This window comes from Neltuma alba, unplaced genomic scaffold (genome assembly GCF_004799145.2).
Source record: "Neltuma alba isolate B1F8T4 unplaced genomic scaffold, ASM479914v2 tig00011382_pilon, whole genome shotgun sequence".
NCBI classification, from domain to species: Eukaryota; Viridiplantae; Streptophyta; class Magnoliopsida; order Fabales; family Fabaceae; genus Neltuma; species Neltuma alba.
The window spans coordinates 22,246-94,334 of record NW_021636075.1 but is presented as its reverse complement, the minus strand read 5'-3'; the positions used below and the strand labels follow the sequence as shown (position 1 = coordinate 94,334).

The 72,089-nt window shown below is 33.4% G+C and overlaps 3 protein-coding genes across 5 annotated transcripts; 1 reads left to right on the top strand and 2 right to left on the bottom strand.

The window, feature by feature from the left end:
* The first annotated feature begins 3,210 nt into the window (after positions 1-3,210).
* On the top strand, positions 3,211-3,720 carry LOC114712621 (uncharacterized). Its single transcript, XM_028897167.1, has one exon. The coding sequence runs from the start codon at positions 3,211-3,213 to the stop codon at positions 3,718-3,720; it is 510 nt and encodes a 169-aa protein (XP_028753000.1).
* Positions 3,721-13,336: 9,616 nt separating this feature from the next.
* LOC114712628 (lysM domain receptor-like kinase 3) lies at positions 13,337-57,342 on the bottom strand. Its single transcript, XM_028897177.1, has 12 exons — positions 56,708-57,342; positions 56,148-56,181; positions 21,230-21,234; positions 20,958-21,116; positions 19,329-19,501; positions 17,455-17,544; positions 16,215-16,311; positions 15,873-16,024; positions 15,689-15,783; positions 14,623-14,749; positions 14,413-14,511; positions 13,337-13,524 (listed from the first exon to the last, which is right to left on the bottom strand). The coding sequence occupies exons 1-12, from the start codon at positions 57,339-57,341 to the stop codon at positions 13,345-13,347; spliced, it is 1,845 nt and encodes a 614-aa protein (XP_028753010.1). The 5' UTR covers position 57,342; the 3' UTR covers positions 13,337-13,344.
* Positions 57,343-62,035: 4,693 nt separating this feature from the next.
* LOC114712631 (lysM domain receptor-like kinase 3) lies at positions 62,036-70,154 on the bottom strand. Of its 3 annotated transcripts, XM_028897178.1 has the most exons (13): positions 69,986-70,152; positions 69,214-69,783; positions 68,417-68,450; positions 67,940-67,947; positions 67,671-67,820; positions 66,909-67,081; positions 66,497-66,586; positions 65,020-65,116; positions 64,689-64,840; positions 64,511-64,605; positions 63,550-63,685; positions 63,341-63,439; positions 62,036-62,316 (listed from the first exon to the last, which is right to left on the bottom strand). In XM_028897178.1, the coding sequence occupies exons 1-13, from the start codon at positions 70,080-70,082 to the stop codon at positions 62,209-62,211; spliced, it is 1,809 nt and encodes a 602-aa protein (XP_028753011.1). In that variant the 5' UTR covers positions 70,083-70,152; the 3' UTR covers positions 62,036-62,208. The 3 variants fall into 3 exon arrangements, 2 of the variants coding, with proteins under 2 accessions (XP_028753011.1, XP_028753012.1); XR_003737256.1 differs by lacking the exons at positions 62,036-62,316; positions 63,341-63,439 and adding an exon at positions 64,076-64,167 and having other exon boundaries at positions 63,604-63,685; positions 69,986-70,154; XM_028897179.1 differs by lacking the exons at positions 63,341-63,439; positions 63,550-63,685 and having other exon boundaries at positions 62,220-62,316; positions 69,986-70,154.
* Between the last annotated feature and the right edge of the window lie 1,935 nt (positions 70,155-72,089).

Sequence of the window (72,089 nt, the reverse complement as noted above, 5' to 3'; positions counted from 1 at the left end):
GTAGCTCATCGATAGAGTGTTTTCACTCTAAGGGACACATCGCTTCAAAGTGCCCGCAACGTGCGTTGCTTATCGAATCTCAAGACGATGCACTACTCGAGAGCGATCCAGATGTCGTCATCGACCCTGTCGATATTCCTTCTGATGTGGACGAAGAAGAAATTAATTGTAATGACATACCATCAGGTCATCTTGGAGTGATGCGATGCCTCCTGACTGTCCCAACGCCAGATGACTCATGGAAACGGAATAGCATCTTCCATACCTTCGTGAAGTGCGGTGATAAGTCATGCAAGCTGGTTATTGATAGTGGAAGTGAAAGGAATGTGATCTCTAGTCGAGGTGTTGCTCGTCTTGGACTTAAGACAGAGCAAATTGCTAAGCCTTTCCGAGTTGCGTGGATCGACAACACTTCATTGCTTATCACTCAGCAGTGTCGAGTCCCACTCCAGTTTGGGTGACTACAAGGAGGATGTTTTATGTGTTGTGATTCCTATGGATGTGTCTCATATTCTTTTAGGACGCCCGTGGCTATATGACCATGATGTCACTATCCAAGGCCGAGCGAACAACCACATCTTCAAGCATGAGGGCAAGACCATCTTACTCCGTCCTGCAAAGCCTGAGCCTAAAGCAAAAGGTCTAATCCCCACGAAAGGATCCACTTCTAAACCTATCAACCTTCACCTCCTCACGGAAAAGCAATTCATCGAAGAAAGTAGAGAGGGTGATGTCATCCTTGTGTTGTTTCTAAAGTCATTTCTCCTCCTGCACACCAATACCTGACAACTTCCCAAAAGAAGTGACCCAACTCTTGGACGAGTTTAAAGATGTTGCACTTGAGGAGTTACCTCCTGACTTGCCACCCATGAGGAACATCCAGCATGCAATCGATTTGGTTCCAGGATCACAGCTCCCCAACCTTCCACACTACAGGATAAACCCTAAAAATCGGGAAGACCTCAATCGTCAGGTTAACAGCTTGCTTGAGAAGGGCTATATCCAGCATAGCCTCAGTCCTTGTGCTGTCCCTGCCCTTCTGACTCCGAAGAAAGACGGCTCGTGGAGAATGTGTGTTGATAGTTGAGCCATAAACAAGATAACTGTCAAGTACAGGTTCCCGATCCCTAGGTTAGAGGACATGCTTGATTTGGTGTCTGGGTCTAAGTGGTTCTCCAAGCTTGATCTTCGTAGTGGTTACCATCAGATTCGAATCAGACCAGGAGATGAGTGGAAGACCGCATTCAAGACACAAGATGGACTGTACGAGTGGCTCGTTATGCCATTTGGCTTAACAAACCCCGAGCACATTTATGCGAGTGATGACACATATGCTGCAGCCCTATCTGGGAAAGTTCGTGGTTGTCTATTTTGATGACATCCTGGTTTTTAGTAAGTCTAGATGACCACTTGCACCACCTTAGACAGGTGCTTCTGACCCTGCGGAAGGAGAAATTTTATCTCAACCTACCAAAGTGCTCCTTCCTACAGAGCCAAGTTATGTTTCTCGGATTCATCGTCTCGGAACAAGGCTTATCTGCTGACCCTGCGAAAGTCCGAGCTATTCAAGATTGGCCAGAACCGCAAACACTGCATGAAGCACGTAGCTTCCATGGGCTTGCATCTTTCTATCGGTGTTTCATCAGAGACTTCAGCACACTTATGTCTCCAATTACTGACTGCCTGAAGAAGGATAAGTTCAACTGGACTCCCATGGCCTCCACAGCTTTCAGCACTATTAAGAAAAAACTCTCGAGTGCTCCCGTCTTGGCTTTACCTGACTTCAACAAGTGCTTTGAAGTTGCATGTGATGCATCCGGGGTTGGGATTGGAGGCGTTCTCAGCCAAGAAGGCCACCCTGTCGCCTACTTCAGTGAGAAGCTCAATGAGGCCAAGCAAAAATACTCCACGTATGACAAAGAGTTCTACGCCATTGTTCGCTCTTTGGAGCATTGGAAGTACTACCTCCTTCCCCAACAGTTTGTCATATACTCAGACCACCAGTCTCTCAAATTCCTTAGCTCCCAACGGCATTTGAATGCCAAACATGCCAAGTGGAGCGAATTCATTCAGGAGTTTACCTTCGTGGTCAAGCACCGCCCAGGGGTAGAGAACAAAGTAGCTGACTCTCTTGGTCGAAGAATCCACGTTCTCAACACTCTAACGGTTAGTGTCATGGGCTTTGACCGGCTCAGGGATGAGTACACCTCGTGTCTTGACTTTGGCATCATTTATAACGAGGTTAAAGATGGCAACCACCACGATCATGTGGATTTCCTTATCAATGATGGCTACCTGTTCCTTGGGACAAGATTGTGCATTCCTCGCACGTCAGTGCGCGATTTTCTTGTTTGGGAATTGCATGCTGGAGGGTTAGCCGGACACTTCGGCGTTCAGAAGACTACGGTCCTGGTTGAAGATAGGTTCTACTGGCCTTCCCTTAAGCGTGATGTTGCTCGAATCCTTTCCCAGTGTCATACTTGCCATACGGCCAAAGCAAAGAAGAGGAATACTGGATTGTACACGCCTCTTCCTATTCCTGAGGCACCTTGGAAGGACATTAGCATGGATTTCGTGCTTGGATTGCCTAAGACAGTGAGAGGGCACGACTCTGTCTTGGTTGTGGTTGATAGATTCTCAAAGATGGCACATTTTATTCCGTGCAGTAGGACTACCGATGCCTCACATCTGGCAAAGCTTTTCTTTCGAGAGGTTGTGCGTCTTCACGGTTTGCCTACCACTATCGTCCCTGATAGGGATGTCAAGTTTGTCAGCTATTTCTGGAAGACCCTTTGGAAGCTATTCGGTACACAACTGAAGTTCTCGTCTGCTTTCCACCCTCAGACTGACGGACAGACTGAAGTGACTAACCGTAGCTTAGGTGACCTGCTTCGTAGTTTAGTTGGCGATAAGCCTGGTAACTGGGATTTAGTCTTGCCTATAGCTGAATTTACTTACAATAACTCGGTCAATAGATCCACTGGCAAAAGCCCATTCCAAATTGTTCAGGGTTACAACCCAAAGTAGCCTGTTGACCTTATTCCCCTTCCCCTATCTGCTCGCCCTTCTGAGTTCGCCGAGACCTTTGCACATCGCCTTCACGATATTCATGTTGAGGTTAGGCGTAAGTTAACTTTAAATAATGACAGGTATAAGGTAGCTGCTAATGTCTATCGATGTCACTAGGAGTTCGATGTTGGCGATCTTGTCATGGCTCGTATACGGCCTGAGCGTTTTCCAAAGAGGCCTTACAAGAAGCTGCATGCTCGTGCCTCTGGCCCATTTTGCATTTCCAAGAAATTAGGGCCCAATGCATACTTATTAGAGTTACCTCCAGATATGGCTATCAGTCCAGTATTTAATGTTAAGGATCTTGTTCCTTACCGGGGCACTTTCGAGCCGCCCCCTTTGTGTTCTGATGATTCTGCAGGTACCTCGACCTACCAAGCCCCAACTCCACCGTTGCCCAAGGTTGCGCTGCCTGCCCCAGCCATTGATGCCGTGATGGATGAGCAGACGATATCCACTCCAGCAAGTCCCATTAGTCGTTACCTCGTTCGTTGGAAAGGCTGCACTGATGCAGATGCCACATGGATTACTGAGGACAAATTTCGTCGTATGGACCCCGCCTTCCTTGATGACTTCCAGCTGTCCAACTCTCCAGTGGCGAGTTCTTCCAAGCCGAGGAGAAATGATGCAGATTTTAATCTAACTAATTAATTATTTTATTATTGTTTATTTTAGATCATGGGTAGTTACTCCATTCACCCCACTTCCCCACCTCCCTCATTTTATTTCTTTTATTTATTTTATTTCTTTCTTTTATTTATAGTTTAGGGTTTCAATTTGTGAGCAGACTTGGCATTTAGAATTTATCGATCAGTTTTCTCCCGTTCTCCCTGCTTCTCTACTTCTCCTCTCTTCTTCTTCCTCTTCTCTAAACTCTCATCCCTTTCAATCCTTTTTTGTTTACATCACTGAATAATTAATTCCAAAATATGTGAAGTGGCTGGAAAATAATATTTTTCCAAGGGTCAGCTGTACATGCATTATTATTGAAAGACGAAGAGTTAATTGAAAAATGTAGAAGAAAATAGTTAGTGATAATTATTTATTTAACACTCTTAAGTCTTAAGATGGAGGTTATTAAATAGGTACAATTACAACTAAAATTAAAATTGCGTAGCATTGAATGATATATCAAAACTGAGGTTTAAAATTAATTGGTTCTTATACTACTAGGGTTTTTTTCCCCTTCATGTTTGTGGTTTTTATTTTAAAAAACATAAATAAGAATGGAGGAATTATCTTGTACTTATAATTTTTTGTGTGGCTATATTCAAATTACAAAACTTAAGTATCCGCTGGTGATTTAACAATCACTTATATTCAAGTAGGTTGTTAAAATTTCAAATTTTATGATATAACTATTTATTTTCTTTAACACTCTCAATTTGAAAGTTATTAAATAAATACAATTAATATTAAAAATTGAAATTGCGTGACATTGAATGATAGGTAGAATTGAAATTAAAGTTAATTAATTGGTTCTCATATAATGCTACTTGGATTTTATTTTATCTTTCGTATTATATGTTATTTTTTAAATTACGTCCTATGAAATTTTAGATGGAACTGATATTAAAATTGATTAATTGATTCTTGTGTAATAGCAATAATATTTCTTGGGTTTTCTGGTAAAAAAATATTTCTTGGGTTTTATATTTTTCTTCATCTATGTGTTTTTTTTTTTAATAAAAACAAGGACTTCATGTCTCTTCCTTTGTATTCGTTACCAATTGAGTTTTGTCTTTTCCTTAATCTATATGGTTTTTTTTAATTAAAAAAAATTCATTTCTGGTCTTTTTAGAATTCTTAATTTAATATATTTGAGTGTTATAATAATATGTGTCTATCTACTGATTTTCTATTACATTGCATTTGGTTAATATAAAGTTAATCGTTTAAAGTTATCTGTTTCAAATATTATTTTGTTATTTGTAAGGGCAGTTTGATTTTTACTTTAAGACGTTTTCACTTTATTCTAGGTCTTTATTCATGAGAAAAAAAAGTTTTCCTAAACAACTTATTAATTCGATGACATGAGAAAAGATTTCGACTACTAAAATGTTTTTACAAATTCCAATAAGCATTATACCTTATTTCCCTTATTTACACGTGTTGTAAATTTTTTTTTTTTGGTTTGTTGAAAGAGATTTTGGATAGTTAGCTTGGGCTGGGATTGGTCAATTTTTAATATCCTGGAGGGGGGTAGATTGACTTTTAGATGTTTTAGGATGCTAAGTGCTAGATATACTTTAACAAATATTTTAGGGTGCTGACTTTAGCCCTTATAATTATCTTATTTCACATAGTACTTAAATGCTAATAACCTAACATTTAGCACTTCATTAATTTTTTCAATCAAATGGTTTGTTGAAATTCAGATTATCACCATTTTTTAAGGGACTCAAAATTTAAGGATTTTTATCCATGGGGATTTATTAGATGCTAAGCTAATCAAGGAGCTTTTGAGGTCGTTAGAATTGTTGAGCATTATCTTCTTTGATGTTTAGAATCTCTCATCAATTTGTTTTATCATTTAACTATTCACAAAATTTGAAAATTATTTTCTGACATTCTGGTAGGTAGGAAGTAGAAAAATGGCAACCCCGGTTTAATTTTAAAACAGTTCCCTGAAGTCACCTCAGCATGAAAATTTAAAACCCAGAAAGCTGAATCCATCGCGTGAGGTCCCACATGACCAATAGCAAGCAAAGAAATGTCTACTTTCTATTTCAAGTTAGCATGTCAAGTACGTGATTGGCACTCGATCTCTTCAATACTTTATTGGATTTGAAAGCAAAGAAGGCAATAATAATGCTGCTGTCGATTGATTAATACGGTGATGGATGCAAAATACATTGACCAAAAAACATAGGGGTTTTATATGAAGGATAGGAAGTGCTCTTTCGATCCTTAATATAAGACCAATTTAACTATTTTAATTAAATTAAAGATGTTAGTTAAGTTAAGTAATAATCATAAAAATCCCAAAATACCCTCCGTTTAAAATTCTGAAGAGAAACTGACATTTGAAAAAATTCAAGTCTGGTTAACTCGCCTCCTCCAATCCAACGCCGTCCAAGTTCTCCTGGCTCACACACTGTCCAAGTTGTCGGTCTCACTCATCAACTGCTTATTTCGTCGATATTGTTTCTCTATATTTCATATTTTCCGTCAATTTCAGTTTTGCTTACTTAGTTCATCAATGTTGTCTCTGGATTTTGGATTTCTGTCAGATTTCGGTTTTGCTTGCTTAGTTTGTCAATGTTGTTTCTCTAGATTGCAAATTTTTATCGATTTCAGTTTTTTAAAAAAAATGTTTAAATTATTTTATTAAAAATATAAAATGGTAGAATTGATGTATGTGTGGAATTAATGAATAATAAATATTCATTCACTTTATCAAATATATAGGTGTATTATTAATGAATAATAAGTATTATTGCAGTATTTAATTATTTAATAGGGATAATTTAAGAAATAATGAAAAAATATGAGAAAGGGGTCCTATATCTAGGATCAAGATCAACCTTCCAATTGGGTTTTATATTAAGAAGCGGAGGAGTAGTATATTCATTCCATTCTTCTCCTCTTGGGTGGTTATTACTTCTCACACCTTCACTTTCTACTTTCTTGGTCGTCCAATCAAGGGGAAGATTCGTCATCGGAATTTCTAAGAGTTAGATGATCAAGTGAATCAACTTAGGCTGCATCATTGCATTGCATAATTATTAGAAACCTGGTATTTTTTGACTTCTCTCTCTTCTGTAGTGCTCTGTTGTACCACTTAAATTTAGGTATCAATAGTCTAAACTCTGTATAAGTACCAGTAGATCAACTTGCAAAGCCCTGAAACGATAATTCAGATCCGAATATGGATTCAACCCAATACACACTTCTCTATTCATTATTTATTTTTCCAACAAACTCTTTTATTGAATTTCAAAATCTCATCTTGGGATTTTGAATCGCCCATAGAAATTTTGCAATTTCAGTGCATCATTTTGGAAATTTTATGTTTTTCAGGTTTTTTTCCTATCATTTTTTTTCAAAATTAAATATGTCCTACCAAACTATCACTACTACAAATAAGGCTATTTTTGTCACTCATTTTCATCTGTTTTGAAAAATATAAGAATATGGGCTTTCAAACTCGACTGTTAAAAGAAAATAGACGGGGTATGGGCTCCCATACTCATTTGTTGTGAGGAACAGACGATTATGGGGGGTCCATACTCGTTTGTTATGATGAACAGACGAGTATGAGCTCCCCATACTTGTCTGTTTTTCTTAAAAACAGATGAAAATGTCTTTTTTTTTATTTTTATCAAATTTCATCTTTGCCACTCACATATTTGAACATACTCTAGAAATACGCCTTCTCCTTTCTTCTTCGTGTGCAGTGAGCTCTTTCTTTCCCTTCTTTAGATTTCTACTTCTCCTTTCCAGTGTTGATGCCGACAATTGAGTTTGTCTTCTCCTTCTCTAGCTAGTAGCTCGCCGTCTTCTTTTCTCTCTCTCTCTTCCCCATTGGTTTTCTCCCTCTCTTCCTCATTCTTCATCCATGTCATCCCATGACAAGGAGCAACATCTTCTTCCACAGAAGTCACCATTTGATCTTGTCCACCTTAAGCTTGTTCACAACACAAGGTAAGTGCATGGATGTATGTGTCTTTTACATTACGTGAGTTTTTGGATGTTGAAAGAAATTAATGTAATTGATTGCAGGTGTGTATGTATGTTTTCTATTTAAATTGATTGTTGGTAAGAATTGCACTTATGAATTATTCAACATTGATTGGGTTACATTTTGATGATTAAAAAGCTTGCTAAACTTGTTTAAATTTAACCTTAATGCACATAAGGTGTTTGTGAAAATATGTAAGAGAGCAATTTGATTGGCATGCAATAGTTCTATTTGGGTTTCGGGCCACAATCTAATTAGTAGTTTTAGAAATATTTACATGTTTTTTTTCCTACTATGGTAACTTATATAACAGTTTTTCTTTTCTACCATAGTAATAGTTTTATGACAAGTTTATAACGTTTTAGTGAGAGAGTTTTACACATCACACTGCGAACTTTTCCCTTTTGAGATTGTTAGCAAGAGAGACAAAGGCAATGAGACCAGTTATAAGATTATTTGAGTTTTACTTCAGAATGTCAAAGAAGTTAGAGGAGAGTTGTTAAATCTTTTAAGCCTTTGCGATACACTACATTTTACTCGCATTCTAGCAGCAAGTACAATGGGAAGGAGAAAAGCAGAAGTAGAAATCTAATGTACCTTTACCCGGTTGAGAAGAGTAAATTTTTACCAACTTTTGCTCCTCCTCCTCCTCCTTTTGGTAACATACGACGCAAATACAAGCAACCAATAAGAGAACGCCAACTACTGCTCCAGCAGATAATCTAGCAATAGCCCCACCTTTTAGACCTGCTTGTGTCGAAAACAATATCAGACCAAAGTAGCACCGACCTTATAATTTCAGCATATTCTTACCAACGCATTCATCAAGTAAGCAACTTTCTCAAAAGAGAGAAGGCCAACCTTTCGTGCTGCAAAGGGAAAAGAGAACACACACATTAGGATTAAGAAATTTAGAGTAAATTACAAGAACTCCTTAGTTTTGCTAAAAGTACAAATCCAATTCCAGAAAATACAATTTAGTGCCGCTTATTTTTTTTAATACTTAAACACCCTCTATGATATGTATTTTATCCGAGTAGCACCAAATAATAAAAAAAAAAAGCAGATTGTTTTCATGAATATTAACTACCAAAAAAATGCAAATAGGTTATAGAGGGGTGCTAGAGTAAAAAATTTCAAAAACTGGACTAACATGTGGTGCAACTTTGTTTCGAGAGAAGTGCATGTATGTTTTGAAAATAGAGGGAAAATTTAATTTGCTCAAAAATATTACTAGAGAAAAGAAAAAACCTATGCATCTTCATGTACAAATCGTACACAAAGTAGGCAAGTTACCTTGGGGCCATTGGCACATTAGCGTCATTTTGGCCTAAAAAGTTAAAAGTATCAAATATGTGAGGCATGTCTAGAAATATTTTAGTATCTCATAAACGAGTAAAAAAATTTGAAAACATGATACTTGTTAGGTAAACATGGATCTGAATGCTTGTCTGACCTTGTGATATTTTTAGATTGTAAATGATCAGAAATGGTAATTATCCCATTCTTATCTTTCTTACATGATTCACATTAGTCAACAGTGAAATCACAAACACTAAAACCAAAAGTGGAATTAATTTTGAAAGAAAAATGATTGCTACGTTTAAGATTGTTCTTCTAATGTGGATAAAGAATTAGCAACATAATGGCTTCATCCTATGACTCAGTATCGATTGTCCTAAAGTTCTTGTAAGTTGCTCTAGATTGTTTAGAATGCTGTGTTGGGTATAACATTCAGTCTCCTGCTAAAATATGACACTATATGGTCAGTTTAGTTTGCAATCATCCTTTTTTTTGGTTACGTTATTACTCAAAAGTATTCCTTCGACATGGCATAAAAGGGCAATGAAATGAGGATCCAAATGTGCTCAATATGTACATTTTACAAAAATTCAAATTAAGGAATCAAACTTTGGCAGATTAGAGACAATCAGTATTTAAAGAAGCTTGCAAGTTAATGCAAATTTCGATGAATCAATAATATATAAATTTATGAAAGAGTAAAAAGAACAACAACATTTCACCCGGGGAAAAAAAAAACAGAAACAGCCAAAAAATACCAGCTCATAATTTACCGGATTACCCAACAATAAACTATTGCATAACTCAACAGCCACTAGAATAACGAGCTGCATTCTCTGCAAGGACCAAAATCACTTCATAATACTCTCCCTCATATGACATCTTTATATAGTTACTTCATCAGTCATTAAAAGAAAACAGTTTAAAGTTTATGTCAGTCAAATATCAAGATGGATTGTCCTGGCTTATAACAAGGGCCTCTGTAGAAACGCTCGGTAGTTCTATTAAATGTCATCGAAGGGCCGTTGAATTTCGCTAATAATCCGTACGAAACGCAGGATACTATCACACTATCAAAAGAGAACAGCCCCCACCTCCTTGACATAGAATAAGTATGAACTAATGGGGACTGGACAGTCCAGATTCATTAAACAATTTCTTTATACTTCATTTTTAAAAAAAACTTTAAAATATGCGAAATGGAGTATAAATAATCTTTTAATTGTCAACTCCAAAAAGGGGGAAAAAGAAAACAGAAAAATCATAATACAAATGTAATAAAATAGAAATGAAAAAAATCTAAATGATCCAGATGGGTGGCGCAGCCGTGTAGCAGACAAAACCAAAGCTAGAGATGGGAGACATTATAAGAGAGATAATGTTTGTATCGTCGACATCGGAACTCAATTTTACAAAGCAGAAAGCCAAAACTCAGCCTCACTTGTGTAATCCACAGGATCCAATGTAAAATTACCAGCTCTAATGCGAATAAAATAGTGTTTTTACAAAAAATGCAAAATCGTAAAAGAAGACCAAACGGTGAGAAGAATTTATTACAGAGAGGTTTATGGTCATATATATTTATATATGCTGACACTTGACAGAAAAGTTACTCTAAAATGATGATCAAATTCAATCATAGTTTATAATTAAATTATAAGACTTGAAAGAACAAATAAATTAATTTATCATCATAACATAAATTAGTGTACCTTTTCCTGGTATATATACACCAAACCACTTCCCTTGTTGGAATCAGCACCAGGATTATACTTCCGCAGCAACTCCTGATCAATCTTCGTCTGGTTCGCAATTGATTCCAGCGAATCCTCAGCTCTGAGTGGGTAAGTGATGAACAAAACCATACTGTTTCAAAACGTGGCTATCCCCACAGTAACAGTTCACCGCCACATCGAGCGTAACAGAATCGGGAATATTGTTCAGCGAATGGCCATTGCGGCTCTGCAACTCAGAAGCTGTGGTCAAATTGGAGTAGGTCTGATTCGCAATCTTCGTATAGGTGTCTTCTTTCTGCACTGGGTACCTAAATACGTAACCTGGATTTGCCCCATCGATGCAATCGCAAGGGAACGGAACGTTCACTCGAATATTCCTTGGGATATAGTCTTGGCTAGTTAGTATGCCTGTGTTATAGCTGACGATATCCTCAGCCCTTTCAAGAACCGGGGATTGCATAATCTTCGAAAGTTGGGTAAGATTGTCTAATTGGTCTAAAATATAGTAGGAGGCCAAAGCCAAGTTGCATCGTTTCTTGCACTTCGATTCTGCGTTGAAACAAAGGGAAAATAACAACAACAAGAGGAGTGGAAACCCAAATCTGGTTATCATTTTCTGTACGGGATTGATGAGAAAAGCAGAGAAATGGAGATGTGAGTGTGCTGAATGAATAAGCAGGGAGAAAGAAGCTTAAAATTTTGGATTGTATAATGGGAATGTACGGAATGTTTCCCAGTGGGATTAAAATTAACGAACGAAATAATGGAGGATTTGTATTTGATGTGAATGTTAATCATTGAAGACAAGTCAATTGATGAGGAAAAGTTTCCCGCGTATTTTCCTCCGGACTGCTTAGGGAGAGACGGTAGCAAAATTGAAGACTGGCAACCAAAGTCAAAGTTGGGATTTTGTTAGCCGGCTGAAGCAGCTTATTGGTTGCGTCCTTGACGGGGTGGTGAAAAATCTTGAGAAATTGCAATTAGGTCCCACGTAAGGGAATAAAATCATGAAATTATTCTGAAATCCTAAGAGATCTTATTATAATAAATTTTATTTGTTTAATTATAAAATTGCTCTTTTTTTTAAATTTGTATTGACAACTGAAAGAGTAGTGGTTGACAACTTAAGGTGCCAGAATTGACAACTATCGCGTGATAGTTGTCAATTCTGGCACCTTAAGTTATCAAACACTGCTTTTTAGTTGTCAATGCAAACTTAAAAAAAAAGATAATTTTGTAATTAAACAAATAAAATTTATTACAATAAGGACTCTTGAGATCTTAGAATAATTTCATGATTTTAAAGGACTCTTTTATATTTAATTCCATTAGGTGAGACCTAATTACAATTCTCCCAAAAATCTTTCAAACACCAGGGCTTTTTTTTCCCTATCTTAAAAAAAAAAAAAAACTTTTTCCCTTCAACTTCTCTAAAATTATCAAACTCAAGACACAATTTTGAAGCGAATTATGCATCAACCTCATTACACATGTACAGCGAAAAGAAAAAAAGTAGTTCAAATAATTTAAAATATACATGTCAAAAAAAGTGCTCAATAGTCTCCTTGTTAATGATTATGTCCAGTTGCAAAATGGAAAATATTTTGATACATATGAAAACATATTGCACAAGATAAATTGCACCAACTCAAAAGACTTGGATTCTTTAGACAATAAATTTTGCCATGAATAATTTTCATCAATTTTCTCTAACACTATTTATATATGGGGTCAATGTCTCGTAATATAACCAAAAAAAAAAAAAGGATAGGCAACACTTAAGTTTATACTGGTTAAAGTTTTCTTAATGAAAGTAAGTCACTACCTACGCATTGCTTTGATGTGATCTTTTACTTTTATAATACCTTTTAAGTCTTTTATCCTTAAACTATAAATTTCGATAACAAAATTCAATGCTGCAATTTTAGATGCTAACAAAAAGTTTCCAATTGATATGTTAATATTTTAATTCAGTCATTTTTATCTTAATAAATTAAACTTAATATGTTGATATTTAGAATGCTTTATCAACACTTAAAATTGTAATGTTGACATTTTTTTCCCTGTTAAATAAGATTAACATTGTTAAGATCAAATGACTAAAAAGTAAAAAGATAGAGATCAAATTGAAAACTAAACTACATTATTGCCTTCTCTCTCTCTCTTTTTTTAAACTAAGTTTCTAGTATATTAGTTAAATAACAATATTCGTAAAAATTTCATTTGGATGAAATTATTGACATTAATATTATTATGGATTTAAGATCAAGGGAGATCCAAAATAACAAGAATGTCACTTAATTTAAATATTACTCCTCTGGTCCTTACTATAAAACATAATTGTATTTAGAGCCTATTTCTTATATTTATCAATTTTTTTTAAATTATACTTATAAATACTCTATCAACCATTATCAAGTAGAAGAGGAAGAGAGAATATTAAAGAAGATGATTATGATATTTTAGAAAAAAAAATCATATTTTTTATAATTAACTAACTTATTTAACTTCTTTAATTTAATCAAATTAGTTAAATATGTCTTATATTAAAGACTATTCACTTATGCTCTCTGTTTCCGCTGCATCAAATTTGGGTATCGGATTTTCATACAAGGAGGCAACATCCCATTTCACAGAAGCAGAAGAGAGTGCCATTAGAGCCACCACAACAGATCTCATTCTTGGACGTCGGTCTGGTTTTTTCTCTGTGCATGCCTTGGCTAGTTGGACCATCTACAAGTCCCATGACAGGCATTTCAAGTGGTTAGATTCATCAACAGATTTGAATTCTATACAGATTATAACATCCTAAAATCACTTAAAATAAGCTAATCCAAATACTCACTATGTCAAAAAATACCACTACATCCTATCATAAATATAAGAGCTAGATAAAAAGTTTATTTTAGTTCTAAATATGAAATCCCAATCCCAATCCACTATCTTTTAAATTTATAATTTTTTCCCCCTTTGTATGTCCATGTTGATTGCACATAGCAAGAAGATTTCGATCAAGAATAGCTATAATGCACATGATTAGAATGCAGTATTTATGAATTTTGATCTAATCGTTGTTATCATATCATGTCATTTGGAGAACTATTGCACAATGTGCAAAACAGTCAACAGTGTTGTGCAATAGACGACCACCGCACACATAGTTAAGGCCAGCTTGTGCGAGGCTTTATTATATGCAATTGCTTTATAGAGAATTTCTGCATTGTGATTTGCGGTAAGTTTTTAAATAGCGTCAATTTCACTTCGTATAGTCGATGATGTTCACCACTGTATTGCTTCTTCTTCTCTCTCTCCTATCTTTAAATGTAGGGGCTAAATAATTAATTTATAAAAATTAAAGAATTTAGTTAAACTAATTATTTGGAAAGAATATGTATTAAACTCTCTTTGATATGTACAATCAATAGGAAAAATTAAGGGGATCATAAATTTTGGAGGCAAAATGAAATATTACATTTAAAATTAAACTAAATCCTTCAATTAGCTCTTATAATTAGGACCAGAAGAAGTATTTGCTATCAAGTTATTGGTCTAAAAATGCTGGCAAGTAACCCACAGATATTTTCCAAACTCAAATGTTTAAGTAGTTCATTATTTGCTCACCTTGTAAACAGAATCAAATGTATATTGGTCTTCAAGCCTAGGATCAACAAGCTTTAGAAGATGTTCTTCAGGATTAGGCTGCTCAAGAGCTTCTTCAAACTGCAGCAACCAAGGCAAATATAACCCTTAGTTATTCGATTAAAATGCTAGATATGCATTTAAAAAATCAAGACTAAATAAAATATTTATAATGGAGAAGTCAAGAATCACCAAAGAGACAAGGGTTCTCGCTTCAGAACCAACTTCACCGACACTGAGCACGGCTGCTTGAGCAGATATAAGTTCGCAGAGAACAACTCCGAAAGCATAGACATCGGTTTTAACAGTACCATCATTCCTATGCAAACAAAACAGAACTTATTTTTCCTTTCTTACTTGAATGTATGCTAAGAAAGTGCACCTATTAGTCAGAAAACTTGTCCCTATAAACCATTTCAAGGAAAGCGAGTTCCATACCAAGGAAAACTTTCTCGATATTCACATCCAATTATGTTAACGAAATAAGTAGAGCAGTGAAATAGAGAACAGATGGAAGCAATTTCTAACGTTGAGCAAAAAAGAAAAAAAACGAGAGAGAGAAGAAGAAGAAGCAATTTCTAACACTTCAGAGCCTGTTTAGTTAAGTAGCAGGATCTCAAATAAGCCCGTTTAAATCCAAATAAGTGATTATGAAGCATCTTTATCTTGTTTGGATAATTTTTATAAAATCCTGATAAATCATGATTTTATCCTTTTACCGCACTTTTAGGATAAACAATAAGGAGTAACTTATGTGTTTGAAAAATCTTGATCAATCTTCAGCAACTAAATTTTCTCCAATCTACCCTCCCACACTCTTCCAAAAATCTCTCCTCAAATATTAACCTCATGCCCTTTTTAGTAATTATACATCCATAAGTGATTTTAATAAATGAAAACCAAATATAATCACAATTTTTAAAATCACTTGTGAGAAAAAATATCCAAACAGAAATCATGATTAACCAGTGTCACTTATAGAAAGTGTCAAACGGGCACTAAGACATTTGCCTTAACAGAAGATACAAATAAGTGGTCCACAGTGTTTGTTATGATAGACGTGAGTGCTCCTTTTAGCCATGTTTGTTATGTGGCAAAATTAATCAATTTGAAAAGGGAAAAGAGGGATGCCCGCCATAAATTTGTCTTAAATCTACGGGATGGCCTCAGGTTCTAACTCCACACTTCAGCACAAACTGCAATTCTTAACTTCTATGAGCTAGCTACAGCCTGAAAGGAAAAAAAGAAGTTGCCATACTGGAGTGGTATATAACCGAATGTGCCTGCAAGCCCTTTAGAGAGATGAGATGAACTTCCCACTTCAATGAGCTTGGTTAACCCAAAATCTGCAACCTGAAAAGATGAATAATCAAGGACTTACAAGTCATTACAAAAACTGAAAAATAGAGATGGGTTCTACAGATATTGGACAAAAATTCAACCTTTGCACGGAAGTTTTGATCTATCAATATATTAGCTGGCTTTATATCACGATGAATATATACAGGCACTGTATGCTCATGAATGTATTCAAGAGCCCTGGCTGAATCCAGAGCAATTCGCACTCGTAGTGACCACGGCAATGGTTCTCTCCCTATCAAAAAATGACTTGATCATTAATATAAAATTTAAAGTATATTGCAAGCCGTACTATTTACAAGCTACAAATAGTATGGTTTATTTCTTAGACTTGTAATTTTTAGGAAATGTGTCTAGATAAATTAATATAATAATCAAATCAATGTGCATAACTGAAATAGATAATGGTGAAATGCTTTTCGCACCTGGATCACGTAAGTGCTCTTTTAAGTTCCCATTGTCAATATATTCATATACCAGGAAAAGACAATTCTTCTGAACACAATATCCGATCAAGCGTACCTGCACAGTTTTTTACAATTTCAATTGAACTTAAAATGAAGTAAACAACAATTGTAAACCACCCATAAGATGGATGCTTGAAATCCTGAACGTGCAGTCATAAAACACTGACACAGCTAATGACAAGGCAGAACATGACAAAACAACAGCATAGAAGCATATTAGATTAACTGTTGTGCATAAGCATATTACAACCAATGTTCTCATAGAACTTAATTGAAATCACATCAATCTAGAACAGCTTCTCACTAATTTTATATACCAATTGTATAATTTGTAAGCTGTTAATTCTTAATGTTTTTAGTAATTTTCTATTGGGGGATTAGGGGAAAGTTGGCATGAACAGTAGGGTGTGCTGCGGTTCTGTTAAGGGCGTCTTAAATTGTGAACCGTGGAGTATGCGTTAGTTCTCTCACAAAATTGCAAGCACACGACACGATATATGGACACTAGTAAAGACTCCACCCACTAACTCAATTCACCTGCTTTCATACTCTGTTGCGCTTTATATTTTGTGAAGCAAATGCATGGTGCAGAGATGATTCTCTTTGATACAAATTATTGCAAAAGTAGAACAAGATAAGCAGACGAGTGGAGAAAGACTGAAGAGTCGTGAAAAAGAGCAAGACAGATGTTGGATGAGTTGAGAAGCGTTTGAATGAGCTGAGTGAGAAGAAATTGTTCGTATCCTGCAGGATGCTTTTACAAGTAAAGAATGCTTTTACAGTAACCTCCCTGAGAAAGTGAGAATGATTATTTACAATAAACTTCTAAGTAAAAAAGTAAAAATGATATCAGTAATTCCAGAAATGAGTGATGCGGAGGGAAAATTAGTTTGATCTTGGAGAATAGAATTTGATGCTATCAAGCTTTAAAATAAATCATGACTAATCCTGAAAAGAGATAACCTTCCAAGTCTAATAATGGTAACGTTCCGAGTTCAAAACAATGAAATTGTGAAGCCTCCAAGCGAATGCCAAGATTAATGTTGAACCCCTTCACTATATGAACACTAACATTTACCATATCACTCGGCAGCCCAAAAAACCATCAAAGTCATACATGATTTAACTTCTAAAGAAGCATTATATTTACTTATATGCTCAAAAAATACATCAACTTTTTATTCGAAAGTTACTATACCAGGTTCAGGTGATGAACACGTGTTAACACTTTCAATTCAGCAAGAAACTCTTCTGCATTTTGTGACTTCATCTTTTTAACTGCAGCTCTCTGCAAAGGAAAATCCCTTTAAGAGGTTTATTTAATCAGAGAATAAGAAAAGTAAAATGACAATAAAAAAGAACAAACAAAGTCCTACGCATCCTAAGAATATTATAATATTATCTGAACAGTAACCCTTCATGAGGTGAAAAGAGGCAAAATAACATCATCAACAACAACAGTTTAGATCCGAAATTTTGGGTTAAAATGTAAAAGATTAATTGAAATAATATCATTTTTAAGCCACAGTAAGAGGAAAAGAAAAAGGCATGGATGAAAATAATATCATTCTTTATTGCTTGATTCTTTCCTAATTTAAATAGTCAAAGATAAGATTTTATTCTCTTTTATTACTCTTTATTAAGTTTCCTAGGATAGGTCTGCTACGGCCTCTATAAAATCCTGTGCAACTCTTGATCTTTACACAATACAATAAGAAATTCCTCAGTATTTCTGCTCAATTATTTCCTAGAACCAAGGATTAGTCCGTACAATCCCCTTCAATAAGGTATGGAAGAGGAAACTCAGGAAAGGATAGCAAAAATGACTAACAAATCCTAGTTACAGCACAGGAAATAGGAAAACAGTAACAATAAGCAAGGAAAGAAGGAGTTCCTTGGTGTCAGAGAGGTCAGAGGCTCTCCCAAATCATCCACTCCTTGGTTGCCTCCTTAACTCTGACACCCTCCTTGGGATTAGAGGGCTGTAGGCCATCCCCACGGCCCAATTCCGGCTGCTGAGTGTCATGTCCAGATTTGGGCTCCCTACTCTTATATACTCAGCCCACTTTAGTGTTGAGCCCATCACATGTTAATGTCTCCATTCAGTCATTTTAGCTCTTTGTACTATAACTTCGAAAGTGACTCTTCTTCTCTTCATTCCTCTTCAGCATGAGTTCAACTATTAATTCTCTTGTCCATGATCAAAAGATTATAGTTGATACAAAGGAGAACACAAGTCTCTAGTTTATCTATCTTCTCCAGTATGCATATTCAAAGAAACTTTAAATACCAACAACAAGTTTTATCACACTGCTATAAAATCAGCAATGATATATGGTAGTGAGTGTTGGACTTTAAAGGGACAACATGAAGATAAAGTGGCAATAGCAGATACGAGAACATTAAGATGGATGTGTAACCATACAAGAAAAAATAGGATTTGTAATAAACATATACACGGAAAAGTTGAAGTGGTTGCTATTGATGAGAAAATGATACAAAACCATTTGAGATGGTTTGGTCACACAAAGAAAGGCATTTAGATGCGTCGATGAGAAGAGTTGATCAAATAGATGCTCCAAAAAGGAGTACAAGAAGGCCAAAGAGAATAGTTAATAAAGTTATTGAGCGAGATCTTTTAATTAATAATATATCTAAAGATTTGGCTTTGGATAGAACTCAATGGCTTTATGCAACCCATATAGCCAACCCTATCTAGTGGGATAATGCTTTGTTATTGATGTTGTTAAAGATGAATTATACTTTGCTGATACTCACTTTTTCAAAGTTCAACATTCTTATAGTAGTTGTGTTTCAAATCCACCACATGTAATGCTCTTGCATTTGGTTGAATGCTATAACTCATCAATAGAGCAAGACTAAAAACTTCTTGTTTGAGTATTTTTCACACAATATTGCTAAAAAAGATTCAGGCAAAATATATATATATATATATATATATATATATGCATCATTGATAAGACTGTCCTCAAACGAATATGAATGAAACACAACTTTTCTTGTAAAGTGCATGTAATCAAATTTAATTTCATAGTACATGAGATCACAAACCTCGCCTCTCAGCTCCGCATAGTAGACAACCCCAAAACCACCTTGACCAATTTTATTTGCCATGCTGAAGTTGTTTGTTCCTCGAGCTAATTCTTCATATGAAAACTCCACTGACTTCTCCACAGTAATACCTTTGATGCCAGTATTAACAGCAGCAGGAGGACCATTGGAATCTAAAATTTTACACCAGAATTACTATATTAAATCATCAACTATATTGTCATATTCTACACATTTAATGCATTTTTTCATCATATCTAATGCAGAAAGCATTTATAATCAGAACAAACGTGTTTTTACTATCCTTGTGGACCATCTATGAGGTTCAGTTTCTCATTTTGATTACAAAAAATACTTTAAAGCAAAATTTATGGGTTTCATACCCAGGAAAGCACATCTTGCACTAAAAGATTTTATCAAAAGTTACATGCTCTAGGCTCTAATCAACAAAAGTTAAATCTAAATTTGATATGGCTATATGATCTATCATAGGGGAAAAACTCCAGTGTGTTGTGTTTGGGTTTTTATCTTTGATAAGACAGTCAGGTGCCATAACTTGTTGGCAACCTAAGGCCCAGGCCCAAACCTTAATCACTTAACCTAGATGACCTCGCAGTCACCTATATGTGCTTCCTCCATATGTTTATTTTCTTTACTTATTTATTATTTGTTATTCATCTATTTTAGGAATAGTTTCTATGCTGGTTTAATTCCTGATTGATCTAATCTTGGATACCCCATCATTCTCTAGGGTATCCGACCCTATATAACTTGTATCCTCTTTATTGAATAAACTACACAGGAAATATATGCTCTGTTTCAAACACAACTAATCCCCATTTGGGGACTCAGCTTGTCCCATGACAATAGTTTCTTTAGGCGGGAACCCTTGAACTGCAAGGAATGTCTGTTTGTCCACATGCAGCTCAATTTGCCAATTGAGCCACATATTGTGGCTAGGTATGCAAGGCTATGATAGGCTATATAGTATTGAGTTAATTAATAAATAAATAAAGTTTTGATTCCTATGTGAACTGCAAGTCAATAAGAATAATCGGACTGACATGGATATTGAAACAAACTAAATTAGCTTACAACCCTAAAAACTTGAGCTGATTAAATGGAATTATCAATCAGTTTTCTCCCTCAGTCAATGATTTTTCAGCTACGTGGACACCATGCTTTTACAAGGAATATGAATTATCCGGCAGCAAGAATCTATGATGTTTCATGAAATTAACTATATAGAAAGCATCAAACCAAAAACTTCTATTAGCAAGAGAGACAAGGGAAATAAGACCACCAATTGAACATCGTATGAGGCTATTTCAGTTTTACTTCAGAATGTTGAAGAAGTTAGAGAAGAGTTATTAATGGGATGTTTTAAGAAAATTAACCAAAGAAAGCATCAGACTGTAAACTTTTCCTTTTCAGATAGCTAGTGAGAGAGACAAAGGAAATGAGACCCACAATTGAGCATGTTACAAGGTTATTTCAGTTTTACTTCAAAATGCTAAATTAGATGAGAGTTGTTAAATCATTTAAGCCTTTGGAACATTTTCCATTTTACTCATGTTTTATTGAAAGTGCAATGAAAAGGAGGAAGGGCAAATGTAGGCATCTGTTTACCGTTCCTTGTTTGAGCAGAGAAGACTACTAATTCTCCAGAAAGCAGTTTTGCCCCCTCCTCCTTCTTACGGTAATATGCAACATACATATAAACAGCCAATAAGAGAAACCCAGCTACTGCTCCAGCAGATAATCCAGCAATAGCCCCACCACTTAGACCTGTTTCTTGAGAAATTATATCAGTTCAAAGTGGCGCTGACCCTATATTTCAGCATATCCTTACCAAAGCATTCATCAAATAAGCAACTTTCTAAGGAGAGAGATGGTCAAACCTCTTCTGCTGCAAAGAAAATGAGAACACACATTAGGATTAACACATTTAGAATAAATTACAAGAACTCTCAAGTTTGGCTAAAATTATGCAGATACATTTCCAAAATATACAATTTAATCCCAGCTTGAATTTTTTTTTTTAAATACAACCCTATATTAAATAAAACATACAAATATGTATTATGTCCAAGCATGCAAAAGTTTAAAGAAAATGTTTTCACAAATTTTAACACCAAAAAAAAAATTGCACTTATGCAGCGAAGGGTACTCTAGCAAAAAATTTTAAAATTGGACTAAAAACGTATTGTAACTTTGTTGCAAAATAAGTACATGTACATTTTGAAAATAGAAGGATACTTAAATTTAATTTAGTCAAAAATCTGATTAGAGATAATATTTAGAAGGACAGGGAAAACCCATGCCACCTCATGTACAAATCATCATCGGGAGAGTAGGGAAGTTACCTAGGGGGCAGCGGCACAAGACACCATTTTGGCCTGAAAAGTGAAAGCAAAGAAAAATATTTGAGGCAGGTGTAGGAATATTTATAGCATCCCTTAGCTTTTGAGCATTTTTAGATTATAAAAAATCAATTGTGGTTATTCTCCCTTTCTTATTTTTGTTCGCGATTCACATTAGTTGACAATGAAGTCATCACTGATGCCCAAAGTAGAGCTAATTTTGAATGGAAAATGATCATTCCTTTAAAAATATTCCTCTAATTACGATAAAAAAAACTAGCAACATAACAGCTTTATTCTATAACTTAGTATAGATTGTCCTAAAGTTCTTACAAGTTACTGTGTAGTTCGTTTAGAGAATTGAGTATAACAATGGTTTTGAGTTCATAAATGATTTTGGCAGGTATGTGGGTGTTTGTTCTTATCAATTTTAGCATGCATACAGGGTTTTTGGATGATTTTCAAGAAAGTTATGATTTTGACTCTTATAATATGTGCTGAGAGATGAGATTATCGAGACATACATAAATTAATGTACCTTTTCCCGGGATATACACCACACCACTTCCTTTGCTGAAATCGACACCAGGATTATACCTGCGCAACAAATCCTCATCAAGCTTCGTCTGGTTCGCAATTGATTCCAGAGAATCCTCAGCTCTAAGTGGGTACGTGATGAACAACCCGTACTCTTTCGAAACGCGGCGATCCCCACACGAACAGTTCACCGTCACATTGAGCGTTCCATGGTCAGGAATATTGTCCGGTGAATAGCTATTCGCACTCTCCAACATCAAAACGGTGGTCAAATTGGCATAGCTCTGATTCGCAACCACCGCATAGGTGTCTCCTTTCTGAATCGGGTACTTGAATACGTACCCCAGATATTCCCCATCTATGCAATCGCAAGGGAACGGAATGTTCACTCGAGCGGTGGTATTGACATAGTCGTCGCTTAATAATTGGTCTGTGTTATAGCTGATGATATCTTGTGTTGTTCGAAGAACTGGGGATCGCATGATCGGCGGAAGGGCCGTGATATTGGTAAAACCGACCCTACTGGTAAAACCGACCCAAATGTAGTAGGAGGCAAGAGCCAAGCCACATCCTTTCTTACACTTGGATTCTGCATTGAGACAGAGAGAGAATAACAGTAAGAAGAGAAACGGAAATCCGAATCTGGGTACCATTTGTATATGGTCGTGCTGAAAAAGCTAAGAGGGAAAAAGAATCCCAAACGGAAATGAGTGCGCTGATGAATGAATAAGCAGAAAGAAAGAATGACCGAAGCTCTGAAGATGGGCTGGGGAAGAATCTTCTTCCTAAAAATCAGGGAAAGCTAGAAATGATTCACAGAATGAAAAAGCAGAGAAAACAGAGAAAAAGAAGCTTTGAAAGTTGGGAATGATAGTGCGATAACTGTATTGGTGTGCGAACGAGCGAATGTTGATCATTGAAGATAAGAGAAAAGTCAAGTGATTGGTAATACTCTCCCGCGTTTTGCCGGGGAGTGATCATTGAAATGGAAATTGGAATCAATGTTGGGACGCAATTTTCCAATCAGAGTTTAGACTTGAATCAGGATAGCCCGCAGAAGAAGTTAATGACTGGACCCATTTTCCTAGTGGGTTGGCGAGGGCAAGAGTCTTTCTGGGAAAAATGGACGTTGGAAATTCAACTGAAGAGCTTGGGATAGCAAAATATCTCTGTTGGGAATATGAAAAAATCGTAAAAAAAGCCGTCAAAAAAAATACTCCTCCGGTCCTTATTATAAGATCCAATTTGACTTTTTATTTGGTCATAATTATAAGACCCAATCCATTTTATCTCTTATATTTATGCATTTTTTTCAAAGATAATCCTTCTAATAATGATAGTTTTAGCCAATATACTTAATTAGCAAGGATATTTTAAGAATAACAACACTTATTTATTATAAATAATCAACTTAACTTGCTTCCTTAATCTCCTCAAATAAGTCAATTGGGTCTTATAATTAGGACCGGAGGAGTATATATATAAGATTTGTTTGTAAAAATTATCATCAAACCAATACCATTATAATCAAGATCTATACTATTTTTTTGGTTGTGGTTTTTCCAATAATCTTCGTCTCTCCGGGGATAATCGAATAACTGCGCAATGGAATGGGACACCAAACATGGTGGGACAGGGAAGGAGAATCCCCTCTCTACTTTGCTTCTCAAAATCTCACCTCCACGTACCAATAAAAAACTACCTCTGTTACTTATCTCATTTAACTAGTAGTTTGGTTCTAAATATAAAATCCTAATTTACTATATCTTTTATATTTATTTATTTTTTTAAAATAATTTTTATAGTAATCGTATATGTTAAATATTTCATCAAATAGTAATTCTAACTAAATACATTATTAATATGGATATTTTAGGAAAGACAACACATATTTGTAACAAATAACTAACTTAACTAATTTCTTTAATATTCCAAAATGAGTCAACTAGATCTTATATTAAGGATCAAAATAGTATATAATTTAGATTTAATATTTCAAAAACTGTTATTATCATGGTACATAAATATGAGTGAAAAGATGGGTATTCATCTTTTCAAAATATTAAATCCCAATCATCTATTTTGTATTTGCTGGTCAAAAAAAACAAATCATCTATTTTGTATTTAATGATAAGGATGGGATTTTGAGAACAAAACGAGACAGGGATTCTGAGAGAATTGGAATCGAAGTATGTCCACCCCATCAATACAATTATCACTTATTTAAAAATCTTAGTGGTAGACAATTTTTACATACTTTTATAAATTCTCTTTAATTAAAAAGCATGCATGGACCTATCAAGCTTCGAATTCTAACTCACATAATTTTTTTTATCAGGAAAATACAGTGGGCTAAACATTTGAAATGGCAAAGTGTGGATATAAACTGAAGTCGTATAAGGAAAGATAACAAAATATGTTAGGATTTCAAATACTTAAAAACATAGGAATATGGAAAAGAAAGAAATATATGTAGGACTTAAGATGTGAATAAAACTTGAGGTCTAACTAAAGCCCAAAAAAATAGCTCTACGTCCGTTTGTTTAATATAAAATCTAGTTAATTAATTTAAAAATTATTTAAAAAGTTACCAAATTACTTTATAATATTTATATTTATTATTTTTATTCAAATTAATTTGCCTCATTTGTAGATTAATATATAATCTAATGATTTATATTTTAAAAAGATTTTGTAACATGTAATATAATTAAATAATATAATAATTTTTTTAATCTTTCTAAATTAATAATACAGAGATAGCAGTAATATTGTGGCCGCTTTTTCTACCATGTTGACAAATTGTCTCCCACGTTAGAAAATATTCTACGAGTCCCACTTGGTCAATGTCCTATGTTATTAGTCAATTAATTTAAGGAAAAATTTCGATTAAAGACGGCAGTTGAGAATTTATTTCAAACAACCCCAAAATATTATGAAATGTCACTGTAGGACCAAAGGACCAAACTGAAATTAAAATTAAGAATAAGATTATAATAATACCCTTCATTTTTATTTTTTCAAAAAATAAATATTAATGATCACCGAAGTTCCAGCCACCGGAGGTCAGAGGTCCGGCCACTGAGCGCCTCTGCCGGAGGATGGGACTTTCTTTGGTGGCCGCTACTGTAGCTCCAATGGCTGGAAGATTTGTTTTAAAATAAGGTGGCTAAGGGAAAGACTGATGCAAATAAAAATATATATAACAAAACAAACGTAAGTGTTCAAGTGTAAGTGAACAAATAAAATTCAACAATTTACAAGTGAAATTCAACAAGTTACAACAAAAATTTGACAATTTACAAATAACATAATGGAATTTACAACCCTAAATGCAAGTGTTTAAGTGTAAATGAGTAGATGAAATTTGAAGATTTATAACAAAAGTTTATGGATTTACAACCCAAATTTGATGATTCACAAGAAACAACAGGGAAGCCACAACCCAAAATGTAAATATTTGAATGTGAATAAACAAGTAAAATTTAGCGATTTACAATAACAATTAAGATATTTACAACCCAAATTCAATAATTTATAAGAAACATGAATACTTGCATTTGAAGTTGTGAATTTTCTTATTAGTTTTGTAATGTTTATGTTTCTTATGAATAACTGAATTTAGATTGTAAATAGTTGAATTTTATTTGTTCATTTACACTCAAACACTTACATTTTGGATTGTAAATTTTTTTGTGTTTCTTGTGAAAAGCCGAATTTTGTAGTGTAATTTATATTATAAAATAGGTCTTGTATTTAGAACTGGAATAGTACTTTAGATGTTACTTTTGATCCAATTTTTGAATTGAAGGCCCACTTTAACTTGAACCAGCTTGATATTATCTTAGAGTCTGTTTGGAATCACATTCATAAGTACTTATAAATATATTTTACGTAAATTAAAACAAAACTCTTTTTACATATTTTTCTAATTCGGTAAATCATAATTAAGAAAACTACTTATAAAACATTCTAAACGAGTTTTTAAACTACTTTCTCACGTGCATTAGAATTATTTTTTAAATGAGAACTTCTTACAATCAATATAAATATTTTGAGAAAAAATTATAAATTTAAGAGATAAAATATATTAGAGTATTATATTTAAAATCAAATCTAACCATTCAACTAGCTCTCATATTAAGCACCATAGGTTGTATTTGATATATTCTAAATTTTTCTAAGTTTTCCATTTCATAGGGCAAAATGAACGGACGGACGAATGATTCAACATGGTATTGTTTTTACATACATTGTACAAACAATATTAAAAAAAAATTAATACACTATTAATAAATTGTACTCCCCTTGGTCTATAATATAAGTTGTTTATAGAAGCATAATTTGGTCCAAATATAAGTGACTTGAGAGTATTTGATACTTATTTATTAATTTTGTCATTGCAATTAATACTTAAATGTAATTCTTTGGATTTTTCTCTTTCCTTTGCAACCTAATTTAATATGGTTAAAGTTACAAAAAATTTAAATTTGGAACAAATTTAATGAGTCAACTACACATTCCTCTGGTCCTATTTATAACATAAAAAGAAAATATTTTTATGGTTCTATTTATAAATCACTTTATTAAATTTTTAACATAAATATACTTGTTCCTTATTTATTATAGTATATATATAGATATTTTTTAAAAGATATATATATTAAATAGAGATAAAATTAAAAGGTTATTATATTTTAATAAAAAATTAATACAATTTAAGATTTTTTTAATCTGTATAAAAAGATACTGTAAATACTTTATAAAAAGAAATAAACAAGAGTGGGGGAGTTTTTTTTTTCGTTTTTTTCGTTTTTTTTTTTTGGCCATCGAGTTAACTACACATGTTTGAGATGATGTGTGTGTATGCATGTATGCGTATATATGAATGGGTATATTGATGATCATTTCATGAAAGTTGGCGGGGCTCTAACGTTCATTTCGCTTGTTGGCAAGACCAAGTCATTTTAGTCATGCTTTTGAATTGGTCCAAGTCAACGATAGAACCAGCACAGTGCATGGGAAGCCCCTGAAGACAAGTCAAGCTGTTCATAAATGCCGAGGAGACTTTTGCCCCTAAAAATTCATATCTCTCTGAACAATTAATATCCACCCAACTGGCTGTTCACGTGCCCTACACACTCCCATGCAAGGAAAAAAAAAAAACCGGACCGGACAGGCCGGTTTGACCGGAAAACCGGTGAACCGGTCTCCAGTCCGGTCCGGATGAGCTGCTTGACTGGGGAACCATCAAACCGGGAAAAAACCGGTCCAGCCGGTAATAACCGGAATGAACTAGGTATTTCCTGGTTGGTCGATTAGCCTTTTTATTTTTTGCCTGTCAGCACCCCTAAAATACTGTCGTTTTATTTATTAAAAAAAATTTTCTCTTCTTCGGTTCCTCCTTTCCTTTTCGCTCGCGACTGTCTCCCATTCGGCCATTTTCCCTCCTTTGAAGACTGAACCTGGCGGCAGCTCACGCGACTCCCTCCCTCAAACCAAAATCAATCCCTACTCCCTAGCGTTGCCGACGGCACTACAGTCTTCGGCAGAGGTCGTTGTTCGGCAGAGCTCCAAAATCGCAGTCATAGCTAGTCTGATCTCCCTCAACGTCCTCGCAATCTATAGCAGATCTGAAACCGAAAATCACAGCTCTCCACCTCACAAAGTCGCTATTGCATCACTAGTCTGGCGGTTTGAGCTTACAAGTCTCCCTCAACGTGACCACGTCCCACTTGGCCTTCAGCATTCGCAGTTTGGCAGTTCGTAGAAGTTGAATCCAGAGTCACAGGTCTCCCTCAAATCCCACTCGGCCACTCAGCATTGTCCCTTCGGTGCATTAAGTTGTGGGTAAGCTCAAAACTTTTCCCTTTCAGCTAGATTGTGTTTTTAGGATTAAAGAGATGTCTTTGTTTTGTTGCTTCTTTCTCTTCGGCTGTCCAAAGATTTGGGCAGGGAGGAGATGAAAATTATATTTTGATTTCTGATGAATACTTGAAGTAGGAGAGGAAAGTAGATGAATTTGTTGAAATAATATAGATTATTGGATTAAATTGATTCTGGACGATACAAAGTATGAACAGCTTAAACTGATAAACTTAAATTGATTTTGTTTCCTTTGGAGATTGGATTAAATTGATTCTAGATAGATAAAGTATGTTTCACATGTCTGAAGTATTGATTGGTGATGTTCTGGTCAGGAAAAAAGGATTGATTAATAATCAATAGGATATTTTTTGATTTGAAGATTTAGGACATATAATTATGTACAGATGCATAAGTATGAGGTAAATAAATTCATGTTTGTAACTTGAAGCATTGATTGACATATCGGTATATGGTAGATAAATTGATACTGGATTAAATTGATTTTGTATGGATTTTGTTTCCTTTCCAAGAGGTAGCAGTGATGGATATTTCAAATAATCAAAGTTTTGAAAATGATAATATCACTTCTCATACTGAATCTTCGACTCCCAATACTGAAACTTCCACTCCTTCTGCACCCACTTCTTCATTACGTGCAAAGACTAATCCTGCATGGGTACATGTTGCTTATAAAAAAGAAGGGACACAAAATGTATACACATGCCTTTTTTGTGGTAATAGTTATAGAGGTGGTGGGATAAATAGAATGAAGTAACACCTTGCTAGTATCACTAGTCAAATATCTTCTTGTAAAAAAGTTTCGCATGATGTACATCATAGAATGACAGAATCTTTAAAAGAGTGTTCAAAGAAAAAAGCTATTGAAAATATAGAAGAAGAAATTGAAGAAATTGACATTGATTCTCCAATTATCATGAGTAGTGCAAAAAAAAAAAAAAGCTACAGGGAGTATGGACAATTATTTTGCTCCTCGCACAACTTCTGATTCCCAGCCAAGTATTAAAAGTGCATTAGCAACAAAAGAAGCAAAACACAATGCGAAAATGTTGATTGCTGAATGGGCTATTGTGAACTATATTCCATGTAAAGCATTTGATTGCCCGTTATTTCAAAAAGCTGTAGATGGTATTGCTTCAATTGACTCTGGGTTTAAAGCCCCTAGTGCTTATGATTTCAAAACCAATTTGCTGAGTGATTGGAGAAAAGAATGTCAATTACTTATTGATGGCCATCGAGCTAAATGGAAAAACAACGGTTGCACACTCATGGCTGATGGATGGACTGATGTCAGGCAACGTACTTTGATAAATTTCTTAGTGTATTCTACTCACAGTATGGTATCTGTGAAGTCTGTTGATGCATCAGATTTAGTCAAAGATGCTAAAACTTTGTTTACGCTATTCTGTGAAGTTATTGAGTGGATTGGTCCTAAGAATATTGTTCATGTAGTAACTAACAATGCAGTCAACTATATAGCATGTGGCAAGTTGATTAAGGAAAAGTATAAAAGTATTTATTGGTCACCTTGTGCTGCTCATTGTTTAAATCTTATATTGAAAGACTTTTCCAGCATGCCTCATGTGTCAGACCTCGCATCAAAGGCATCAAAGGTGACTACTATCTTTGCATATAATCATATGGTTTTCTTATCATAGTTGAGGAAAAGACCAAGTTAGAAAGAAATTGTGCGTCCTGGTGCCACAAGATTTGCTACAACATTTATTACATTGCATAGCATATATATGCACAAAAATGACTTGCAGGCTCTAGTGGTTGATAAGCACTTTGTGGACCATAGATTATCGAAGACTGAAGCAGGAAAATTTTTTAGTGTAATCATTTTAGATAATCGGTTTCAGAATGATTGTTATCAAGTTGTGAAGATTGTATCTCCTCTCATCAAATTATTGAGAATTGTGGACTCAGATGAGAAACCTTCATTACCTTATGTTTATGAAGGAATGCGAAGGGCAAAAATGGCAATTAAGGAGATGTTTAAGAAGAATAAGGAACTGTATAAGCCTACACAACAATCATTCAAACTTGATGGGATAGACATCTGAAGACCAATCTTCATGCGGCATCGTATTTGTTGAATCCTACAATTACATATGGTCCAGACTGTCCTAACAAGTCAAAATTGATGATGGCTTTGATTGATGTTGTGGAGTCTTACTCAGATGAGGATATTGATGGCTTCCTGGTAATGAAACAAGTGACTACTTATTGCGAAGGGAAGGAATCTTTTAGTAGACCCTCATGTTAAAAAGCTACACAAAAACTAGACCCTTGTAAGTATTATATTCAATTATTCATGGTTATTCACTAATTTTATATAATATTGGATACTAAATGTATTTTATTATGTAGATGAATGGTGGACATATTATGGTTGTTCAGTTCCAGAATTGCAACGTGTTGCAATGCACATTCTTAGTCAAACTTCTGCTTCTTCTGGTTGTGAGAGGAATTGGAGCTTATTTGAAAGAATTCATACGAAAAGAAGAAACGGATTGGAACATCAAAGGCAGAATGATTTGGTTTTCACCAATTATAATCTGCGACTGAAGCATAGGTAATCTTGAAAACGGTGAATACCTTTAGTTTTTTATTTTAATTGATTTATATTTATTTGAAATTTTATTTTTCATTAAAGGATTACATTGAAGAAGAGCAAAAGTTATGATCCAATTGCCTATGAAAACATTGATATGGTGGATTTTTGGGTCGTTGAAGAAGATCCCACTCCAGAATTTGATGATAGAGATGTGGCTTCATTTGAAAGCATCCTTAACAATAAGGGCATTGATAATTCAACAACTCTTGAGAAGGCTAATGAAGGTTTATAACTTTATATATATAATTAAGACTTTATTTCTATACAAATATATAATTTTTTGTATGATTGTTAATATTGATCATTGTTTTACATAGGTGATGAAGATATGGACATTGCTGACCCTCCACCGTTACAAGATGATGTTGTTGCTCCTGCTTTTCCTCGTCCAGCTGTTGACATCTCAGTCCATGCCAATGATCTTAGTGATGATTTTGATTTTCCATAGTGAAGATATGCATTTCAATAATATTTGCTTGGTACTATTAAACATCAAACCAACTTTTGTAGCTTCTCATCTTTTTTTTAGTGATTATTATTTATAAATTTTGTTTCATTTTAGTATTATGAATTAAATTATATTATTGTAATATGACCGGTCTGACCCCAGTTCAACCTCAGTTCGACCAGTAACCCTTGACCCACTGTCTCGACCGGCTTAATGCCCGGTTTGGTTTTTTGTTCCTTGCTCCCATGTCTAATGTAAGTTACCTATAATAAATTGTCATACATCAACAAAATGCCCTAAACTGACAAATTTTTATTTTTATGGTTATTAAAGTTTTTTCATATTTACAAATTATTCTCATGTATTCTTTATTTTTCTATTTTTAATGAGAATTAAATAAAAATAAAATTAAAAATAAGTATTAAATATATTACAAGTAACTTTTATTTACAATTAAAATTTTATCTCATGAGTCACTTACATTTAAGACCAAAATGATACTATGTATATGTATCCACACGAAAATACATCCATATACATATATTTATTTTTCCACATAAATTATAAGTTTGAGCATAAAGGAATTAAAAAATATATATATATCACTGTGATTTTAAATGTAAGTCACTTGTAGAAAAAAAAAATTAGTTATAAATTTAAATTATTTGTAGTGTATTTAATGCTTGCTTTCCAATTTTACTTTATTTAATTCTTATTGAAAAGAGAAAAAAAAAAGATATGAGAATAATTTGTACATGTAGAGAGAAAGAGAGATAAAAAAACTTTAATAACAATCAAATTGAAAAATTTTGTCAATTTAATGCATTTCTTGACATGCAAAAATGAGTTGTAACTTATAAGTGACTTATAATAAGGACCGAGATGGTACTTCCTTCTATACTTTTTATAAAATTCAAAATTTTGAATTTATATCATATTCTCAATGGAGATAGTAGAGGAGTTTCCCTCCCCAAGGAAATTGTGCTCTGGTTAATTTATATGCCCTTTTGTTGTCCTGCTTTTATTGCCACAAGAATAAAAAAGGGTCAGGGATCGAGTTATTAATCATGAATGTGTAAATGAAATGTGTGTTTATATTAATAGTAGCTCATTTTGACTCCTTGTATAATACCACATTCAGTCTTTAATATAAGAGCTAGTTGATTAATTTGAGTAGATTAAGAAAATTTGTTAAACTAGTTATTTGTAAAAAATATACTCCTTCAATCCTTAATATAGGAACCAATTCTATAGTTGATTTTGGTCTTAAATATAAGACCAATTGATTTTGGTCCTAAATATAAGACCAATTTCTCATATTTATCAATTTTCTCTAAATTACCCCTATGGATACTCCCTCAACCATAATCAAATAGAAGAGGGAGAGGGAGTATTAAGAAAGATGATTATGGTGTTTTAGGAAAAATATGTCACTTTTCTTATAATTAACTAACTTACCTAACTTCCTTAATCTAATCAAATTAGTTAAATGGGTCTTATATTAAGAATCGGGGGAGTATGTTGTTTTTCTTCAAATACTATTACTAATCATGTGCATTAACTAGAACTATTATTTGATAGAACATTTAATATGTACAACTATTATAAGGACTAATTTAAAAATAAATAAATAAATATGAGAGATATATCTATGACCAAATTAAAGGTTAACATATGCAACTATTACAATGACTACTTTAAAAAGATAAATGTGAGATATATCTATGACCAAATTAAAAATTAAACTAATTGTTATATTAAGGATTGAAGCTAGTATAATGATCATGCCATTCATTTTTATGTGGCCGATTCTTCATTTTGATGCTACTTCTTGCCCATTTTTCATACCACTAAATATAATCATATAAATTAATTAGTTCAATATGTTCAAGCAATTATTTAAAATATTCATACAAATTAACATTGTTATTGCTATTCCTACTCCTCCTACTACTATTACGTTGTCGTTGCTTGCTGCTGCCACACACATAATTTTGAGTTATACATTTATGCCCCTTAATTAAAATTCATTTTTATATTATATAATCCTCTTAGACTTTAAATTATATGTAGATAAACTCCTTAAATTTAAAATTATTTCCAGATTAAGTAATAAACAAAACGTAACTAGACAGTAAATGAGTTACCTATACAGGTCATGTAGGTTTCTTGTAAAGTTTTTTTTTGGTTACAAGTGGCGGGATCGACCCCGTACACACACACCCCGCACACACGCACGCATACCACTCAGCCAAACGGTTGGTGGTAGGTTTCTTTTAAAGTTTTAAAGGTTGGGACTTGGAAAAGTTATTTACAATGATACAAAACTTAGATGATTTTTATTTAAAGGTTAATATAATTTTTGGTCCTTTAAATTTGAACTTATTTTGATTTTAGTCATTCAAATTTCAAATACATGGTTTTAGTTTCTAGGATATAGTTTGTCTTAAAATATTAGTCCCTAAAGACATAATGATATAAAAACCTACCAAAGTATTATAAATAGCATTAAAGTAGTTATATAACTCACTAAATAACACCTAACTAGATTTTGTGTGACTAATAAAGGATTAAAAAAAGAGAACAAGTCATCAAAACAAAGTTGTTTAGCCCCATTTTTATCCCCACTGTTTGTTTGAGGAATTGTTCATTACACTGCATTTTGAAAACCCATCTCTCTTCATATAATCGTAATTTGCATTGCATTTTGAGGAACTTTCTTTTTATTATCAGTAAAAAATCTAGTAATGTGCCATCAAGTGAGTCCACACCATCGTTTTAACACCGTTTATGATGATTCAACAAATTTTAATATCGTTACACCTCTAAGGTATAACGTTTTAAGACAAACTAATTTTCACTAAAAATCATAAGTTTGAAATTTAAGAAATCAAAACCAAAATATGTTGAATTTATATTAACTCTTTATTTCTGAGAAACAAGACTTTTGAAATATTAATACTACCTCTGATCCTAATTATAAACGAGATTTTATAATTAGGATATTATACTACCATATTCCAACAACTGTTCATAATATTAAATGATGTTGCATATGGCCTTAGTGTTCCTCTTGGACAGCTGCTGGTAAAAGTCCTTTAGTTGCGTGTTCCCTGCGCTGCCTTCGAGAGAGGGACCCTTATGTGACTCGCTCTATAAATAAAAACATGATTTGTTAGCTAGCTACCAAACACATCTTTCACTCGTTGCCTTCCAAGTTTCAACTTTTGTTATGGCCTTTTCAATTCTACTCTGTTTCGTTTTTCTTCTCCCTTCCCTTTCTTCTTCCTCTAATCCATTGTGTAATCATCTTGATCACTCTGCACTTCTCCAATTCAAGGATCAATTCACAGCCTCATTTTTGTCAAGAACAAGATCGTGGGGGAATAGTTCAAATTGCTGCTTGTGGGATGGGGTCACATGTGGCCTTGATCTTAGTTTAGGTTTTCTTCTTGGTCAACTCACTTCAAATAGCACACTCTTTCAACTTGTTTATCTTCAGACACTCAACTTGGCTTACAATGATTTTGAAGGGTCTTTGGTACCATCTCAATTCGGTGACCTTCCTAATCTCACTCATCTAAATTTGAGCTCTTCTTTTTCCGCTGGTGAAATTCCTCCCAGAATCACACAATTTTCTAAATTAGTCTCTCTTGCTTTGTCTGTTACTTGGGGGAATTTGAGACTAGAACAATCCACATGGGAACAACTCATTTTAAAACATGACTGATTTAAGAGAACTTGTCTTAGATTATGTGAACATGTCTTCTGTTACGCCAAGCTCCTTCTATTTGTTTGTGAATTCATCATCCCCTTTGGTTTCCCTCAAACTTAAAAATACTAAGTTGCAAGGAAACATCACAAGTGACATTTTTCGTTTACAAAATCTTCAATGGCTGGATTTGTCACCAAATAAAAATCTTAAAGGTCAACTTCCAAGGTCCAATTGGAGCTCGCCTCTCTCATCTCTGGATCTCAACCTCACATCTTTCTCAGGAGGAATATTTGATTCCATAGGTGATTTGAGGCATCTTAATAATTTGAATCTAGAAAGTTGTGGACTTGAAGGACCAATTCCTCTGGGTTTGAGGAATCTCACTCATCTAACTCATTTGAACCTTGGCTTAAACAAATTGAGTGGTGAGATTCAATTCCTTTCAAATCTAAAGCTTCTCTCTTCCTTAATCCTTAGTAATAATGATTTTAGTGGACAAATCCCATCATCACTTTCAAGTCTGAAACATCTCATTGTCTTAGATTTTTCAGAAAATAATTTTATGGTGAAATCACAAATGTGTTTAGAGAGCTTAGCAACTTGGAGAGTTTATCAATTTCTAGAAACAACATAGGAGGACAGCTTCCATATTTGTCTAATCTATCTCAACTCTCTTCTTTTGATTGTAGCTTTAACAAATTAGTTGGTCCAATTCCAAATGAAATTTGCAAACTGTCTAAGTTGGTTGAGCTGGAATTGTCTCATAACCTGTTCAGTGGAACAATTCCTTATGGGTGTTATTCTTCACCATCTTTGAAAAGTTTGCATCTTAATGACAACCATCTTACTGGGTCCATTAGCCAATTTTCAAGTTACTCATTGATGGAGTTTGATCTTTCCAACAACAGGTTGGAAGGAAATTTTCCATAGTCAATTTTTGGCCTCACAAGTCTTTCTTTCTTGAGTCTATCCTCAAATAATTTGAGTGGACTAGTTGATTTTTACCAATTTTCAAAGTTCCAAAATCTAGGGACCCTTGATCTTTCAAACAATAAATTTCTTTCACTGATGAGTGGCTTTAACGAAAATGCTGATCTACCATTGACATATCTTCAAACTTTAAATTTATCTTCTTTAAACATCAATAACTTCCCCCAGTTTTTAGTGAAGCTTCCCAATTTGATGATTTTATCTCTTTCAAACAACAAGATTCAAGGGACAATTCCCAAATGGTTCAATGATTTGGGAAGTGGTTCTTTGGTTTATTTGGATCTCTCTCACAATCTTTTGACTTCAGTTGAGCATCTTTCAATGAGAAATGTCCAAATTCTTGATCTTGGTTTCAACAAGTTACAAGGAAATCTACCAATTCCACCATTGGGTATTCTCTCCTTTTCAGTTTCCAACAACAAAATAAGTGGGCAAATTTCATCATTGATTTGCAATGCAAGCTCACTTATGATACTCAGCTTGTCTCACAACAATTTGTCAGGCCCTATTCCATAGTGCCTTGTGGCCGTCCTATCCATTTCTGATCTAGACCTGCGAAACGATGGCCTTACTGGAACTATTCCTAACAATTTTTCAAAGAACAATATGCTGCAAACTTTGAATCTCAATAACAACAAACTTGAGGGACCACTCCCTAGATCCTTGGCTTATTGTGATCAACTTCAAATTTTGGATGTGGGAGAGAACCAGATTGAGGACATGTTTCCCAATTAGCTTGAAGGTCTACCAGAGTTACAGGTACTTGTTTTGAGAGATAATAAGCTGCATGGAACTATTACTAGTTCCAACACCAAGCATCCCTTTTGGAAGTTAAGGATTTTTTACATTTCCAGCAGCCATTTTAGTGGGTCTTTGCCAGCAGCATACATCAAAGAATTTAAAGGAATGGTGAAGGTAGACACTGTTGAAACAACATCTCTGTACATGGAAAGTAGAAATGATCTCTTATATCAGTATTCAGTGAAGATCAATATGAAAGGTGATGCCATGGAGCTTGAAAAGATCTTGAAAATATTAACTACTCTTGACTTGTCAAGTAATAAATTTGATGGAGAGATTCCAAAAGTGATTGGAGAGTTATATTCACTGAAAGGACTGAATTTCTCCCACAATGGAATCACAGGTTCTATTCCTCAATCAATGGGGAATTTGACAAATCTTGAATGGTTAGATTTATCATGGAACAAGCTTGTGGGTGAGATTCCTCCAACATTGACGAATCTCAACTTTTTGGCTATTTTGAACCTTTCACGAAACCAGCTTGAGGGAATCATACCAAGAGGTAAGCAATTTGACACATTCTTAGAAGATTCATATGAGGGAAATTCAAGATTGTGTGGAGTTCCATTGACAAAAAGTTGCAGCAAGGATGAAGGAAAACTACCACAGCCATCTTCATCAACATTCTTTGAGTTTGGTTGGAAACCAGTAGGCATTAGATATGGATGTATGATGATATTTGGAATTTTCATGGGATATCTTGTATTCTTAATTAAAAAACCTCAGTGGCTAGTTAGAACTTTTGGAGGTCAAATTAAGAAACAAAGAAAAAATGCCAGAAATAGAGTTCATGCAAATCGAGGAAGAACGAATTAGCTGAAGAATTTGGTTTTGTATGATATTATAATTTCTGTGCATTTGTCAGTTTTTTTTTCCTTTTTTCCCCTTTTGTTTGGCATATCCTATCATGTTCCTCACGTATTTCGGCAATAATGAGTGTAATATTTTCTTTTTTCTAATTTGATGTGCTCTTATTCTATTTGAGTAATTAAATTTTTAGTGATTTGCCATCATCATCTATATTGTATCAATTGTTTTTCATTTTCATCATGTCCTTTTCCCTTCTTTTCTTTTGAAAATTCTAACACATGAAAAGAAAAAAAAATCACCCATTCTTTATGAAATTAAATTTAAAATTTACCCACAAGCGTGTTTTTTTTGTGTGTGTAATAATTTAATAATGAGCTGTCTTAGTAGAAGCGTCACCCATCATGGTTAAATGAGGTCATGTGTTTGAACTTAGCATTAACATGCTTATATTTATACACACATGTTTAATTGTATAAAATTAAAAAGATAGGTTAATATGGTTGATATACTTTTGGTGTTTAGTCATTTTAGTCCTTTTTCTTAAAAAAAATAATTTTTATAACCCTTCAAATTAGATATCAATACCTCTTGGTCCTTGTGCTTAACCTCCCTCTATATAGAGAGAATAGGATCATGCAATGCAATCATTTAGGACTTATTTAGTACTACCTCCGGTCCTAATTATAAGAGCTAGTTGACTAATTTGAGAAGATTAAAGAAATAAGTTAAGTTAATTGTTTGTAATGAATATGTGTTGTTTTTCTTAAAATATTCTTGGTAATCAAGTGTATTAGCTAGAACTATCATTATTAGAAAGACTTTCTTGGGAAAAAAATGTATAAATATGAGACAAAAAGTAGATTGGGGTCTTATATTTAGGACTAAAATAAAAATTAAATGAAATCTTATACTAAGGATTGGAGGTAATATAATGAAATTTTGGGAGGGGGGGAGGAGTAAGAACATGAATGGAAATCAAAATTGGAATAGAATCTACATAATCCCAAAAAATAGGGATGCAGAGCTGAATCAAACGCATCATGCAATTCTAGAGTGCCATGGTAGATTCAAGTATTTAGGAGAGGCTGCCACATATATGCATATAAAGCATTTTAAGGTTTTTTTTTTTTTTGAAGTACTACAACACAGAAGTTCAATCCCTAATTTCACTCCTTCAATTTTTCAAATTCAAAATTCCATTGCCTTATCATCACTCATAATATTAACTAATATAAACTTCCTTCCAAGCGACAAACACTTACATCACCAAGATACATCCTTATCTGTGACGGACTTAGATTCTCTCCACTTCTTCTCCCATCCTCTTCCCCTCCACTACCCTCTTTGGCCCTTTATAACCATTGGATCAAAACTTCAATGGTCTAGATTTAATATTTTACAACATTTTATAAAAATAAATATAATTATAAAAATAGATAAATAAATTTAAACTATTAAAATCTAATTTGAACAGCTCATATCTACAGATTATTATTACATAGCAAATTTTTTTCAAATTTTTTTATTACAGTTATTAACTGTTTAGACCAGATTTTAACAGTTTAAATTTATTTATTTATTTTTTTTAATAATATTATTTTTATAAGATGTCAAATTTGAATCATTGGAATTTTGGATCCAATGGTGTGAAGGGAAAAAGAGGGTAGTGGAGAGGAAGAAGATGGGAGAAGAAGTGGAGAGAATCCAAATCCGTCTGGGATAGGCTTTGTTCGCTTTTTTTTTTCCCCAAAGAGAAATGAATCTATACACCCATCATACACAACCCATAATTTAACAACACGGGTTACACAATTCACAACTTCTAGAGAGGGGTGGGGTGTCACGTGAGCTATAAATTCTTCGCGATAAGCTTAGTTTACTAACATGACTTATGTAACTCAACACCAAACAAAGTGTGTATATAAATATGCATATATATATATATACACACACACATGTACACACACATATATATGAATATACACATGGCATTTATTCTATTGCTTACAATGCAGATTAAAAAGAAATGCATTTAGCATATTATAAATGTAATAGCATGTGTGTTAGTAGCCCTCAATACATGAGAACCAGTTTCAGCACTTATTAAGTTATTGTAATTATGAACACCATGATACTTATTTAAATGCAGTTTTAATGATCTAAATTTAAACTTCTTAACTGATAATTTTTTAATAAAAATAAAAAGTATTTTTTATAAAACTTACAATTAAGATATTACATTTATTTTGGATCATGTATTTCGGGAAAAAGACAGGAAAAATGACATTTGAATTTCATAATACCCAAATGGTTTGTTGAATTTGAGAAATCCCAATTTTCTCTCAAGAGACAAAATTGGGATTATCATATTTAAAAAAAAAAGACCAAATTGCCCTTCATTTTATTGATTGTTTTTAAAATATCAAAGCCCTTACTAGCCGGCTGGTCGGTTGCTGGAGCTCCTACTGCAGCAGTCACCAGACCTCTGGCGACCGGTTGACAATTGGTCATCGCAGCTCCGGCTATTGGAAACAATTTTTTAAAATTTTTTTACTACTTCAGTACAACGGTTAACAACTTTTGTAAGCTTATTAACAACTTCAGTATAGCAGTTAACAATAGATTTTCTGGGAAATTCAACAAGTTTCGGTAGCCTGAAACAATCTTTTTGAAAATTTTTACAACTTCAGTATAACGGTTAACAACTTTTGTAACGCTATTAACAATTTCAGTATAGCAGTTAACAACATATTTTCTGGAAAATTCAACAAGTTCCAACTGCCTGAAACAATTTTTTTGAAAATTTTTACAACTCCAGTATAACGGTTAACAACTTTTGTAACGCTATTAACAACTTCTAACGCTATTAATAACTTCAGTATAGCGGTTAACAACAGGTTTTCTGGGAAATTCAACAAGCTCTGGTGGCCGGAAACAATTATTTTGAAAATTTTTATCAACTTCAGTATAACGGTTAACAACTTTTGTAACGCTGTTAACAACTTCAGTATAGCAGTTAACAACAGATTTTTTGAGAAATTCAACAAGCTCCGGCAGTCGGAAACAATTCTTTTGAAAATTTTTACAATTTCAGTATAACAGTTAATAACTTTTGTAACTATATTAACAACTTCAGTATGAGAGACAAAGTGGATTGAGGTCTTATATTTAAGACCAAAATAAAAGTCAAATAGGGTCTTATATTAAGGACCGGAGGTAGTATTATTTTTCCCCAGAGAGATTCAATTGGACCCTAAAAACAAGGCCAAATGATTTTCAAGAATTAAATTATGATTTTTGAAAATCTATGTTCAAAATCTAGAATTTTGAGACGGATTTTAGTGATTATAAATTGTATAAATTGGAATGTTAAATTGTAAGAAAGCATTTTTCTCATGAAGAGTTATGCTTAGAATAAATTTTATAAATTGTAACCAGTGTCAAACAATTATCTTATGATTAGTTATGAATTTTTTGAGTTAGGATATCATCAATTATGAAATTTTTTTCGTGAATAGTGACATGAGGCCCTTTTGAAAGCTGAAGTTCTTTTTTTGGGCCAAGGAAAGCTGAAGTTTAACTCTTAGTAATAGTGAATAATAATGGGTTCAAATGAGCGAAAATGTATAGAATTATTTTTTGGTACAATGTAATTGAATTAGAAATTAAAAGGAAGATGGGACCCGTCCTGTAAAACGTCGGCAGATAGAAAAGGGTCCCGTAAAACATTCCGTCCAAATTGCCACCCAGACATTTAGCTACTGCACACATATATATTTTATATACACACATATAGGAAAATACTTACATTAATTTTTTTATATCTATTATATCAAATTCTTCAATCATATATAATTATTATTCTATTTTTGAAATATTAATATTCCAATTCTAAATATAAGACTCTTTTTCTAGTGTGTATAAAGGTTTTATATTTAGGACCGGAAGAGTATTTAATAGCATTTAATTATAAATACACATGAAATAGAAAACAACACATGGTTATGTATGATTGAAGAATTTGACATAATAAATATAAGCAATTTGGTCTAAGTTTTATATATATATTAATTAGGTTATGAACAGTATTTTTTTCAAAAGAAAAATACTTGATCATGGAAATTGCAAATCTAGTTTTGTGTGTTAAACACCACCAATTGGGTTTGGATTCTCTTATTTTTCTCATTTTTTTCCTTCTCAGAATTTTATGTCCATCCTTAGATTAAAAAAAAAATGGTTATTAAAATTTGACATGCACGTACTACATAACAAATATAAAAATTTTAATTTCTAAAATTTTAAATCTAAACTACCCATATTTTGATCTAAGATAGATGTAAGGTTTTGAGGAGAAAAGAAAAATACTACAAAAAAAAGGGTATTAGTAACAGAATTTTATTCTGTCCCTAATTTGTCTCAAATCCGTGACAAATTCTGTTATTAAAATTAGCAATGGAATTTAGTGACAAAATTTTTTAGCTGCGGGTTAGTAATGAAATTTTATTCGGTCGCCAAATTAATAACAAATTAGTGACAACAATTTATTCCGCACTAAATTCCATCACGGATTTTGTTGTAAAAAGGTTAGCGACAGAATTTTTTTATTACTAATTTTCGTTACTAATCCGTCCCTAACTCCCCTCACAAAACATTTTATGATGGAATTAATGATAAAAAATTCTGTCACTAATTTCTATTGTTATTCTGTCACTAATCCGTCACAAAAAATTATAATATAAATATATAATAATTATTTTTAATATTTATTATTAAAATAAAAATATAATATATGATAATTTTCAATAATATATTATATAAATAAAAATAAAAAAATATAATTATTATTTTGTTTAATATTTGAATAAAAATATTAATGATTAATTATTTTTAATAAAATAAAAAATTAAATTGAAATAAATTATAATATATTAAATTATATATAATATTTATTATATATTTGTATTTTTAATTATAACTACTATATATATTTATTTACTTTTGCATTAAAATTTTGTAAGTATTTCTCAACTAAACTGACAAAGACTTTAGCACGCAGAGGTCCGGAGTTCAAACCACCACTTATTCACAAAAATTGGCTCAATATGTGACGTGGCGATGACATGAGGTCTCAAAACAATGTTATGCTTGGCAACGACATGGGCGAGAGGATGATGTTGCATCATGGGAGAGAGAAGGCGATAATGTGGCAATGAGACGATGACGTGGCAACATAGGGGAGAGAGAACCGGTGATGAGGTGGAGGGTACTAATGACGTGATGGTTGCCATGTGGTATTTTAAATTTACAAAATAAAAAAAATCTAGCAACGAAAATTAGTGATCATCATTAATTTTTGACGAAATTTTCATTACAAATCTGTTACTATTTTATAACAAAATTTTTATGAGATATCTGTCTCTAATTAGCAATGGATTAGCGACAGAATTTTCTATCACTAATTGCAATAGCTAATTAGTGACGGAATCTTAAAATCTGTAACTCAATAACTAGTAACGGTGGAATTAGAAACAGAAAAAATTCTGTCGCTAATTCTTTTGCTGAATAAATTCTATCATTAATTTTGATCAGTAATGAAAATTCCTTCACTAAATTTTGTCACTAATTTGCTGTTTTTTTTTTCTTTTGTAGTGAAAAAAAAGGAAAGGGAAGGATCTATTTCCAATCAATTTGGTTTAGTCAATCCTCTGACTTATATCACCAGTGTCCTTGAAACTTCCTATAGATTTTCGTGTTATGCAAATTCAATTCTTTATTGATAAATATTTTTGATGCGATGTTAATCTGATCTAATTATGAAGAGAAAGTATTTGCATTTGTTTGCTCGTCACATCTTATTCTTGATATTGTCATGTGTATTCAGAAAATTTTATTAACAGGGGCCCTTTTTAAGTATATGACAGCCAAATTTTTCCAAGTTTTGAAAGTTCTCCTCATATATGACCCTACAACCCCTTATACCCGTAGATTATTAATTCACAGAATTTTCTTTTGAACAAATTACGATGAAGTTTTTCCCAAGTTTTGATGACAAACAAATTATTTTGGGAAGAAATTTTCTAAGTTTTGTTAAAACAAAAGAAACTCCTGCTATTTGCTATTAATTTCCATGAGATATTAAGGAGTTTGTAATAATGATAAAGACTTAGGTATAAGTTTTCTTTGTATAGTTATAGGCACCATACGTGCCCATCATTCATTCTTTGGATGGTCCATTAATTTTGTTTCTTAATATTTTAGATCTATAGAAAATTATTAAATTAACAAAATAATCCAAATTTCTTGATTTATTAATAGTGACAAGGCTTAGTCAAAAAGCATGCTTCTAGGAATTAATTTCTAGTCAAAGAAAGAAAAGTTAGTCTTCTTTGTAGTTATTTATTCTGCATACTTTTTTTTTTTTAATTCATTTTTTACCTGAGGTTTTCTTACAAGAGTTCGTGCTTAGAAAAAATGCTGTATAAAAATCCATGATCTAACTTAGTTTAAGTTTTACATTGAAAAAAAATATAATCCTCCATGAGTAAAATAGATAACATGTAAAAATGTGTGCGAAGCCTTCGTAACAAATTTCAAATATTACACTTCACCTTGGATTCCATACAAATGTACAAATATAATTTTGCCCAACATATACATAATTATCATTTTTAGCCTTATATAGGATGAAATTTTTGTTCCCAAAAAAAAAGAATAAAATAGGTAAATTCTGCGTTTTTGTGCATCCATATGTTTTTGTTCATTTAAATAATTTTGTGGCCAAAGAAATATTGTAAACAATATGCTTCCCCAAAAAAAAAAAATTGTCTTGAGAATTTTGCAATAAATTTACTCTGTTTAATTGGGAAGAAAAGTATTATATATGCAGGTCCATCAGGCGGCTACATTGAAGATGACGCTGCCAATTGATAAGTCAAATTATTGGCAACAAAGCATTTGCTTTTGTTCACTCATTAAATTTCTTTTTCCACATACTATGGTTTGTTAATACACCTACGCATATCAAAAAAAGCCATTCACTTGCATAATACAAACTGCTATTTGCATAAAATATTAGTTTGGAATTCTGCCAACAACAAAAAATCTGGAAGATTTGCACCTAATTTAAGACTATGCGAGAAAGTACTTCCTCATGTCATTAATATGAAACTAATTATTAAGTTGAATTTGGTTCTAAATACTCTCTCAATCCTTAATATAAGACATATTTAACTGTTTTAATTAAATTAAAAAAGTTAGTTAAGTTAGGTAATAATCATAAATATAACATATTTTTTCAAAATACCCTCAGTTAAAATTTCTTTAAAAAATTGACATTTCAAAAAAATGTTTCAAATTATTTTATTAAAAATATCAAACAGTAGAATTGATATATCTATAAAATTAATGAGTAATAAGTACTCACTCACTTTATAAAATATATAGGTGTATTATTAATGAGTAATAAATATTATTGTGGTATTTAATTATTTCATAGGGATAATTTAAGAAAGAATTAGTAAATATAAGAAATAGATCTTATATTTAAAACTAATATCAGCTTTCTAATTAGGTTCTATATTAAGGAATGGAGAAGTATAAAATTTATGTCTTTCATTTTTATCATTTTTTCCTCAAATTAATTTCCTTAATTTATAAAGTAATATATAATTTCAATGTTATAAAGGAGTTGAAAAAAAGTGGGGTCATGAAAAATGAATTAAATATACTTATATATAACACACACAATCACACACCTTTAGTAGGTGACCAAGGAGGAAATTGGGGTAAAGAAGCAATAAAATAAAATAAAATAATTTTTTCCTAAAATAATAGGTTTTGAATTTCAAAATCTCAAATTAAGGATTACTACAAAAATACATTGTTATCTGTCAATAGCTACTAAAGCGTAATAAATAAGAATTATTTAAAATTTTAAAATTTGAGAAAATTTTTTATGGATTTTTTCTATAAGAAACAAGTGCACACTCCCAACAGTAATGGAGAAAAAAGGGGTAAAGTAAAAAATATATATCTAAGACACACCCCCACCATTTGGGATTCTAGAAAGGGAATAGGTGAGGATAAATAAAATAAATCAAGAGACAAACATATTACCAACAAGACCTACAAATTTAGGTTTAGGATTTACTTTTCATTTCATTATAAAAATAAGGGTTAAGGTGCACCCAGCACCCCCATATATTTAGCCAAGTGCACCCAGTGGCCTGAAGTAATTTGTGGTGCAAATTTGCCCTCAAAGTAATTAAATTGGTGCACCGGTATCCCATGCTAACAGATCTGTTAGTTTGACCGTTAAATTGATGAGTCAGCACAAGTTTGACCAGAAAATCTGACGTGGCATGTCTAATAAGCAGGTGATGTGGAATTTTTTTTTGGGGTTAAGGTGCATCCAACACCCCCAAGTATTTTTCCAGGTGCACCTAGTGGCTTAAAGTAATTTATGGTCCAATTTTGCCCTCAAAGTAATTAAAATGGTGCATCGGTATCCTATGCTAACAGATCTCTTACTTTGACTGTGAAATTGATGAGTCAGCACAAGTTTGACCAAAATAATTTGACCTGGCATGTCTAATAAGCAGGTGATGTGGAATTTTTTTCGTCTGCCACTGCTTTGTTTTCTCTGTTCAGTAAATGCTCTCTTCGGCTCTTGGAATTTTTTTCAGAGTAAGAAATTTTTTTAGAGATACTCCTCTATCCTATTTATAGGGTAGAGAGAAAACATATTTTTTGGTCCTATTTATAAAGCACTGAGAGAAATTTTTTGTATGGATATACAAATTTAACCCTCATTTATTATTGTATTGACTTTGTTTATATGAGGTATAATGTATATTAAATAGGGATAAAGTTGGAAAGTTATTAAAATTTAAATGAGAGTTAATGAAATTTAGGGTTTTTCTTGGTCTGTGTGAAACATGCTGGAAGTACCTTATAAATAAGACCAGAGGAGTATTATTCAGACAAAACAATGGAATTAACAAGAAAAGCCATGTCACCTGCTTGTTAGACATGCTAGGTCAGATTATTTTAGTCAAACTTGTGCTGACTTATCAATTTCACAGTCAAAGTAACAGATCTGTTAGCATGGGATATCGATGCACCATTTTAATTACTTTGAGGGCAAAATTGCACCATAAATTATTTTAGGCCACTGGGTGCACCTGGAAAAATACTTGGGGGTGCTGGATGCACCTTAACCCCAAAAAAAATTCCACATCACCTGCTTATTAGACATGCCACGTCAGATTTTCTGGTCAAACTTGTGCTGACTCATCAATTTAACGGTTAAACTAACAGATCTGTTAGCATGGGATACCGATACACCAATTTAATTACTTTGAGGGCAAATTTGCACCACAGACTACTTCAGGCCACTGGGTGCACCTGGCTAAATACATGGGAGTGCTGGGTGCACCTTAACCCTAAAAATAATATAATAATATTTTTTCTTTAATAAAAGTCATAACACTACTAATATTTTTTTGGGAAAATTGCAAATAAAGACCATGGAATATATAAAATCGCAATTTGGGTCCTTAAATTTATATAATTGCTGTCAGAGACCCGGTCCCAAATAAGAATTATGAAATGTTAGGTAAAAGACAAAAACGCCCTTCTGTTTTTTTGCAGTCCCTTGTCTATATGCCCTAACTTTATCTTTCTTCACTTTCCAAGTCGTCTCCCTCTTTCTTCACTCCGACTCGTCTCCCTCTTCTTGATGATGAACCATACAAATCTCTTGAAGAAATTGAGGCTAACACCATTAGAAATCTCCTTCTTGATGAAGATGGTCCATCTTCTGGTATTTTTGATGACTCGAGTTTCAATAATTTACCAAAATTGGTGATAACCTGGAAGATTTTGATCTGTTTGGCAGTGGCGGAGGTATGGAGCTGGAAGGCGATGAACATCTAACTATAGGAAAAGGGGCCAATGGTCCAGATAAAGATCCTAGTTGCTTCGGACGTTTTAAAGGGAAACTTTCTTTTGTTGAACATTCTTCTAGAACAATTTTTGTTAGAAATATTAACAACATTGTTGAAGATTCTGAGTTAAAGACTCTCTTTGAGGTGCTTCTTTATTGTTTTACGTTGATAGATGCTATGCTAGAATTCTTAGAAAGCATTTTAGACTTTGAATCTTATAAAAAGTCAATGCAATTTCTTGTTTGTTTTGACAGTAATATGATGATGTCTGAACCAAGTTTGATAAGTTGTTGAAAATAACAAATTGACAAGTTCTGATACCCACTTCACGACAAGTTCAGTAATGCGAATAACAAGTTTAGGAAGGCAAATAACAACTTCTGATAAGCAATTCATAGAAATTCGAGTTTCTGTGTTAAGATGACAGCTTTTTCAGATTTCTTTAGCAGATAACAAGTTCTGATACATAATTCATGACAAGTTCAGTAAGGCGAATGACAAGTTTAGTAAGGCGAATGACAACTTCTGATAAGCAATTCATAGAAATTTGAGTTTCTGTGTTAAAATGACAGTTTCTCATTAGGTTTTCATACTTTTTCTGTTAAAATGATTGGATTTTCACATTGATTTATCAAATGACAGGTTTACAATAGAAAATGACAAGTTTCCATAAGATTTTCATACATTTTCATACTGTTTTTGGCTGGAATTGCAATTTGCATATTTCTGACAGCAACAACTTCTGATAAATATGAAATGACAAGTTTATAATGAAAAATGACAAGTTAATTATGGCAAATGACAAGTTCCCATAATGTTTTCATACATTTTCATACTTTTTCTGTTGGAATTATAATTTGCACATTTCTAACAGTACCCACTTTTGATAAACACGAAATAACAAGTTCATAATGGAAAATAACAAGTTAAGTATGGCAAATGACAAGTTTTCACACATTTTCATACCTTTTTTGCTAGGATTACAATTTGCACATTGCTGATAGCAACCACTTCTGATAAACAGTAAATGACAAGTCTACAATAGCGAATGACAAGTTAAGTATGTAAAATGACGAGTTCCCATAACGTTTCCATACAATTGTAAATTTTTCTGTTAAAATAACAATGTGCAGATTTCTGACAACAAACACTTCTGATAAACAGTAAATTACAAGCCCATAATAGCGAATGATAAGTTAAGTATGTAAAATGACAAGTTCCCATCACGTTTTTATACAATTGTAAATTTTTTTGCTGAAATAACAATGTGTAGATTTCTGACAGTAACCACTTCTTATTAACATCTTTTATCATCAATTTCACCTCTCATTTCCTCCTAATGTATAAAATTATAGCACCAGAACTCTCATAAGCCCCTCAAGAAGCATGCTCATATCAACACCAACGGCAAATGCACTATGATGATCATATCCACTCACAAGTGCATCCTCAACCATGAAATTCCAAATGTAAATTGTCATATCATATGAACAAGAAACCATCAAATTCTACATATAAGGTGAGAACTTTATTCATTTAGCACTGTATTTAAGGCTCGTTTGTTTCTCACATCCCACACCTTGATCGATTTATCCACCGAAATACAATCATCATATTTGATTTCCACAATTTAGAGCTTTTTTGCAATTATCAAAAGTTGGTGCTGTCAGAAATGTGCAAATTGTAATTCCAGCAGAAAAAGTATGAAAATGTATGAAAACGTTATAGGAACTTGTCATTTGTCATACTTAACTTGTCATTTTTCATTGTGAACTTGTCATTCCGTGTTTATCAGAAGTGGTTGCTGTCAAAAATGTACAAACTGTATTTCTAGGGAAAAAAAGTATGAAAATCTTATGGAAACTTGTCATTTTCTATTGTGAACCTGTCATTTTCATAAATCAATGTGGAAATTCAGTCATTTTAACAGAAAAAGTATGAAAACCTAATGGGAACCTGTCATTTTAACAGAGAAACTCAAATTTCTATGAATTGCTTATCAGAAGTTGTCATTCGCCTTACTAAACTTGTCATTCGCCTTATTGAACTTGTCATGAATTGTGTATCAGAACTTGTCATCTGCTAAAGAAATCTGAAAATGCTGTCATCTTAACACAGAAACTCGAATTTCTATGAATTGCTTATCAGAAGTTGTTATTTTCCTTCATAAACTTGTTATTCGTATTACTGAACTTGTCGTGAATTGGGTATCAGAACTTGTCAACTTGTTATTTTCAACAACTTATCAAACTTGTTATTTTCAATTATGAACAGAAGCTGAAAATTAAAATAGAAATGAAGAATAAAAATCCAGATTTGTTGGGCGTTGTCTGAGCACCAAGCAATCATCACACACTTGCCGTCGTCGCTGCAACCATCTTTGACTTCAACGCAGAACTCGGTGACAAACTGGAACTCAATTCCTTGCTGAAGCTAGGCTTCAACAATATCTAACGGGAGTCTTGTTGAGCTTAATTATTGTTTCCCTTGGCATCATTCTTCTAAGTCTTGTTATTTACTTGCTTTGGGAGAAGGAACAAAGAAGATGACAGAGGGAAAAGAGAGAATGAGAGAAGTTGGGAGAGATGGGGTTAAGGACAAGGAAGTGGGACTGGAGAAGAAGGAGAAGGAAGGAGAATGAGATGAGGAGGAGGAAAAAGAAGCACGGAGAGAAGGATCGAGGGGAAGAAAAGGAAAGAGAAGGAGATGATAAGATGAAAAAAAAGACAAGGAGAAGCAGAAGGGCGTTTTTGTCTTTTACCTAACATTTCATAATTCTTATTTGGGACCGGGTCTCTGACAGCAATTATATAAATTCAAGGACCCAAATTGCGATTTTATATATTCCACGGCCTTTATTTACAATTTTCCCTATTTTTTTCGTACGCACGTGTCTTAAACCATTATTTTATGGAAGTGTTTTCCATTCCTTCACACATTTCTTTCCATCATTAGCTTCTTTATTGCTTAATTTATTATTTATTATTTTTTATACAATAATAATTTATTTTTTTAACACCCTTCGTAAATCATTTTACTCTTTAATTATATATCTTAAACCATAATTAACATTAAATCTCAAAATAAATAAATTGAGAATGTTACAAATTCCACATCTTTATTTTCTTTCATAATCAAACTGGTCTCTAGACATTGTAGTAATTTCATATTTTTCTTGAATTTGTCAAGACAACTTTTTGCAAAATTCCCTTTCTTTCTATATAGGTAACATTGGTCAAATTTCCTAGAATAAAAAGAATGCCTTTTGAAGAATCTCATGGGAGGTCTTCTTCTCTTCCTTTGAGGATGGAGGCCCTTATGATATTTAAACTTATTTGGGTAATAGCTATCTTCTGGTAGACATACCTAACCTAAAAATGTCCATATAAGAATAAGCAAATATTAATTCAATAATTTTATTAGAAGAAATAATATATCTAGAAAATATGTGGATTAAATTGAATAGGTAACAACTCATCTACAACGCTAGTATCACTACAAAAAACCAGTTAATTATTGTCGAAAAATTATTTCATTGTTAATTTCTGACGGATTACTAACAAAAATTCTATTGCTAAATTTGGTGATTTTTCATCGCTAAAATTAGCCACGAAAAAAATTTTGTTACTAATCTGTTAAAAAAATCCGTCAATAAATATTTAGCCACAGAATTAGCGACAAATTTTTTTTATCAGAATTTTTTATCGATAATTCTGTGGCTAAAATTTTATAATTAAAATTTATGATGGAATTAGCGATGAAAAATTATTCCATTGCTCATTTTCATGGCTAATTTTGTGACTAAAATTGTATAATCAAAATTTGTGATGGAATTAGTGACGGAATAATTTTTTGTCACTAATTTTGTGACTAAAATTTTATAATGACAGAATTAGCGAAGGAAATTTATGATGAAAAAAATTTCGTCACTAAATTGTTTGTTAACAAAAATTCCATCTATAATTTGTCACTAATTTTAAATTTTATCATTTTAGATTATAATCTTACAACAATTTATATAATAATATAATTAAGAATATAATAATTTAAATATATTTTCAATTATAAAATAAATTGATATAATGTTAACGAAGATATCATTATCATTTATCTTTTCATTAAATAGATACTGAGTATTGGAAGACAATTTTTTTAAAAAAATCTGTTTATATTTCATTAAAATCAATTCTTTTTTATTATTAATAATAACTAAACAAATATGATAAGAATATTAATAACTTTCTTATACAAATTGATATAAGAAAGAAATAATATATTATATGTACAATATATTGAAAGATATAATATATGATAGAAATTCAAAACCAAAAAAATGAATTTATATGAACACCTCAATTTATAATTATAAATCAAACTAATATTGAAGTGAACTTTGAATTTCAATAATTAAACAATAAAATTTGATCATGATATAATTAATACGCATAATATAGATTAATTTTAGTCTTCAATGCAAAACAAATGGCAAATAGAAAAAATTTTAAGAAAATAAATTATGTAAAAAATATATATAACTAGGAGAATATTGTTTATCATAATCTATTCAAATCATTTAATTTTTTTATATAGAATAATCTATTAGATTTTATTATGATAGCTATTTTTTGAACAAAAAGATTTTTTCCTAATTATAAAATGGTTTTCATCAAATATATAAAACAAATATAGATAATAAAAAATAATATAATAAATATATAATTAAATTATATATCTTATGAATGTTAAATAAAAAAATTAAATTTAAAAAATATAATTATGAAAAAATTATTTACGATTTAAAATTCAAAATTAGTGTCATCGGAAATTAATATTATATCAAAAATATTTTTTTAAAAAATAAAGCATTATAAAATAAAAATTAAATAAAATATCTAAAAATTATTTTGTCACAAAAATAGTTATGATTAAAATTATCATATAGTTTATTTTTAATTTCTAATAATATATATATGTGTATATATAATTATTTGTGTAAGAGAATATTTTATATAAATATATATATATATATATATTCAATTTTGCATAATAAATTAGCAAGTTCATTCAACTCAACTGGTAAAGCCGCGCATGTGCATAGACAAGGTCTTTGGTTCAAGTCGTGGAAAAGTCACTTTGAGGAGGAATTATATAATAGCAACACCTGGCAGCCAGAGGTGAGTTGGCAGCAACACGTGGAGGTGACCGGCTATTGCCAATGATGAGGTGGCAGCTAGTAGAGGCTCCACGTGGCATTTTAATTTTTTTCAATAAAATCATATTAGCGACAGAATTTCTGACAAATTTTCTGTTGCTAATTACTGATGGAAAAATTCTATCGATAATTAGCGACGGAATTGAAATTCCTCACTAATCCAATTAGTGACAGAAGAATTAGCGACAGAATTTGTTCCATCACTAATCCGTTGTTAATTTCATCATTAATTCTGTCACTAAATAAAAATTCCATCACTAATCGCATGTTTTTTGGTAGCATATAGCATCCAACTAATACTGATAAGGACTTAGAGATTGTCCCAAAGACATTTGCTCGACTCCCACAAACAATATTCAAATTAATAAAGTTAAATTTTTGGAATACTTTATTTAATACATATAGAAAGTTTCAAGAGTCATGACAATTAAATATAATCAGAATATAGGATCAAAGAGCACAACAAAATCCTTAACGCTCACTCTTCCGGTGCCTTTTCTTTCTCCCTATGAGATACTTCATTTGAAAAAGAGTGAAGTAAGTAAGGTGAGTACTAACATCTTAGTAACCTATAGTATAGCCATGCACATACAGGCTATCACAGAGGCAATCATTATCTAACATATATGTAGTCACTGAAATAACTTAAATAATCATTAACACACAATATCATTGAAATCATAAGTGTATTATCTCTATATGCAATATATCCAAAGATTTGGTTTTGGATAGAACTCAATGGCATTGTACGATCCATATAGTCAACCCCACCTAGTGGGATAAGGCTTTTTTATTATTGTTGTTGATGATGAATTATACTTTACTGATACTCACTTTCTCAAAGTTCAACATCCTTATAGTAGTCGTGTTTCAAATCCACCACATGTAATGCTCTTCTTGCATTTGGTCGAATGCTATAACTCATCAATAGAGCAAGACTAAAACCTCTTGTTTGAGTATTTTTCACACAATATTGCTAAAAAAAGATTCAGTCAAACAAAAATATATATATGCATCATTGATAAAACTGTCCTCAAACGAATGTGAATGAAACACAACTTTTCTTGTAAAGTGCATTTAATTAAATTTAATTTCATAGTACATGAGATTGCAAACCTCGCCTCTCAGCTTCGCATAGTAGACAGCCCCAAAACCATCTTGAACAATTTTATTTGCCATGCTGAAGTTGCTTGTCCCTCGAGCTAATTCTTCATATTAAAACTCCACTGACTTCTCCATAGTAATAACTTTGATGCCAGTATTAACAGCAGCAGGAGGACCATTGGAATCTAAAATTTTACTCCAGAATTACTATATTAAATCATCAACTATATTGTCATATTCAACGCCTTTAATGCATTTTTTTCATCATATCAAATGCAGAAAGCATTTATAATCAGAACAAACATGTTTTTACTATCCTAGTGGACCATCTATAAGGTTCAGTTTTGCATTTTGACTACAAAAAAGATACTTTAAAGCAAAACTTATGGGTTTAATACCGAGGGGAGCACATCTTGCTCCAAAACATTTTATCAAAAGTTACATGCACTAGGCTCTAATCCACAAAAATCAAAATTTGATATGGCTATATGGTCTATCACTGTGGGAAAAAGCTCCAGTGTGCTGTGTTTTGGGCTTCCATTCTAGACAAGACAGTCAGGTGCCACAACTCGCTGGAAACCTAAGGCCCAGGCCTAGGCCTTAATCACTTAACCTAGATGACCTAGCTGTCACCTAAATGTGCTTGCCCCATATGTTTATTTTCTTTATATATTTATTATTTGTCATTCATCTATTTAGGAATAGTTTCTTTGCTGGTTTAATTCCTGCTTGATGTAATCTTGGATAACCCATCATTCTCTGGGGTATCCGTGCCTATATAGCTTGTATCCTCATTATTGAAGATACATAGGAAATATATGCTCTGTTTCAAACAAAGCCAATCCCCACGAAATATATGCTCTGTCTCAAACATATCTAATCCCCAGCTTGTCCCATGACAACAGTTTCTTCATGCGGGAACCCTTGAACTATGAATAATGTCTGTCTGTCCACATGAGGCTCAATTTACCAACTGATCCACATACTGTGGCTATGTATGCAAGGCTATGATAGGCTATATGGTATTGAGTTAATAAATAAATAAAGTTTTGATTCCTAGGTGAACTTCAAGTCATATTAAAATAAGAATAATTAGACTGACATCGATATTAAAACAATCTAAATTAGCTCACAAGTCTAAAAACTTGAGCTGATTAAATGGAACTTCAATCGGTTTTCTCCCCCAGTCAATGATTTTTCAGCTAAGTGGACACCATGTTTTTACAAGGAATATGAGTTATCCGGCAGCAAGAATCTTTGACGTTTAATGAAATTAACTACATAGAAAGCATCAAACTGAAAACTTCTCCTATTCAGATGGTTAGCAAGAGAGACAGGGGAAATAAGACCACAAATTGAACAACGTATAACGCAATTTCAGTTTTACTTCAGAATGTTGAAGAGAGTTATTAATGGGATGTTTTAAGAAAATTAACCAAAGAAAGCATCAGACTGTAAACTTTTTCTTTTCAGATAGTTGGCGAGAGAGATAAACGAAATGAGACCCACAATTGAGCATGTTATAAGGTTATTTCAGTTTTACTTCAAAATGCTAAATTAGATGAGAGTTGTCAAATCATTTAAGCCGTTGGAACATGTTACATTTTACTCATGTTTTAATGAAAGCGTAATGAAAAGGAGGAAGGGCAAATGTAGGTATCTATTTACCGTTCCTTGTTTGATCAGAGAAGACTACTAATTCTCCAGAAAGCAGTTTTGCCCCCTCCTCCTTCTTACGGTAATATGCAACATACATACAAACAGCCAATAAGAGAAACCCAGCTACCACTCCAGCAGATAGTCCAGCAATAGCCCCACCACTTAGACCTGCTTCTTGAGAAATTATATCAGTTCAAAGTGGCACTGCCCCTATATTTCAGCATATACTTACCAAAGCATTCATCAAAGGAGCAACTTTCTAAGGGGAGAGATGGTTAAACCTTTTGAACACACATTAGGATTAACACATTTAGAATAAATTACAAGAACTCTCAAGTTTGGCTAAAATTACGCAGATCCATTTCCAAAATATACAATTTAATCCAAGCTTGGATTTTTTTTTTTCAAACTACAACCCTATATTAAATTAAACATACAAATATGTATTATGTCCAAGCATGCAAAAGTTTAAAGAAAATGTTTCACAAATTTTACACCAACAAAAAAAATTGCACTTATGCACGAAGGGTACTCTGGCAAAAAAGTTTAAAATTGCACTAAAAACGTGTTGTAACTTTGTTGCAAAATGAGTACATGTACATTTTGAAAATAGAAGGAAACTTAATTTAATTTAGTCAAAATTCTGATAAGAGATAATATTTACAAGGACAGGAAAAACCCATGCCACTTCATGTACAGATCATTATCAGGAGAGTAGGGAAGTTACCTAGGGGGCAGCGGCACAAAGACACCATTTTGGCCTGAAAAGTGAAAGTGAAAAAAAATATTTGAGGCAGGTGTAGGAATATTTATAGCATCCCTTAGCTTTTGAGCATTTTTAGATCATAAAAAATCAATTATGGTTATTCTCCTTTTCTTATCTTTGTTTCGCGATTCACATTAGTTGACAATGAAGTCCTCACTGAAGCCCAAAGTAGAGCTAATTTTGAATGGAAAATGATTACTCCTTTAAAATACTTCTTTAAAAATATTCCTCTAATTACGATTAAAAAAAACTAGCAACATAACAGCTTTATTCTATAACTTCATATAGATTGTCCTAAAGTTCTTGCGAGTTACTGTGCAGTTCGTTTAGAGAATTGAGTATAACAATGGTTTTGAGTTCATAAATGATTTTGGCAGGTATGTGGGTGTTTGTTCTCGAATTCATGATCAATTTTAGCATGCATACAGGGTTTTGGATGTTTTTCAAGAAAGTTATGATTTTAACTCTTATAATATGTGTTGAGAGATGAGATTATCAAGACATTACATAAATTAATGTACCTTTTCCCGGGATATACACCACACCGCTTCCTTTGCTGAAATCGATCCTAGGATTATACTTGCGCAACAAATCCTTATCAAGCTTCGTCTGGTTCGCAATTGATTCCAGAGAATCCTCAGCTCTAAGTGGGTATGTGATGAACAACCCGTACTCTTTCGAAACGCGGCGATCCCCACACGAACAGTTCACTGTCACATTGAGCATTCCATGGTCAGGAATATTGTCCGGTGAATAGCTATTCGCACTCTCCAACATCGAAACGGCGGTCAAATTGGCATAGCTCTGATTCGCAACCAACGCACAGGTGTCTCCTTTCTGAATCGGGTACTTGAATACGTACCCCAGATATTCACCATCTATGCAATCGCAAGGGAACGGAATGTTCACTCGAGCGGTGGTTTCGACATAGTCATCGCTTAATAATTGGTCTTTGTAATAGCTGATGATATCTTGTGTTGTTCGAAGAACTGGGGATTGCACGATCGGCGGAAGGACCGTGATATCGGCAAAACCGACCCAAATGTAGTAGGAGGCAAGAGCCAAGCCACATCCTTTCTTACACTTGGATTCTGCATTGAGACAGAGAGAGAATAACAGTAAGAAGAGAAACGGAAATCCGAATCTGGGTACCATTTGTATATGGTCGTGCTGAAAAAGCTTAGAGGGAAAAAGAATCCCAAACGGAAATGAGTGCGCTGATGAATGAATAAGCAGAAAGAAAGAATGATCGAAGCTCTGAAGATGGGCTGGGGAAGAATCTTCTTCCTAAAAATCAGGGAAAGCTAGAAATGATTCACAGTGGGATTAAGGGTCTGTTTGGTTTGAGGGGAGGGAGGGGAGGGGGGGTTTTCTCCTCACCTTGTTTGGTTTGATTAAAAAGGAGGGGAGGGGAGGGTATTTAATGATCCCTTATTTGGTTCAAGGAGGGAAGGGGAGGGATAGTAATAATCAATTTACCATTTTACCCTTACATATTAGTTATGTTTTTATTGATATATTATATAAAAATTTACATCTTAATTTAAATTATATAATTTAATAAAAATTCAGTCTTATCATATTAATATGTGTATTAAAAAATTGGTATAGTAATTTTTTATTCTAATTAATATAATAATATATTTAAAATAATTAAATTAACAAATTTTATATGCTCTAAGAAAAATGAAATTTTATTTTCTTTAGGCTATCTTTTTTTTCAGCTTTAAAATATATTTAATAAATAATATATTTATAAAAAACAATTAATTTTATATATTATAATTTTTTATTTAAATAATTTTTTATTTTTAAATAATTTTTATAATATATTTTTAATTATAATAATGTATATATTTTTTATTTTTTACTTAGGATAATATATTTTTTATTTGAAATAAATATTATAATAATATATTTTATGGGTAGGAGTGGAATATTAAAAAAATCATAAGGGTATAATGGTCCAAAATTTTGGCTCCCCTCCAAAAACCCCCAATTTGGAGGGGAGGGGACATTTTAGCTCCCCTCCCCTCTAAAATTTTTAAGCAAATGAAGGGAGGGGCTCATCTCCCCTTCCCTCCCCTCCAACCAAACACACCCTAAAGGATAAGATAAGATGACGGAGATTTCTTTTATGTGAATCCTTGAATCTAGTATAATCATGGAAGACTAGCCAAGCAATCGTCCGGACTGTGTGTAGGAAAACTAAAGAAGTTCGTACACAAACCAAGTCAATAGAAGTCAGCCCAGCAAAAGAAGTCCAGGACGGGATCACGGGACTGTGCCTCTGGCGCGTGCTTGAAATTTGAAAGGTTCGTCGTTTGGGAAAATAACTTGGAAGGCAAATTATTTCCTGAGGTCGAATAGTCTTAATTTTCTTTTCTTAGATATTCAAAAATGCTGCGAATTAATGCCAAAAAAATAACAGTTAGGTTGTCAAAATTTCAATTTTTTTTAATAATTTGAGCATTGTTTTTTTGGGATTTTTTAAATACTAAAATTAAGTTCAGCATCAATCATTATATTACTCTCCTAATTTCTTTTCTCTTTACTTTTTTTTATATGATTATATAACGAAGTTAAATTTAAACATTATTGGGTATGGATAGTTTTTTCTGGGAAAAAAAAACACTGGCGGAATTGTAATAAGATCATGTGGAAGGAACATGATAACTGAATAAGTTCTAATGACAACTTTTAGAATAAAAAATGATAATATGTTTTAACTGCTCATTTATCATTAAATTTTTTAAATAATTATTATTTTTTTGAAATCTCACAGTAGTTTTTTCCAACATTTTTACTTAAACAGCTGAAACTCTTTCTAAAGTTCTAATAAAATCAATGCATATTGATTTTTTTTAATAATTTCTAGTTGTATTACATCGTATTTTTATAATTTGGATTATATATTATGTACTATTTTGTCATAGGACCTGTTTGAATTGGTGATAAGAAAAGTAACTTATTTTTAATTTGACTTTTAAAAAAATTAGATTGGATAAAAGTTAAATTGGATGATGTGATTTATGTTTAGATTGATTTTTATAAATAAATTAGTTTGTAAAAGGAAGTTGTTTGAATTATGATTGAATAAGTAATCTTAGTTTGTAAAATTACCAAAATATGTATGACTTTTATTAAAAAATAAAAAATAAAAAATATCAATTTACATAATATACTAATTTTAAATTATTTATAAGCTCTTGTTGATCTTATTTTTTAAATTTTTTTATCATTTATTATGAGGATATATTTAAAAACAAAAGTATATTTCTGACTAGTTTATTATTTTTAATTAATTTTAACTAACTTTTTGTTATCAGTAAATTAGTTATTTGAGACTTATAATAAAAATCAGAAAACATAGTAAATTTCTTAATTTTTTCTCTCTCCGTATTCTAAAAGTCATAAGTCATAAATAACTAATTTTTATTTATAGTTTATTGTGACTTTTTTATCCAAAAGTTAAATTCGTCCTTTGCCAATCCAAACGCTACAAAACCTTGAAATGTGCTTTTGGTTACCAAAAAAAAAAGGAGCTTGTAGCCGTGAACTGCTGAGTCACACAGGCTCATAACTTATGCATCTATCATGTTCTTTATAGGGACTCGAACTCATAACATTGAAAAATCAAGAGAAAATATGCAATAACCACAATTTACTTCACACATCAAGTTGCATGCTTATCATGTTTCCTAATACTCATGCCAAACCTTCATAAGATTGTTAATATGGGTAGAGAGATAAGCATTAGGTAAGCGATATTGAAAGATGAAAATAAGTTAAGCTTTGCTTTAATTAAAAGAAAAATCATTTGAGGTTTCAAAAAAGAGGGTGGCAATTATTAAAATGTTAATCTCATACTTTCAGTTACTTATTTTTATTTTTTTTTTTTTTTTTGGATTCTCAAACTAATGAAAAGGAAGGTTTTTGGTTTTTTGTTAGTTGGCCTGAAAAAGGGAAGTTTTTTGTGGGGGTGCTTAATGAAAAAGGCAAAATTATTTGTAGAAAAGTAAGGGCATGTGAAATTGAAATAAGGGTATACATAAAATTATGTATATACTGCAGAAAATATCTTGATGTAACAAAAAAAGTGTGAAATTTTAAGAACTACGTGTAATTTTCCATCTGATGACTAGAGTTGGGGTTTTCTCAAGCAGCTGATCTGGGCAAGTTTCTAGGCGTCCCACTCCACCATGAAAGAGTCACAAATGAGACCTTCCAGTATGTTATTGACAAAATTAAGAAAAGGTTGAGCAATTGGAAGATCCAAAGCCTTTCTTTTGTGGGAAGAAGCACACTTGCAAAGTCTGTTTGCCATGCCCAATCATGTTAAGCAAACATCCTACCTCCCGGATAGTACCTACAAAGATCATTGAGAAGAAAGCGCGTGACTTTATATGGGGATCCTTGGATGAAAGAAGGAGGATACATCTAATTTCTTGGGACAAAGTCTGCACGGAGAAACAAGTTGGAGGCCTAGGAATGAGGCACATCAAGCAACAAAATCAAGCATTTATGATGAAGCTAGGATGGGGCCTTGTCACTAAGAGAGACTTTCTTTGGATTAAGGTCATTCGATATAAATACGGATGTGGCACTGATCTTATGCCCCGTATTAATGAAAAAAAGCCGGGATCAAACACGTGGCAAGGAGTCAAGAATAATTGGCACCACACAAAAGAAGGGATCTAGCAGACCACAAACCACCAAGAAAAGGAGGTAGGACGCTGGAAGTAGGAGAAAAGTGGGAAGTTTACCACCAGCTCAGCATACAAAGCTCTCAATCTACCAACAGAAGCTTCTGTGAGCAACTGGAGCAAAGTTGAAGCCCCCCAAAGGTGCAAATCTTTTGCTTGGCTTGTGCATCACGAACATGTCTTAACTAACCAAAGAAAGTTCAGCCGTGGAATACGTCTCAATGGATTATGTGACTGATGTAAATAAAATCAAGAGGATGAGGCACATGTGTTCAGGGATTGTCCTGAAACGTGGGAGTTTTGGGTATGGATCATCGAGGCAGATATGCACCACGCCTTTTTCTCTTGTGACTTCCGTGATTGGCTGCAGTTAAACATGGGGACACAAGTCGAGACACTTGATTCGGATTGGAAGAACCTATTTTTTATAATATGTTGGTTGCTTTGGCGAGCAAGGAATGACTTCACACACTCGAACTCAGCCACAGATTATGATAAGGTAATAAGGAAAGCTTTGGCAATTAGCTCATGTATGCGAACCTTGACGCAGAAGTTGCAAGGCACGAAGATCAACACGAGAATGAGCCAGGTTACGTTACCAGAACTAGAAGCCACAGCTGACATGGTGGTCAAAGTGGATGGTGCGTTCTCATTCTTGAATGGACTGGTGGCGTGTGGTGGTGTTTTCAAGCAGCACGATGGTGAGGTTCTTGAAGGCTTCATGTTTTGCATGGACAAGGGAGATCACCTCACAACCAAACTCTGGGGATGCCTTTTGGGTTTGAAACATGCTTGGGATCTGGGTGGACGTAGTGTGATCATACACTGTGATTCCTTAGACGCACTCAACCTTATTCGAGGTAACGATATTGATGTACATGTCGATTGGGCAATCATCCGCGAGACAAAAGAGTTGCAGAATCGGAATTGGAAAATTGCCTTTCATACTATCAACAGAGACCAGAATTTGTTGACTGATGTACTGGCGAAGAAGGCACTGAATGGACCCGTGGGGCTCCAACCTCTCAATAGAGAATCTGTAGTCTCCTTTGCAGCTCAGGTTCGTGTAGTTCAGTTATTTTATTCCGATATATAAAAAAAAAAAAACACCTATAATAAAATATACAGATATGAAACCTTTTATTTGATGAAAAAATTAGCATCTTTATTATTCATTATTTTGGATTTAAAAACAAGGGGAATCCAAAATAACATGTGAGTCACTTAATTTAAATATTATTGACATATATTTTCTACATCTGCTTTCCGGACAACATTTCTGTGTATGATGGATTTTCATACAAGGAGGCAGTGTCTCATTCCACACAAGAAGAAGAAAGTGTCATTAGAGTCACCACAACAGATCTCATGCTTGGACGTCGGTCTGGGTCTTCATCTGTGCACACTTTGGCTAGCTGTGCAATCTGCAAGCACCATGAATAGCTTCTATAAGCAGAAAGATTCAAAAATATGTTTGGATTCTATAAAGACTGTCATATCCTACCCACTTTAACAAAAGAATACAAGGGGAAGGACATGTAAAGAAGGGAAAATGACAAAAAAAACCCTGAAAAATTGTAAAATCCCAAATAAGGATCTGTGACAACACTAACTTTAATAGGTTTGACAACAATTAAATTGCACATTATAACACATTTTTGTGAAAATACCTAATTTGAGCTTTTACAATTTTTCAGATCTTTTTTGTCATTCTCCCTATAAAGAACACTAAAATATGAGAATTTCAAAATAGTTCATCGAAATGGTTTAATTTCAATAACTTCTTCAAAAACTATTCTAAAATTAAGTGCTTTTGTGAAGTGATCTAATTGCCCTTTGTAAACTTAGCTGTCACTGCCTTAGCTATTGCCATTTGATGAGTTAAGGTTGTTACTTGTTAAACAATAATCATTTTCGTTTTTAGTTTTAGATTTTAAACACAAGCATTTGAGGAATCACTATAAAATTTAATTCCAAACTAGTTGTAGAGAGCTTCATGGTGACTAGGTTATTTTGGACTCCTGGATAGAAATTTACAGATTTAGGAGTATTGTGTTTTCAAAGTCACATCATATTTTGGGGCACTATTTGGGTGTTACATTAGCACTACACAGAGTTGGGCCATGTCACTAAAACATTAGTGAGGTTGTGGACCTTTGTATGTGGCCATCATTTTCATAGTTATTAAATGGTTTCATGCGGTGTGATGATAGCTGTGGGATCAGAATACGTGAATGAGCTCTTCATGACTTAATTGGATTAGCAACGCACTAATTCTATTGCATTTTCGCTTCATTGACACACTTACCTTGGTTTCTGAGTTCTTTATATAGTTGCTGTCAAGTTCTCTGATTAGTTGGTGGAGATAGTTCTAGAGCCTGGCACTTGACAGCGAACATAGGTATTTTTCAAACACAGAGTTTTAAATAGTTCAATTTATATGCTCACCTTGTAAACCGAATCGATTGTGTATTGATCACCGAGCCTAGAATCAACAAGCTTTTGAAGATGTTCTTTTGGATTAGGCTTCTCAAAAACTTCTTCAAACTGCACCAACCAAGGCAAATATAACTCTTAAATTCTAGTAGAATCACATGATTTGTAATTAAAAAAAGAATAGTAAATAAAACATTTTTAACCAAGAAGTCAAGAATCACCAAAGAGACAAGGGATTTTGTTTCGGAACCAGCTTCACCAGCCCTGGACAAAGCTTCTTTAGCAGATATAAGTTCATATAGGACAACTCCAAAAGCAAAGACGTCAATTTTTGGTGAAAGACTACCATAAGCATACCTGCAGATGGGAGAAGAGTAATCAAACTTGAGCACACAAAAGTGAAATCGTTTTGGTGATCAGAAAAGGGGGAAGGGTGAACTCATTTTAAGGATTCCACACCAACACAAACTTTCTTGGTATTCATATCCAATCACGTTATTCAAAGGGAGAACGACATCCAGGTCTCAAAAGCTCAGTTTGATAGCAATTAGGTTCCAAATGACATCTAGGCTGTTAAATATCCTTAGGAGGTGTTTGGATGGAAGGTGGAGAAGTTTGTTTTGATTTACAGAAAAATACTTTTATGAAGTACTGTTAGGATATCCAAAACCCCCTTATTATGTTGTTGAGTTCGAATCGCAACGGTGCTAAAGTAAGGGTAGTTTGGTAACTTTAGAGTGTTAAAACCTGTTACCACCATAGAGCTTCGAACTCAGCACTTCAAAGATATTGAAAAGCTTCCCGTAACAAGAAGCTGTCAACATATCTTTGTTGACAATCTACAATAAATAATTAAAATATTAACTACCCCATTTTTTTCATGTCATTACAAAGAAGGCAGAGAAGAGCAATTTCTAGCGGCTAAAAACATCTGCATAATATCCATGAGGATATTTTCACTCTTTAAGGCCCCATATGTGAGTGATTGTTTTGGTCATGTTTGTGATGATATGCATGTGACAAAAATCAATCTATTTCGAAAGAAAAAAGAGGGAGAGCTACTAATTTATATTAAATCTACTGGATGGCCTCAGGTTCTCATTTCCATATTTTCACAAAATCCGCAAATCTTCTCTGCCTAAGTAGGTTGTTGCATGAAAAGAAAAGTGGAAGTTGACATACTCAGGTGGCATATAACCAAAGGTGCCTGCAAGATTTTCAGTGGGAAGTGATGAACTTCCCACTTCAGTGAGCTTGGTCAACCCAAAATCTGCAACCTGTAAAGATGAATATTCAAGGAATTACAATTCATGCAAAAAAAATAGACATAAGCTCTAAAAATATTGAATAAGAATTCAACCTTAGCCCGGAAGTTTTGATCTATCAATATATTTGCCGACTTTATGTCACGATGAATATAAATAGGCACAGTATGCTCGTGAATGTATTCAAGACCTCTAGCTGAATCCAGAGCAATTTGCACTCGCATAGACCATGGCAAGGGTTCTCTCCCTGTCAAAAGTGACTTGATCATCAACATAAAATATAAAATTTATTGCAAGCCATAAAATTATAGTCAAAGAGATTTTGTGCTAATGCAATGCACAAAAAAATGAATGTAGCTAAATTAATGTGATAATTAGGTTGACGTACGATAACAAAAATAGACGTTGGTGGAATTCTTTTCTCACCTGAATCTCGCAGGTGTTGGCTTAAGTTTCCATTGTCAATATATTCATACACAAGGAAAAGAGAATCCCTCTTAACACAATATCCAATCAAGCGCACCTACATAGTTTTTTAATAGGTAGAATGAACTTATGACAGTATTATATGATCCACACAACAAATATAAGCCATTCATGAAATAAGATGCTTGAAAAAATGACTGTGCAGATGTAAAAACACTGGCACTAGAAATGACAAGACAGAACAAAACTAATTTCTCCATAACATAGTAGCAGATAAGATTAAATGTTGTGCATAAGCATATTACAACAAATATTCTTGTAGAGCTTAATGGAAATCAAAACACCAATCAAAAACTGCCCCGCATTAATTTTACATACTAATCATATGATTTATAAGCTGTTAATTCTTGTCATGTTTTCATTTATAAGATTTTCTTTTAGGGAATTATGGAAAAGTTGGCATGAACAGTGGGCTGTGCCATGTTGTGAATAGTGTACTATGCCATTATGTTCTTTTTTAGTCATTCACATTAGGTTTATAATGTAGTAACCCTCCATCCAAACAATTTAAAAGTCGTTCATAATGCAGATAATTTATTAATTCAAGGTTGTTCCAAACAGAAAGTTTTGCAAGAAAATAACAAAAATGGGAAGATAGAAAGCTTAGGGAAAAATCAATTCACTAACTTTCCTTCTCTATTGTGCTTTATATTTTGTGAAGCAAATGAATGGTGCAAAGATGACTCCCTTTGATACAAACTGATGCAAGAGTTGAGACAACAATAAGTAGATGGAGAGAGACAAAAGAAAGAAGAGCCAAGAGCCGAAAAGAAAGATCAAGACATATTGGATTTCCCACAGATTAATAGCCGAAAATGTTAGATGTGTTGAGAAACTTTTGAGTGAGTTGAATGACAAGAACTTGTTATTATCTGTCCTGAATGATTTAAAAATAAATAACACTACTTACATTAGAGCTGAAGAGTATTCACAATAATCTTGCTGAGAATTGATGAGAATGATCATTTACAATAAACTTCTAAGCAAATAAATAAAAACTTATATCAGGAAACCGACATAGAAGAGTGATGCAAAGGGGGAAATTGATTAACCTTGGAGCATAGAATTTGATGCTATCAGGCTTTAAAAGGAAACTAACAAGCATGGGAATTACATCATTGACTTTATTGTGAAAAACAAAAATTAATCATGACTAATGCCCAAATGAGATGACCTTTGAATTCTATTTTGACATATAGTTTTCTATTATAAGTTCAAAATAATGAAATTGATCTATACATGTCAATGCCTAGACTAATGCTGAATCCCTTCACTGAAAAAGCCATCTGCCCATACCATTCAAGGGCAGTAAAAAAACTATCAAAATTAATACTTAGTTTAGCTTTTAAAGAAACAAACTATATACTTATACAGTCAAGAAAACTAGCCCTATGCTTTTGTTCAAAAGACATCATACCAGGTTTAGGTGATGAACGCATGTTAACACTTTCAATTCAGCAAGAAATTCCCTTGATTTTTGTGACTCCATCTTTTTTACTGCAGCTTTCTGCAAAGGAAAATCCCTTGAGTTATATATTCTGAAGGTCTTGGCTCTTTCAACCTACATTTTTATAATAGATACATTCCAAATCCAACACATGTAATAATCTCAGAGTTTGTCAAATGCTGCTATAACTCATCAACAGAGCAAGACTATAACCGTCTTATTTAAATATTTTTCACATATTCTTGGTTAAAAGAAAGATGCAGCCAAACAGAAATTTAATGCATCAATGATAAAAATATCCTCATTAACATTAATGAAACACAACTTTTCTTTTAAATGCATGTAATTAAGTTAAATTTAGTAATACATGAAAATTACAAACCTCGCCTCTCAGCTCTGCATAGTAGACAGCCCCAAAACCACCTTGACCAATTTTATTTCCCATACCGAAGTTATCTGTGCCTTGAGCTAGTTCTTCATATGAGAAGTCAACTGATTTGTCCACAGTAATACCTTTGATGCTAGTATCAGCAGAAGCAGGAAGACTATTGGAATCTGAAATTTTATACTCAGCATTACTACATTCAATCAATTACATTGTCATTTTTTATGCATTTCATCCATTTATTTTAGTGAACTAAGCTGACAGAAAATAAGTTGAGTGAACTAAATTATTCTATTTCAGACACATCTAAAGATGAATTGAGAAATTCTAGATAGTGACACAGCAATTGGATCTTTTGGAATGATCTACATCCACCCAGAAACTCTCAGAAATGTTAAGGGTATTGATTCAGTCTTTCATCGTTTACTTCTGCTTCAAGTATTTACCAAAGGTTTTGGACAGCCTGTCCAGCTTAGATAGAAAACAGTTTCAAAGCCTTTGATCCTGGCCACCATTCACTTCCTTTTACAGCAGCAGCCAAGAGGATGAACTTCAGCTAATTGAATGGATTGCCAACCAGGTTTCTCCCCCAATCAATGATCTTTCTGCCAATTTGACACCATTTCGTACTGGTAATATGAACTAATTGAGCATGAGAGTTATTAAACCGATTAGCCCTTTGGAACTTGTTACATTTTACCCATATTTTGACAGGAAATACAATGGAAACAGAAGGAGAAGAGGTAGATATCTATGTACCATTACCAGGTTGAGCAGCGTATGCTGAAAGCAATTTTTCCTCTTCCTCCTTCTTCTTTCGGTAATACACGACATACGGACAAACTATCAATAACAGAATTCCAGCTATTGCTCCAGCAGATACTCCAGCAATACCGATGCCTTTTAGCCCTGCTTATTAAGAAAAAACACTATATCAGTTTAAAGTAGCATTGACCTTCCAACTTGAGCATATTCTTACCAACCCACGCTTCAAATTAGCAAGTCTTCGAGGAGAAGGAAGGACAAACCTTTGGGGCTGAAAAAAACAAAAAAAAAAAAACCAAAACAAAACAAAGGAGAACATGCGTTAGGATTACAAAATTTGGAGTAACATACAAGAGCTTCCCTTGAATTTTACTAAAATTACACAGAACCATTTCCAAATATACAGTTTAACCCAATTTTAAAATTTTTTTACTAAGAATACCCTCCATTAACTAAATTTTATAAATATGCATTTTATCCAAATAGGCAAAAATAAAAGCAAGAAAGAGAAGACTTTGTTTTCACTATTTTTTAACCAAAAAAAATGCATTTAAGTTAATGAAAGGTACTTCAGTGAAAAAAAAATTTCGATGAAAATACAGTGCGTCTCTTTTTTTAAGTGAGCACGTGTAGATTTTGAAAACGGAGGGCAACTTCCAGCAATTTCTTCAAAAATCTTACAAGAAGAAAAAACACATATGCGGCTTCATGTGCTAATCATCTAAAAACAGGGAAGTTACCTCGGGGGCAGGGGCACATAGGCACCATTACTGTCTGAAAAGTAAAAGCCAAAAAATGGGGTTAGTAAAATGCAAAAATATTTATAATATGCTCCCAATAACAAATTGAAAAAAGAAAACTAAAAACATGCTGGCATAGAAAAGAAAAAACTTAAAAATATTACTTGTTAGTAACCATAAACCTCAATGCTTTTCTTTTCTTTTCTTTTTTTTCCTTACCAGAACAATGCTTTTCTTTCACTTGAGCATTTTCAGACGATATACTATCAGAAATCATTAATGACTTTTGGTTGTCTATGTTACATGATCCCCATTAGTTGACTGTGAAATCACAATCACTAATGTCAATTATTAGAGTTAATTTCGTTCAAAATCCATAGTGTGGGAGAGATTCTCACAGAGACAAAGATTGGATCGGAGACCATGCTATAGTAAAAAATATGGTAAATCAGTTTTACAAGCAAAAGGCAATGATTCAGACCCATTAGTAAATTCTATAGGATTCGAAGTCAAGGTCAAATTACCAGAACTGAATACCCTGTGATAAGCATATAATGCATTTTTTTTTTTTACTGAAGATGTTAAGTCCAAAAAAAGGATCCAAACTTCCGGTCAAAAAAACAAAAAAAAAAGAGGATCCAAACATGAGAAGGAATTTATTATACCAGCCAAGAAGTGTTTGACCATTATTTATTGATATATGCTGACAAATAAAGTTAGGTGAACTCTAAAATTTAAGATCTTATTCAATCATAAGTTCGAATTAAGATCACGTGATATAAAATAAATTAGTGTACCTTTCCCGGGGATATACACCACACCACTCCCTCTGCTAAAATTAACACCAGGATTATACTTCTGCAGCAACGATCGATCAAGATTCGTCTGGTTCGCAATTGAATCCAAAGAATCCTCAGCTCTAAGCGGGTACGTGATGAACAACCCATGATCTCTCGAAACGTGGCTATCCCCACACGAACAGTTCACTGTCACATTCAATGTTCCAGAATTAGGAAAATTAGTCGGCCGATAGCCATTGTGGCTCTGCAACCACGAAGCAGTGGTCAGATTGGAATAGCTCTGATTCGCAACCTTCACATATGTGTCCCCTGTTTGAATTGGGTACTTGAATACGTAACCTAGATATTCACCACCGATGCAATCGCAAGGGAACGGAACGTTCACTCGAGTGGTGGTTTGGACATAGTTTCGGGTAGATAGTTGGCCTTTGTTATAGCTGACGATATCTTCAGGAATTTGAAGAACTGGGGATTGCATAATCTGCGAAAGCGTCGTGAGATTGGAAAAACCAACCCAAACATAGTAGGAGGCAAGAGCCAGGTTGCATCCTTTCTGACACTTTGATTCTGCATTGAAACAGATAGATAATAACAATAAGAAGAGAAGTGGAAAACCAAATCTGGGTTCCATTTGTATATGGGGCTGCTGGGAAAAGAAAAGTAGAAAGGAAAAAAAAAATCCGAAATGGAAGTATGAGTGTGCTGAATAAAAAAGCAGAGAAGACAGAGAAAAAGAAGCTTTGAAACTTGGGAATGATAGTGCGATAACTGTATTGGTGTGCGAACGAGCGAATATTGATCATTGAAGATAAGAGAAAGTCAAGTGATTGGTAATACTTTCCGGCGTTTTGCCGGGGAGTGATCATTGAAATGGAAATTGGAATCAATATTGGGACGCAATTTTCCAATCAGAGTTTAGACTTGAATCAGGATAGCCCGCAGAAGAAGTTAATGACTGGACCCATTTTCCTAGTGGGTTGGCGCGGGCAAGAAACTTTCTGGGAAAAATGGACGTTGGAAATTCAACTGAAGAGCTGGGGATAGCAAAATATCTCTGTTGGGAATATGAAAAAATCGTTAAAAAAGCCGTCAAAAAAAAATAAATATATAAAGATTTTTTTTTTTTTTGGGTAGTATGGAGGCCCAAGGCCTAAAACAAGAAAAGACAAAACCAACACAAAACTACTATCCTCAACCCGTGTCTCTCCAGATCATTTGCGCCTCTTCATCTCTTGCCACACGCACAACTTCCTGAGGAATCTCAAAGAATAATCGACATTCTCTTCCCAGGTCTTTCTCAAGACTCAACTTTGCCATAGCATCAGCACACTGGTTGCCCGATCGGCGAGTAAGAGAAAATCTAAATTGCTTGCGGCGTTCGACAGCCTCTCTCATCATCCTCACACAATTAGGCGGTTTTCCTCCTTCAATCTCCTTCCCTTTCAAAGCATAAAGAAGCTCTTCAGAGTCAGTTTCAAGATGAATTTTTTGAAAACCCAGTTTCCTCGCCACCTCTATTCCTTCACCCGGCTCCCAACATTCTGCTTCAAAGGCTGTGCTCCATCCCACATCTCTACAGTAACCCACGATCCAAGCCCCATGGTGGTCTCGAATCACCCCACCGCATCCTGCTCGTCCTGGATTTCCCCTGCTTGAACCATCCAAATTAACTTTAACCCAATCCTTTTCAGGGGTTATCCACCTTGTGCTCACCTCCTCGCCCCTTATTTCTGCTGGAATTGTTTGAAAGGATTTAGCTTTCTGTATTTCCACAGCAAAATTCCACACTTGACACTTCTTGGTCTACCCATCTGTCCTTCCAGAAACTTATTCTTTCTCCCGACTCAACTCCCCACCACACCCCCTTATTTAGTTCGTCCCACACACCACCGATATCTCTCCATAGGCTTGACGAATTTTGGGGAATTTTCAAATTATTCCCAAAATTCAAGCCCCCATTATATTTATGTTTGAGCACATCCACCCACAAACCTTCACTATTAGTTCTTAATTTCCAACCCAATTTCATCAAGCAGGCACAATTCATGTCCTCCAAACATAGCACCCCCAAACCCCCATTCTCCTTTGGCTTTTGAATCACATCCCAGTTAATAAGATGCATCTTCCTTTCTTCAGTGGTGTGCCCCCAAATAAAAGCCCTCTGAGCCTTCTCAATCTCCTCCACAATTTGCTTAGGGAGCTTTGAAACCATCATAGAGTAAATTGGAATGGATCCAATCACTGCCTTAGCAAGTGTTACTCTCCCAGCCATACTTAAGGAGTGCACCTTCCATCCCTGTAGCCGTCTCTTCACCTTCTCTACTAATCCTCCAAAACAGCGAACTTTGTTTCTTCCATAATACGTAGGGACACCCAAATAGGTACCTAAGTCATCAGTCAAACAAAATCCAGCCTCTCTTACTATTTCCTCCCTTATATTAGCAGCAACATTCCTAGAAAAGACTATTGCAGACTTATTCACTTTCTGCCCAGAACAAGCACAAAATTTATTTAAATACTCCATCACTACCTTTATCTGATCTACAGAAGCTTCCCCAAATAGAATTAAATCATCAGCAAATATTAAATGAGTCACCTCAGGACCCATTCTTCCTACTCAAATAGTCTTCCAAATCCCTTTCTGACAGCTTCTTGGATTAAATGAGTCAACTTTTCCATCATCAACACAAAAATATAGGGAGACAAGGGGTCTCCCTGTCTAATCCCCCTAGACGGATTAAATTTTTCAGTTTTAACCCCATTCCACAAAATCTGCATCGAAATCGTGCGGATACATCCCATAATCAATCTTCGCATTCCATCCTTCATTCCCACTTCCTCTAAAACTTGTTCAATAAAATTCCATCTTACTC

Coding starts and splice junctions, on each gene's coding strand:
- LOC114712621 (XM_028897167.1), top strand. CDS start 3,211: ATGGCTCGTATACGGCCTGAGCGTTTTCCAAAGAGGCCTTACAAGAAG.
- LOC114712628 (XM_028897177.1), bottom strand. CDS start 57,341: ATGGTACCCAGATTCGGATTTCCGTTTCTCTTCTTACTGTTATTCTCT. Junction 16,312..17,454: donor GTGTTCATCACCTGAACCTG/GTATAGTAACTT, acceptor AAAACTGTGCAG/GTACGCTTGATCGGATATTG. Junction 13,525..14,412: donor CATTTGATTCTGTTTACAAG/GTGAGCAAATAA, acceptor TGGGACTTGTAG/ATGGTCCAACTAGCCAAGGC.
- LOC114712631 (XM_028897178.1), bottom strand. CDS start 70,082: ATGATCACTCCCCGGCAAAACGCCGGAAAGTATTACCAATCACTTGAC. Junction 66,587..66,908: donor ATGCAGAGCTGAGAGGCGAG/GTTTGTAATTTT, acceptor TTTCCTTTGCAG/AAAGCTGCAGTAAAAAAGAT. Junction 64,606..64,688: donor ATCAAAACTTCCGGGCTAAG/GTTGAATTCTTA, acceptor TCATCTTTACAG/GTTGCAGATTTTGGGTTGAC.